Below are 72,089 nucleotides of genomic sequence, written 5' to 3'. Positions count from 1 at the left end.
CCTCGGGAAAAATTACGGCCGTAGTTTCCCCTTGCTTTCAGCCGTTCGCAGTACCAACACAGCAAGGCCGTTTTGGTTATTGTTACAAGGCCAGATCAGTCAATAATCCAGACTGTTGCCCTTGCAACTACTGAAAAGGCTGCTGCCCCTCTTCAGGAACCACACGTTTGTTTGGCCTCGCAACAGATACCCCTCCGTTGTGGTTGCACCTACGGTACGGCTATCTGTATCGCTGAGGCACGCAAGCCTCCCCACCAACAGCAAGGTCCATGGTTCATGGGGGGAAGAAATCACATTAACTGGGCCCACTGTGTCGGCGTGTGTACTGATTGAGCGCGAACCATGTCGAGGCGCTACAGTGGCCTACAATTACTTATCTGCAGTGGCACAGTTCCTGGTATTATGTGGACCCACTGCAACATTTGAGTGTTTATCTGAGTCAGTTACTGCAAACTGTCATAAATAGGAAGAACTTTGTTAGAACTCTTCCTCAGAAAGCTACATTTTGTAGACAAATGTGTCACGATATGGGGAATTAGCAAAGTACGAGAGATGTATGCTAATTCCTCATATCGTGACACATTTGTCTACAAAATGTAGCTTTCTGAGGAAGAGTTCTAACAAAGCTCTTCCTATTTATGACAGTTTGCAGTAACTGACTCAGATAAACACTCAAATGTTGCAGTGGGTGCACATAATACCAGGAACTGTGTCACTGCAGATAAGTATTTGTAGGCCACTGTAGCGCCTCGACATGGTTCGCGCTCAATCAGTACACACGCCGACACAGTGGGCCCAGTTAATGTGATTTTCTGTCATTAATTTGTGCACTATTTCGAACAAATCTTTGCCTGTCGTACTTGCATGTATTTCCTCGCAAAAATAAGATATTCCATCATTTTGCTGTCTTTTTCATCAACAAATTGCACAAAGCAAATTTAGTGTGCGTCTCTATTGCTAACAATGCCCTCATCAAAGTACAAACCAAAAATCCTCCCTCTAATTTTTCCTATGATTTATGAAGATCCTTTCCCAACTCTTGAATTCTACGTCTTGTTGTAGTGTTGGACAAAAGAATGGGCAAAGGCATAATGGATACTACGCCAAGAGCGCATGGTATTGTTTGTTCACTATAAATTGACGATTCCCGCGGTGGCTATTAGGAGCGACAGGAGGCGTGCTTTGCTCCCGCATTCCGGCTGGCCACGGGAGAGGAAAGATGAGAGCGTGACAACGCCCGCCGGTTGCCGCAGGCATTGCATCATTATCCTTAACAATGTGCACAGTAATACTTTGCGTTCAGGGGCAGCTTAACGTTGGCAGCGCTTTGGGCTGACTGAATGTCTTTTAATTTGAGTCTATTTGCTGCGCACCAGCAAAATCGTTAAGTTCTCGTGCACAAACAATAGAATGAGTTCTTCTGCAAACATATGGGCTTTCTTACATAGCTGCTACGGCCGCAGGTTCGAATCCTGCCTCAGGCATGGATGTGTGTGATGTCCTTAGGTTAGTTAGTTTTAAGTAGCTCTAAGTCTAGGGGACTGATGACCTCAGATGTTAAGTCCCATAGTACTTAGAGCCATTTGAATCATTTTTGATTCAGTTTTCGTTAAAAATATTCTGTTGGTTCTAATGAAAACTTTCTAAATGAACTAGGAAGCATTCATTCAACAGTAAATACTTCCAAATACGAAATACACTTTGTAAACTCTTCGTTTCTCACAACAGTGCTCGTGAAGCCAAAATCCAAGTAGCTACCGTCGTATTTTCTGCACTTGCTTTTCCTTTCTTCACTATCACTTTCATCGAGGTCCTCAGCATGTTCTCGCTTTTGTACTTCAACTTAACAAATTTAAAAACTTTTCGGTAATTTATCGTCTTTTTTTGTGCAACCCACCACGAATTTCTATCATATTCCAACCTTTTCATCTCAGATCAGCAATTATTTGCTGGATGTATTCCAATCTCTGTCTTGCTCTACAGTTTTTACGCTCTACAGCTCCCTCCAGTACCATGGAAGTTATTCCCTGATGTCTTAACAGATGTCCTATCATCCTGTCCCTTCTTCTTGTCAGTGTTTTCCGAATGTTCTTTTCCTCGCTGATTCTGCGGAGAGCCTCATCATTCCTTACCTTATCAGTCCGCTTCATTTTCAACATTCTTCTGTATCACCACATCTCAAAGTCTTCTATTCTCTTCTGTTCCCGTTTTTCTACAGTCCATGTTTCGCCTTCATCAACTTTATAAAAACGTTGAAAACACAACAGTCACTGCTGTTGGTAAATGTAACGGTTGTGACTGGTTACTCTGGCTGGCTAACGTCTGAAGTGGAGTTCTTCCGACGCCATACAGGTTGACACAAGAAATGAAATTTCTCACAATTGTGTTCTTTGACACTAGCTACGAGACAATTTCCCGGCGCTCCAGGCGCACATGTTGAATACCACAGCCTTAAGCAATACGAACTGAATCAGTCTCGCTGTGCAGCCAGCTAGCCTAAAGACATTTGGTTGTTCGCTGTGGTATAGTGTCCATGTAGCTAACGTACCATAATCGATCATTAACGCTGAATTAAAAGTTTCTGCTTAACAAGTGAGATAAGAAAATGATGTTTCCTGCTCAGCATACATATTTTGGAGGTAGCGTATTAGTTAAGTCTGTACTGTGGACGGCAGTAATGGCATGAAAAGTAACTAACATGGTTCATTAACAATGTCAGAAAGAAACTACGAAAACTGATAGCTGGGTGGAAGAAGCAAATGAAAATGATTGCCTGTTGACAAACAAAAGCTAAACCCTACAAAAACAAGCTTACGGGCAACTGTCTGAGAAGGTTTCTATGAATTCGAAGAAAAAATCTCACCTGCCCAATTATCAAGAAAGCATTACAATTAGAGCCCATATAATACTTATATTGAGTTGTGTAACTCGTACAGTGGCAGCTTTTTACAGTGCGGTTTATGATGCTCTTCCCCGCACAGATGCACCACACTAAGTCACTAACTCTTGTAACATGTTTAACAGATAACAAGAATGATGTTCACCGGATTGACTCTGGCTCCTAATGTCACGACCGGACTGAAATGGCGCGATGAAGCAATTGGCTGCATTGTCACGTGCAAGCTTCCTCTCGCCACTGTTCATCAATCGTCAGCCTTCCACAGTAGTATCCCATTCTCGTATAATGATATGGGTGTCGCTGTACATAAAACAACGACGTTGTACTTTAAGATGGCCTACAGCCGTGTTCTCAACTAAATGTGGGAAACGGAGCGGTGGAGAGGAGAAAATGTCATGGATACCTTGCCGAGGTATGTCCTTTTGGATACATCGTTTGGTTAGTATGGCTAGCAGCAGAACAACATTTGTTTGGAATTCACAACATATCTTTTATTTTTGGTCTGCTGGTATTTAGGCAGCTTGCTGCATGCAATTTACATACCGTTGACTTGATCTAGGACAGCTCCGGTGGGATTCTCCTTACCTGGAACATACAAAAAGAAGTATTCACAAAATTGTTTACAAATATAGCCGCGTAGTCATACATTCCATTCCTTATATGAGAGGTATCACGTTCTTAAGTACATATGTCAGAGAAAAGGTGTTTGTGTCTGAGAGTAGTCGATGAGTGGTGAGCACCCTAGTGTTGGGAGGTGTTTTAAATCGTAGGTGCTGATACCAGAGCTACGATCCAGTGACTATACGGAAGTGGGTAGCAGTCAGACGACTCTACATGCCGAGATGGAGACAGGAATTCTATGGAGCGGGCAGTGAGATGGAAAGAGTTCCATGAAATCTAAGAACGCAAAATGTCGAAGCTAATATATGTACAGTAATTGTTAATTATCAAGTTGAAAATCAGATCTGTTATATACGTAGTACAGAGAAGCAGTATAGGAGTCGGTAGCTGTACTCATTTATCATGTACTGAGTTGTAATTTGGAGGATAAGGTGAATTGAATCTCACTTGTTATTTATGTGGTGAAGTGAATGAGAACGAGAAGTTTTATCTGCAGCCTGTAAGGAGGAGAGGTCTGAGTCAAGTTGGAGGAACAGGGCGCACGGATGCAGGGTACAGACTAACTGGACCCTGATTAATTATACTTAACGGCGATTGGATATTCAGTAATCAACATTCATTGTATATAAAAGCTGTGTTCAGGTGGCAACTCAGTTAAGCGTCAGGTGCATGAGGTGAACCATCCAACAGTCCAAGCCAACCTGAAACACTGAAACTGAATTTTAGTGTGTGTTATAGCTGATTTTATTGTGTTAGATTCTTCGACGCCCCCGTGTAATATCCAATAGTAAAGATAGCGTCAATTCCAGCCTACATTTGATTCTGGTGTACGTGTATGGTATGTGAAGTGTAAGGTATATCCTCCGGAATTCATTTATCACGGTTAATGGTCTTGGTGCAGTGCGAGCAGTCCTGATTATAGAACCTACAGCTATGAGTAAATAGTGTCCAAAATGCTTATTCACAATCCTTGCCGGCCGAAGTGGCCGTGCGGTTAAAGGCGCTGCAGTCTGGAACCGCAAGACCGCTACGGTCGCAGGTTCGAATCCTGCCTCGGGCATGGATGTTTGTGATGTCCTTAGGTTAGTTAGGTTTAACTAGTTCTAAGTTCTAGGGGACTAATGACCTCAGCAGTTGAGTCCCATAGTGCTCAGAGCCATTTGAACCACAATCCTTAGTAACAAAGGAATGCTTTAACGACTATAACGGCATTAGAACTAGTGAGCTGCAAAAGTGCGTTCCCCTTCCGAGGAACTTGAATGAGAATAAACATTATATGAACAGTAGAGATCAGTAATAAGAACAAGAATGATACCAGAGCCGAGCGTCCAAACGAGTAAAGGTGCAGTAAAAGCAACATCGTTGTAGGTTTATAGTCAGTATTATTTTCTTATGGATACAGATAGCAATTAACTGTTGTTCTGAATTACATAAACATTTAAGATTTGTGTGTCTACTGAACAGTGTAATCATCACCCTTCTTTGTTTGATAAAGATGCTATACAGCTGGATTCAGTGAACATCTGGATCATCTAACCACGAAGGGCTTGCGAGTTTGTCGGGAGCCTTAGTTCATGGCAATCCCACACGTAGTTGCTGACATCTTAAAAAAATGTGGATTGCACAGTTATCTGGAGTAGATCATATTCCTGATGAAAGACGCTATTAACAGTATGATGACATGGTCACATAATCGAACTATTTTAAAGCATTTTTACTTAAGATGACAACGTCTAACAAAGACTGCGTTCGCACTTATGCTATTGTTATCCTTTGTAGTGAGCCTAGTCTGTGCAATCACAAAAGGCGAATCTCTTCGGCGCCATGTGCCCTCGAACACTTTTTGAAGGTGGCAGCGGTTCTACAGAACATGGAGCGAGAGATGTACTGAACGAGAAACTACCTAGAGTTCCCAGCGAGACAAGCGTGCAATTTCGATCTCTGAGGTGCTTCGCATTCGTCTTCGGAAGCATCCCTTCATTAACAAGTTAACTCTCGATGTTCTCTGTGCAGCTAATTAGATCTCATCCAATTAGGATAACTCCCACGGAAGGCACGGGGATACGATGCAGGATCAACGAATTGTTAACGTAATCTGTCTGCTAACTCTCCACGAGACGCGCCTAAGTTATACTGATAATCCTCCTGAGCCACAAAATGGACAACCTCGTTTTTAAAGAGACCCGCACCGGTTATATGAGTGATTACATTTGTGCTGTGTAGGAAACAAGTTTGCATGAGATGATCGAAACGACTTCAGCGAAAGATTATGCGGATCAGACAAGTTTAGTGTCTTATAGCTGAGGAAGTAGTTGATGAATCCTGGTTCAATATATCGTAATACGTACATGAAACATAAATTTGTGCTGCGGAATAAGAGAAAAGAAAATTCTTAACACAGCTGTTGCAGATGTAGGGTAAAAATTAAGCGCCTAGATAAGCTTGGAAGAGAGATGTCTTAGAAACATAAAGAAAGAAACCCGAAAGAGTGTGTCAAATGAATAAAAAAACAATCAAGAAACTGGAGTGTGTGTAAGATCGAAAGCCTCTGGAAACTCTTCATTCTCGTGGAGATTCTTACGTAGTTGCGGCTTGTGAAGGACTTGCAGAAGTCGTCATGGTCTTCTGGAAACCGTGAAAATCTAAAAGAGCAATACCGTTCCTCTCCTTTCACATAAGACCCCCAGCGGCTGAACCACTGTTTTTCTCAGTAGATATTGGAACGCGGAACAAAGGTTACTGTGGATTTTGGTACGCTTGGTGTACAAAGATGAAATGATTCGAACCAGGATTTTTTAATGTGTTGTAACAAAGAACCCTCATGAATGGAGAAAGACGTAACGTAATGGGATCTGAGTGTTAATGGACGTAAATCATACTATGTTTACGTGTTCCAAGCTCGAGCTAAGAGTATATGCTTACACCAGACACATATCTCCTCTACGAAATCGCATACACTAAGAGCATTTATTTCACCTTCTGAAATTACTATATTAGTTATACAGAAGACTGGTGCTTAGATGTAAGTTTCGATAAATTCTTGGCGTGCATCCAATAATTTCTGTTATGGATGGATCATGGAGAGTTTGAAATAGCTGTAAAATTTCACCTTCTAATCCTAATGAATCCCGTAATGACTGATCTATTCCAAAACGTGTTTAGTAGGAAACGCAAGATGACACAGGCGACGAAATAAATAAGTCTCGAAACACAGTTAAACATAACACGTTGCTAGAAAGTGTTGCAGGTACGACACACGGCGCCGTTCTTCAGTGGACATTGACAAACAGTAAATCTGTGTTGCGTAACAGCTAAAACTGCGCACGGTGCAAAGTTCCAGTGGCAGCTTGGCTACCTAAGTGCCACCAGACGCAACAAATTTTGATTTTTAGTGTTAGAACTAGTGATCGAATTTAGAAACCTGCTCGGATTGAGGTTCATTTTAGAGCGCCGCTTCCGGATTCGGGCAGGTGTGAAGCGCCCGGACCGTGTCCGCCCGGCGGATTAAATGGTTCAAATGACTCTGAGCACTATGGGACTCAACATCTTAGGTCGTAAGTCCACTAGAACTTAGAACTACTTAAACCTAACTAACCTAAGGACATCACACACACCCATGCTCGAGGCAGGATTCGAACCTGCGACCGTAGCAGCCCCGCGGTTCCGTACTGCAGCGCCAGAACCGCACGGCCACCGCGGCCGGCCCCGGCGGATTAACGACGAGGTTCAGTGTGTAGTTTTTAGGCGTTTTCCCGCATCCCACTCGGTGAATACTATTCGCAAATATTCAGGGGACTTTCGTTCACTTTCACATGAATACCACAACACGGAGACAGTACGTGTAAGCGTATTCCGTCCCGGAGGAGGGGGGGGGGGGGGGTAATCGAGTGGCGACAGTTAACCCTTCCAAATCCGTTCCGTCAGCAAAATTGCCGACATTGTGACGATGCAGGGCAAAGGCACCAGAAAAAGAAGATCGACAGAATTTACAAATCTGAAATGCTCCCATAACATATTCACCAAGAGGTATAATTTAAAGTTAAAAGCTTAACACAAAAAGTCAAGTTTTAAAGACAGGACTATGTATACGTCTTCAGGCTCAGTAACTGAAGAAGCGCAAATTAGCCAGACTATATTCATACAGTATATGAGAATGAAAAAGAAAGCAGAGACTTCCATCAAACATTCCACAAAATATCCAAATTTTTAGAAACTTTCTGTCTCTGAAATCCCACCACAAAATAAGTTAAAGAAAAAATGTTTGTCGCTCACTACATTTTCGCTCCTCATGCAGAAAAATTTCAGCAAATGGTTGTGAGCACTTTGGGACTTAACATCTGAGGTCATCAGTCCCCTGGAACTTAGAACTACTTAAACCTAACTAACCTAAGCACATCACACACATCCATGACCGAGGCAGGATTCGAACCTACGACCGTAGCGGTCGCGCGGTTCCAGACTGTAGCACCTAGAACCGCTCGGCCACTCTGGCCGGCATTTTTTTTTTTTTTTTTTTTTTTTTTGGTACTACGTGAAGGGCAGGCTGTTCTCAACTGCAGTGCAAGACTTTCAACATCTCCATACTCAGATTGTGGAAGTTATTGGTACCAACCACGCAGACATGCTCCAGCGGACATGTATGGGTTGGGTTGGGTTGTTTGGGGGAGGAGACCAGACAGCGAGGTCATCGGTCTCATAGCATCAGGGAAGGAAGGGGAAGGAAGTCGGCCGTGCCTTTTCAAAGGAACCGTCCCGGCATTTGCCTGGAGGGATTTAGGGAAATCACAGAAAACCTATATCAGGATGGCCGGACGCGGGACTGAACCGTCGTCCTCCCGAGGAAATGTATGGAAATTGAATACAAACTACACTTTGGCATCATCGGCGGACGTATTTTGATTTGATATAATTAGAAGAAGAAAAGAACTTCATATTACCCTATTTTTGAAAAAGGAGCACGGTAAACGTATTTCATTCAATGTTGGAAGTACACTGAAAACAGGATATTTCGATACAGACATCCCGAACTTCATTTCAGCTCATTAAATGTAGGCCAGGTAATATCGTACCAGGAAATGAGAAAAATAAAATGTGCTGAATTTTTAAAATTTTAGTCTGCATTTCTCGCGACTTCATCTTAGACCTAACAAACGAATTATCCGATGAGCATCTACAACAGTTTACGGTTTTTGTATAACAGATTACTTCAGATATCTAAAACCAGGCCAAAACAAATTTGCGTAGCCAGTGGTTGCTTTCGGTTTCTGTGCTTTTAGTGTCATGTCCCGAAACAGACTTTGGCAGGATACTACGGAAATCTACCAAACAAGTTTTCACGTATAGGTAAAATTTTTACGTGCCACCAATATTGTATTACACCGTAAGCCGCAGATTCGGCCCTGCACAAATCCTCTAATTTACATAATGCGCCGCGCTGCGCCACTGCAGGAATAACGCACCGCATTATAGGCCTGCTGCAACACGTGGTGCGCGAGCTTTTTAAACGCGGTTTAATATTGGCCGCGCGTTTTGTTGTGTGTCAAATTATCATGTTGTGCGGTTTTGTAACAGTTTCAGAACAATCGGCGACTCGTTAAATGCCTTCTGCACAAATGACGCGATCAAAATTTGATAATTTAATTGCTGTTTACCGGAGAGCAGTTACTCCATTACGCAGAAGTTTCTGAGCGGCACTCTGTGTCATTAATAATGGGAAGTATGTCACTGTTTTGCAGATTGTAAAATTCATGTTTAATATCAAACTGCAGTATTGGCTCTGGAGTCCAGTCGACACTCCCAGCCAATTATTTCGCGCAATCGTCAGTGGTCAATCTTGTAACATGTCAGTTCTGATTGATGTAAGTACAGGGGTTCAATGTCAGTAGATGTATAATGCCATTTATTTCTCGCGCTCTATGAACTGTGATAAGACAGTGAAGGTTGACTATAAATCGAAGTACTGTATTTCTAACACGCTTTTCAACAATTAGCATTCCGATATTGCAGTGCCTATGTTGTTAAGAGGACTGTGTACTGTTCCTTTGGACATCAAATCGTTCTCATTAACAGCACAGATACTGCAGTATCGTATTTATCCACCGATACCAAGCAGCGACTTTCAAATAAAATGTCCTCCTCTGTACGGGAATTACATGATAGGTGTACGAGTACAGGTTGCGACGCATCAATAGCCAAAGCTGTTAAGGAGACCGCTGACTAAAGTGGGGAATCCGGGTTCGAGTCCCGGTTAGCCACAAATTTTCATCGTCGTCATTCAATTATATAGCTGATAGTTGTTCGTATTCGCAAATGCGAATGAATTTCATGAGTTAGCATTTCGCCTAGTTAAGAACTGTACGGAACAAACTACTACAGCTCTCTGCCGCATATGATCACAATTTTTCTTCAGCATAAAAGTATTCAGTAAAGTCTCGGTAGAAAAAGTAATAATACTATACAGTAAATCTTGTAATACACCATCAGTAGCACCTCGAAAGCATTTATCAGAGCGGTATTTGCAGATATACCTCATCATCAGTGACATATACTGTAGACGTCCTCAAAAAAAGATCGGCCTATCAAGTGTAAAATATAATGCTGGTTAAAAACGATGCGCATCTCTGCGGTGCACAGATCCCTGTGTGTGCAAGTTATAAGTGTGAAATGGTAAACGGTGACACTTTCTGGTCGCGACTATATAGGCCCTACACAACGGCCGGCCACTGTGGCCGAGCGGCTCTAGGCGCTTCAATCCGGAACCGCGCTGCTGCTACGGTCGCCGGTTCGAATCCTGCCTCAGGCATGGATGTGTGTTATGTCCTTAGGTTTAGGTTGTTCTAAGTCTAGGAGGCTCATGACCTCAGATGTTAAGTCCCATAGTGCTTAGAGCCATTTGAACCATTTTTTGAGCCCTACACAACGTGTGTACATATTATCACTGTGCAGAATTGGTCATCCCGACTGAGCACCGTCCGATATACAGGGTGACCAGAACTCCACCGACAAATTTTCCATGGTTTCAGGGATGCCTTATGAGTATTTTGGTATCAGCAACCCACGGTCTCCAGCTTCTCGTTATAGAGCTTTGTATTTCGTTTCGTTTCTTGTCCCTGTTAGCTCGGTACCTGTACACCACTGAAAACACTGCGCAAGAATGCAAATGTCACAGGACGTGCTGTATGTCTTGTTCCAGTTAGCTCACAGTACCTGCTGCTGACAACAACCTATGTTCCCTGAAGTCTGCATTCATAACTGATCGGTTCCGTGTAGGGTTTTGTTCCCTGGCAGTGTTAGATGTGCATACACAGCAGTACTACGGACAGATTCAGTGATCGAGTGAGTCGTCCGATGCGCACCTTGTGCATGGGATGACTGAGTGCAGTCAAAGAGCAGCATCCTACTAAAGTACTTTAACTGAGTTGAAGATATTTTCACTTAAACAAAGGCAAGTGAGGTAGCAAACCGAATAAATCGTAATTACGTTATTACTCTGTAACGAACCTCTCAATGTTTTCCGGTGGGGTTCTGGTTCATCCGTTAAATATTATGTAACGTAACTGGTCACACAACGGTCTTTGAATTGCAGAGATCATCTTTGTAAGCAGCAGGGACATTTTATAGTTGACAGTCACTTTTTTTTAATGTAGAACTGCACAATAGACGCCAGTGATGATAGGCTATTTCGCCGAATACCAGTCTTGCAAATAATACTTTCGAAGTACAGCTCGTGACGTACATCAAGATGACCTTTACCATACACATGCTAGCTCCACAGACCCCAGCATACAAGTAATTATACGAATTTTACCTGACGGTAATGTTTACATACTGCAATATTCAGATGTGTGTGACGTAATGTGGCAGGCAGTTATAGTAAGGCTCCTAATAGCTCGAGAGATCTACTTGGAGTAGCCAAATTATGATAGAATCCACGAATATTCAGCGCTGTGCATCGCTTTCACCGACTCCTAGAAGACGAAATGTAACTAGTAATCGGCCGCACATAGACTGAGACGCGCATAGGCTGAAAATCAAAAATTATCGGCACTGATGGCAGAATTGCACAATGAAAAGTACTCCTACGCACAAAGCTGTGATTTTCAGAGCGTAGCTGTAGATGAGCATATTTCTTTTTGTCAATTGTTCAAGAAACATACCGCCTCCTGGAGTTTCTTTCACGACACCAGTTCACATCTTCAGATTCTTATCGCAGTCATCGAACTGTTGTTACATATCGAAGGAGCTCAGTGCTTCCCACTTTCCCAGAATGCGATTCCGTTTAAACAACTCATTTAAGTTCTCCTTCGTGTTTGTCGATACAGGCGAATTAGGTTAGGTTAGGTTAGTGTTAACGTCTCGTCGACAACGAGGTCATTAGAGACGGAGCGCAAGCTCGGGTTAGGGAAGGATGGGGAAGGAAATCGGCCGTGCCCTTTCAAAGGAACCATCCCGGCATTTGCCTGAAACGATTTAGGGAAATCACGGAAAACCTAAATCAGGATGGCTGGAGACGGGATTGAACCGTCGTCCTCCCGAATGCGAGTCCAGTGTGCTAACCACTGCGCCACCTCGCTCGGTACAGGCGAATTGTTCCTTCGAACGAGACACGATCGATGTCTTTCCCAACCCTTGTCTAGCCGAACTGGTAATCGGTTTCCAATGCTCTTGACGTTGGTGAAACATTTACTTGTAGCCTTCCCTGTTTCCAACTGTTCTCCTAGACGGCACAAGGGAAATTGCAACAGTTACTTCGCAAGCAACTGCTTTCTCCAGGGGTTAAAGTAGATCCATCTGCGGCATGTACCTTCTCAGGTTTGTTAGTCCTTTGTTCATGTTTTTTGTAAATAAACTAGAATAGAAATTGTTCGCCGTTCGATAAATCTCCACATCACTATAAGTAATTCAGCTCATTGACTGTCAAACTGTTGTTGTTACGGTCTCCAATCCGAAGACTGTTTGAGACATTTCTCTACAGTTTTCTACACTGAGCTGGCCTCTTCATTTCTGTATAACCTACAACAGTCTGAACCTGCTTAATGTATACACACCTATGTCTCCGTCTGTAATTTTACCCCCTTCCCTGATGCTCACCAAGTGTGCCATCATCCAAATCTGCTATATCTGTTAAACAAATAGCCAGAGAAATATTAACGTGAGACAGAAAATTTAGAGTGCCCTTAAAAAATCGGATGTATCGATATGAGTCAATACAGCAATAAGTTATTACATGACTATTGTTTTGAAATCCGTTGCACTGATGACAGTATGCAAAGGCAGCCTGACAACTCGGCCATAGTGGAGCATTGCCTAAAAAAAAAAAAAGGATATAAAGTACAATTCGGAAATACAAAAGTGTTGTCTCATGCATCTGCATATTGGGACTCCGTTATAAAGGAAGCGGCCGGGATTCGTTTAAACAACAACAATTTCAATAGAGACCAGAGGCACACACTCAGCAAGGCATGGGGGCGGGCGTTGGTGATCGAAAGAAAGCAAAGACAGATGCGCGACGCGGGAGCGGCAGTTTCAAACATGGCGCCTTCCCCTGGTGCCACCTAGCGTCTCTGGTGCTACCACAGGCAATAGCTCCGCTAGCTGCCCGGGTCGAATTTGGGTCTATCTGATTGGCTGCTGATGATGTCACCATGCCTGTAAAGGGTGTATATTTTAAGCTGACAAACCGGAATAACTCGAAAATTAGCTTCACACGAAAAAATGTGTAGAACCCAAAGTTGATTATTTTCGAGGGGAACACCTGCTGGTGCTGAAATTAGCCCGCCACCCCAGCCCCCTGGGGGTTGTGCGGGAGGCAACTTTAAAATTTCTAATGAGAACCCCTATTTTTATTGCAGAATTAGACTATACATAAAAAATTACGTACATTTTGTCTTAAACATTTGTTTTGATTCTTAGTAGTTGGTGCTGTGATACAAGAAAATCCATGTTCTCATTTTTGCGTGGAAAATGGTTACGGATAAATTCGTAAATTTTGATTCGCTAATACTAAAACTCTCCCTCTCTTCCTATGTTGACTTACCCGAATCTCTGGAAAAAAATGCTATTTGAGTCAATATTCGTAAAACTCTAATTCATCTCTCTCAAACCCCACCTTATGGGGAGAGAGGGAGAATTTTAGTTTTAACGAACCAACATTTAGGAAGTGAATAAGTATTTTTTATTTATCAGTAACCATTTTCCACGCAGGAATGGGAACATGGATTTTCTTGAATTACAGCGCCAACAGCCAAGAATAAAAACAACTGTTTATGACAAAATGTACATAGTTTTTTATGTAGAATCTGATTCTGCAATAAAAATGGGTGTTCCCATTTGAAATTTTGAAGTTGCCTCCCACCCTACCGCCAGGGGGCTAGGTTGGCGGGCTAATTTTAGCGTCAGCAGATGTCCTCCTCGAAAATAATCAACATTGGAATCAACACTTTTTTTCGTGTGAAGCTTATTTTTAGAATTATTCAGGTTTGTCAACTTAAAATTTACACCCTGTAAAAGCGAGAAACCGTAGCAGCCCCGGCAGTTCATGAACTCCTGACGACGATGGCGGAGATGGTCATCGAAAGCTCGAGGATTTTATTCGAACTGACGCGGCTTGAAAACTGAGAACGTTTTATCCATTTTTAACTAGTTTCGATCTAGAGATCACCATCCGTCAGATACAGTAGACTGCCGTAATATGATGATCTCTGGAAAGAAACTTATTGGATGATGATTTATTGCTTTCCCTGTATCCGATGTAAATCTTCGATACAGTACCTCTTGAAACACCAAACACTTCGGCTGCCTTGGTTACGGAAACACCTACTACTCGAGCACCAATAATTGTTCCACGTTCGAGTTCACTTAGCTCTGGCATAATGCACTCACTTCTACACATAACACTGTTTTGACCACGAACGACACTTGCATCGCATTGAGGACATTGCACAGATGCCACTAGTGGTCAAATGCAACAATTCAACCTGCAGGGTCGGTTAGTGTCTGCATTTATTTTCAATCAGACATTGCATGTTGCAGAATCTTTTCTTAACGTTACACAATCAAATTGTAACAAAATATGGCCGTTGCATAAACAAAGGGTTAAATGATAATTACATTATCGTAAAGAGTATAAAAAAAGGTTACTTTTTTCTACAGACTGAGCACTGAGCAGGATTCCAGAAGAAAATCAACAGTTTCATAAAAACAATAATCTTATAACACTGAGCGATGTTTCTTTCATACGACAAGCGGTTGTTTTTTGTCAGAACACTGGTTAAGCTAAATTCTCAGTTTGTCGTTTTAGTATTAATGTAAGTAGGCTGTTTAGGTTTTCTTATTGGTAACGCCACGTAGCGCTCGGTATGAAAACCACTGGCTGTGCTGTGTGCAGTCTGTGGCTAGTTTGCATTGTTGTCTGCCATTGTAGTGTTGGGCAGCTGGATGTTAACAGCGCGTAGCGTTGCGCAGTTGGAGGTGAGCCGCCAGCAGTGGTGGATGTGGGGAAGTGAGATGGCGGATTTTTGAGAGCTGATGATCTGGACGTGTGTCCATCAGAAACAGTACATTTGTAAGAATGGATGTCATGGACTGCTATATATATTATGACTTTTGAACACTATTAAGGTAAATACATTGCTTGTTCTCTATCAAAATCTTTCATTTGCTAGCTATGCCTATCAGTAGTTAGTGCCTTCAGTAGTTTGAATCTTTTATTTAGCTATCAGTATTGGCGCTCGCTGTATTGCAATAGTTTGAGTAACGAAGATTTTTGTGAGGTAAGTGATTTGTGAAACGTATAGGTATTTAGCCAGGGCCATTCTCTTGTAGGGATTATTGAGTCAGATTGCGTTGCGCTAAAAAATATTGTGTCAGTTTAAGCACAGTCATTTATAATTTTTCTAAGGGGACGTTTCATATTAATGTTAAAATAAATGGTTTATGAATAATAATTTGGAATCCCTTTGTTGGTTCAAATGGCTCTGAGCACTATGGGACTTAACATCTATGGTCATCAGTCCCCTAGAACTTAGAACTACTTAAACCTAACTAACCTAAGGACATCATACAACACCCAGTCATCATGAGGCAGAGAAAGAATCCCTTTGTGGGATGACAATTTTTCCATGGGTTATGATCTACTTTAGAAAATGTATTTGTATGGATAACTCAGTTATTTAATACAACTTACTCAACCTATTTCATGTCTCGCAAAACCAGCTGTGAATCGGAATGAATGACCACACAGCAAATTCCTCGTATTCACTTCTACACATGAAATAATCCGCCCACGGGGATGTCGCTACAGCCGTATACAGTTCCAGGAATTTAGCAGTTAATATAGCAGTAGCAAACAAGCTCTTCCGCAGAATATCAATTCTCTGTAGACAGAGATTCAAACAATTTCTGGTCGCTCAGTCGACGCAATCAGACGAGGACCGCTCCCAGGAGGGACTTCGGCGGTCCCGGCGCTATAGACTGTAGCCGCTATGATACTAATTTTCTTAAAAGCCCGCACATCGAATAGGCCGTAATCAAAGTAAAAGGCCGTAAGCGCTGACATTAACGATGACCCGCCGCTGATGGACACGCATAAAGCTCTGGTGCGGCTACCTACACCAGAGGACGGTCTGTAGGCCGACCCTTCACAGACCGGGAAGCTCCGCGCCGCTCGTTGGATTAGGCCGACCGTTGTAGGGCTGGTGAGCTCAATACTGGAGGGTGAAGGCGGATTTAGCAGCGCCGTCACTTCACCGTATCCTTGCTCCGGAGAACTGAGGTCCTCGTGTTTAGGCCAGTGCGCGAGCCGTTGGTTGCTTTCACCGGTCTTGGGCCGGCTGGTGTATCGCCTGGTTTAATACACAGTGTTTGAAAGAGTTTCATCCGATTTCTTTTTTTTTTAACTCCGCCTAATGCAAAACAAAACGCATTTATTTTTCTTTACTCAGACACGTTGTGAGGTTTCTCATTTGTTTTCGACGTTCAAGAAAAGACATGTAAACCCCATTTTTTGCTTCAATATGTCATACTTCGTAACTCCACTCTAGACATTTTTCAGAAAGTAGAGTTCAATAGCCTATATCACAGTCTGATACAGACGGTCACGACGCGCCCTGGTGCGGAAGTTTGACAGCTGGCGCGACACTGGCGCTTTGAGCGGTGAGAATGCATAGTCACTTGCGTCGTAAAGATAATGTTCTTTTTTCAAATTTTTATACTTAAATAACGAATTAGTTTTTATAATTTTGCGTTTCATGCATTAGTAAATTATCAAGAGACATGAATTATCGTGAAGTACATAAAAAATAGCCGAATCACACTGTTTCCATGACATTAGCAACCACTTATTCATGAAGAAATACTTTCGAATATTTGTATATTTGCAGCTTATTCTGCTGAAAGAAAAATAATAAAAACACATATTTAATGCACGAAAAGCATATATTTCTGTCCTTGTCTGCTGTTGGTATCGTAGACACTCTGCTTGACACTTTAAAAAAATTATGGAGTCTAATGTTTGCTCATTCTTATACTTCAATCGACTTTCTAGTACACGCTTATTTTTGTGAATGATATTAATTGTGCTTCAAAACCGAATGTGCTGAAGATTATTTCCGTTTGTCGCTCAGATATTGCAACAACTGCGGAATTAGTTTCTTCTGTTCTGGGTTGTAGTTTTATTATTTTTGATGATTTATTATCACGTTTGTGTAGTTTTCACTTAAGCTACATTTGTGGTGGTTTATTTGGTACGTTAAATAATGTAGTTATTACATGCCATATAGGTTTCCCATGTTCCACATTCACGTATTTGGCTGAAATTGTACTGGACAAAGAAACTCAGTTTTGTTGGGTAAATATAGGACGTCTTTCTACAAAACATCAGATTTTCTGGTGTTTACTAGCAAGCTGTTTTGATATTAAAGAAAAACGACATTGTTCAGTAAATGTCTGTACGTTACAATAGATTCGTAAATAAACTGTAAAGTACCGTTCCGTAGCTCTCATGGTCCTTAGGAAACTAAATAGTGACACGTGTTGTCACTTTTTAGATATTGTCGATTTTCATACTACCCCATCGTAAAAATTATGTTACCGATTAATATAAACGTTAGTATTCGCAATCATCCGGTATACTATTCAGAAGTGTCGCTTGCTAGCCGCTGTTATTGGTGTGGGTGACAAAAACGAGACGGAGTCGCCATAGAGGTCCTGAGGCGAGTACCGTGATTTGGTTCCTGACAGTATTGTCATTGGGGCAGCTTACAAAGAGAAGCTAGTGAGGCAGTCGGGTAATGGCTACGCTGCTGAGCGGTCTTGAAATACCTTGCGGAGCACAGAGGTAAAAGAGAGAATGCTGAAATTTTGAATATATTTTGGTAATGATTAATTGATAAATGAATATAAGACATAATCTTGTTGATGCAATGCTTGCTTGCGCGTAGTTATCTCTAAAAAACAGAAGGTTTTAGTGGAATTTCTCGTTTTTGGTGAGGGTTAGTTGGTTTCCTTTTTCAGACGAGAAAAAGTAAAGTTTTCTATTCACATGGCTTCCACTTTCTTTCTTTCACTGGTGCCATGTTCCACATTGACATTTAGGAACGGATTTGGCAAGGTTAGTATGAAAGGGTGGCCGGATGCCCTTCCTGCCGCCACCTCGAAACCCCCCCTACCCCCCCCCCCCCCGGGATGGAATTAGTGTACCCCAGCCATCTGCGTCTAGTGTAATTCATGGAATAATGCGAACGCGTTCAGATGAGGTGGAACGTGGGGACCAGCCCGGTATTCACCTAGTGGGATGTGGAAAACCGCCTGAAACCACATCCAGGCTGGCCGGCACACTGGCCCTCGTCGTCAATCGGCTGGGCGGATTCGATCCGGGGCCGGCGCGCCTACCCGAGTCCAGGAAGGAGCGCGTTAGCACTCTCGGCTATCCTGGCGGGTTCACATGGCTTCCACTCAGAGTTTATAAATTAATCACTTATTTACAATGTCAGTAATTAATGACATGGCAGAGCAAATTTGTTATAAAATATGATGTTAGTAAAGATCATTGTAACTTTCGAAGAATGATTATCCCATTTTACAACTCAGTTTTTTGAAGTTTTGATTATTTTTAAACACAAAAGAATTTCATATTTTCTTATTATTTGTGACACCGCATTGCACTTTGCGGAACACAGTGATTGAATCGTGAGCTGCTTACAATACTTGCATGTCCTTGCACTGCGCAAAGTTTTCTTTCCTACTTAGCTTGCATGTTGTTGCGCTGCATATTTTATGTTCATCGCTTCAAGCAGTAGGCTAACCAGTTTCGATCGCGAGAGGTAAGCCTCAAAAATTTGTAGGGGCCAGTTATAGTACAGTCAGAAAATAATAAGATCATTACGGTTAGCTGGCTTTTCAAAATTCATTATCAGGTCAGTCTAAGCAAGTTCAGTTCAGGCTTAATTTCGTATGCAGACAGTTTTATTTTCACAGTGCAGTGTTACATTTGCGTGAGCAGTATTCGGTGTTTGGAATTTTCTTTCGTCAGTTTTGAGTACCTGTATTTACCGGGAGTTTTATAGAATCATTCTTGTGACTTATCCTTTCAAAATTCGATTGCTAATTTATGTTATGTTTATACTCTGTTAGCTAGTCTATTGGAACTGCAAGTCACGTACTGTGATTTCACGCTTTGTAGTACTTCACTGTGTTTCACAACAGAAAGTCACAGACGTGCTTCTTTAATATAGTTACGTTCTTTAATCACTTTGGTAAAGTTAATTAAAAATACATCTACAGATTCTCGAATAGCTTTTCTGTAATTACACCACTTGTGTTGTTCATGATTACAGCAAGGATACGCGGGTATAAAGATTAGCTGCTCAATTGACTGTAGTTTCACTTCACAATATTAAACACAAAAAAATTACAATGTTTCGACATCCACTTGTCATATTCTAGGGGAAAAATCAGTTCTGCAAAATATCATAAAAGATTCACGGTTGTTTATCTATTTTAGAGCTAAAAGTATAACATGTTCATTTTGTTTAGTTTATTTCGGTTGTTCACATCAAAATTACACTGCTACCGAAAACTGACTTTTACAGGATGGCTTTCTTTGTGCCGTTTTTTCCTCATTTGTGACAGCCTGTCATCTGCAATGCAGTCATAAAGAAATTTTCTTCTTTTTGGAATACTTTTTCGTGGATAATGGTTGTATGTGGCAGTGTACTTACCTTTCCTCCCCTATTGTGCAGCTCTGGTGGATATATCTATGTGTTGCTATTGTGTACACTGTTTTCAAGCTTTTTATGTCAGTCTCACCTGTTTTTTTGTTCCTTTTCATGCATATTATTCACAGAATGAGATTTTAGAAAACACTTAAGTCTTCACACTCAGTGAGGAGGGCTAGTTACTGCCGTTATTGTTCATTGTTTTGGTTCTGTTCAGTGTGGTACTACTTTTGAATATTTCCTGTAAACTACTGTCGTGTGTGTGTGTGTGTGTGTGTGTGTGTGTGTGTGTGTGTGTGTATGGGTGGGTGTTTGTGTAATATAAGAGAGAGAGAGAGAGTAAATCATTGACCATTGATTGTTGCAAACAGTGTTTTATCGCACAGTGTTGTATACAAGGAAAGGAAGTCCTGAATGAAAATGTGACATTATGGAACACAACACTGTTTGCAACACTTCCCGACATAAATTTAAGCCACGGAAGACAACACATAGGTATCGAAATTTGACACGGTAAATAAAGAAGAAATACATAGTGTTTCGCACAATATTAAAAGCAAACTGAAAGCACGGATAGAACATCAACAGTAGCTTCCAAACCGAGCAAGATGATTTCACATGTTTACATCTTCTACATGAATGAGGACATTAACTTGGAGAAATTTTACCCTGCGCACCAAAACTGAAAGATTTCCTAAGCAGCAGGGTTCCTTGGTGCATCAAGCTCGTTGTCGAGTCGACATGATGATAGCACAGTAAGAAAAGGGCGTTTTGTGTTTCAACAGCTACACCAGAGTTACAACTGCGTGGCGCGATTTTCGGCAAATGAAAGCAATCGAAAATGGTACCAGCGGTTTCAAAACGCTGTTTGGTTACGTGAGGGAAACATATAGGTCCTCCCCCCCCCCCCCCGAGCACTTTCGAGAAGCAGAGGACATTCCATAGAGTTCTGCAAGTAGTCTACATAAGTCTATTCATCAACTATCAACTCAACAGAGAGCTGGCCACTCCTCATGTGTCGGATGACGTATATTCTGCTGACGTTTGGGTTCCAAGTGATACAGGACTCTTAAAGTCGATTTTTGCGAATTCACTCTGAGCTCGAAGATGGAAGATAACAATGCCCTTCCTTGTTTAGTTTTTAGTGATAAGACTGCTTCCATTTAAGTGGAAAAGTGTTCCGCTAAAACATAAGAATGAGGAACACGTATCAGTCGAGTACTTGAGAGACTCTCCAAAGCTTCATCTATTTTGGGTCTATAAAATAAATTTAATGTAGTAATAAATTGTGACCAGCTTGATAACTACATAATAAATTAATAATAAATCTCTTATTTCTTCTAATTGGACGTTGATTCTGAGCTTGCAGGTTGTTTCAAACATATTAATGAGAAATTACATTTCTGAAAAAGAAAAAAAAATGGTATTAAGGCACTTACTAGTGGGAGGGCTGATTCTAGTAATAACTCTAAAACTAAATGTCAATAAACTCGACCCAATAATTTATTACATTATTCTACGTACAATGTGGTAATGATAAAGCTTTCGCTACTTCAGAGGCCCCCATGAAAACCGAGTAATCGTAGGACAATGAAACGTTGCGGAAACATTTGTAAGGATATGCGGAAGAGAAATAACGAGTAAACATTTTAATTTCCACATGATATTGTAGCACTTGTTAACTGCGTACCACATTTATGTTAGAGGTTACAAAAGTTGCTCAATGTGACGGCCGTATCCATACACAACAGTTTGGGAAAGCGTTAGAGATACCATTTCACAATTTTTCACACTTTTCGATCTGTGGACCATGGAACGTTCAACTCTCATGACGCAGCTCGTATACTGCTTGAAGATTGCACATTGCTTCCAGTATTCTCATCCAAGGCTGCAGTAACTTCTTCAAAAATTTGTGGCTCAAATGGTAATCGGCGTATCCAAGGAGCAGTTCACAAATTGCCACTTATTCGAACTTTCGAATCTATATCTACATCCATACTCCGCAAGGCACCTGAAGGTGTGTGGCGGAGGGTACCTTGAGTACCTCTATCGGTTCTCCCTTCTGTTCCAGTCTAGTACTGTTCGTGGAAAGAAAGATTGTCGGTATGCCTCTGTGTGGGCTCTAATCTCTCTGATTTTATCCTCATGGTGTCTTCTCGAGATATACGTACGATGGAGCAATATACTGCTTGACTCCTCGGTGAAGGTATGTTCTCGAAACTTCAACTAAAACCCGTACAGAGCTACTGAGCGTCTCTCTTGCAGAGTCTTCCACTGGAGTTTATCTATCATCTCCGTAACGCTTTCCCGATTACTAAATGATCCTGTAACGAAGCGCGCTGCTCTCCGTTGGCTCTTCTCTATCCCTTCTATGAACCCTATCTGGTACGGATCCCACACCGGTGAGCAGTATTCAAGCAGTGGGCGAACAAGTGTACCGTAACCTACTTCCTTTGTTTGCGGACTGCATTTCCTTAGGGTTCTTCCAATGAATCTCAGTCTGGCATCTGCTTTACCGACGATTAATTTTATATGGTCATTCCATTTTAAATCACTCCTAATGCCTACTCCCAGATAATTTATGGAATTAACTGCTGCCATTTGCTGACCTGCTATATTGTAGCTAAATGATAAAGGATCTTTCTTTCTTTCTTTCTTTCTATTCGCAGCACATTAAAATTGTCTACATTTAGATTCAATTGCCATTCCCTTGACCATGCGTCAATTCGTTGCAGATCCTCCTGTATTTCAGTACAATTTTCCACCGTTACAACCTCTCGATATACTACAGCATCATCCGCAAAAAGCCTCAGTGAACTTCCAATGTCATCCACAAGGTCATTTATATATATTGTGAATAGCAACGGTCGTACGACACTCCATTGCGGCACATCTGAAATCACTCTTACTTCGGAAGACTTCTCTCCATTGAGAATGACATGCTGCGTTCTGTTATCTAGGAACTCTTCAATCCAATCACACAATCAGTCTGATAGTCAATATGCTCTTACTTTGTTCATTAAACGACTGTGGGTAACTGTATCAAACGCCTTGCGGATGTTAAGAAACACTGCAACTACCTGGGAACCCGTGTCTATGGCCCTCTGCGTTGCACACGATCGTCTTTTTCCAAACCCATTCTGATTCCTACAGAGTAGATTTCTAGTCTCCAGAAAAGTCATTATACTCGATCATAATACGTGTTCCAAAATTCTACAACTGATAGACGTTAGAGATATAGGTCTATAGTTCTGTACATCTGTTTGACGTCCATTCTTGAGAACGGGGATGACCTGTGCCCTTTTCAAATCTTTTCGAACGCTACGCTCTTCTAGAGACCTACGGTACACCGCTGTAAGAAGGGGGGCAAGTTTCTTCGCGTCTCGAATCATGTATTTCAACCCAGGTATGGAAATATGACCTTTCCGTATCCTTTTAATCCGTAGATACTCGCGAAGAGCAACAGCACTATTGATGTTGTTTTGATGAAACAGTTTTACGAATAAAACCCTGCTCACGTTGTCCAAATTTTTGTGAACTGCACACAGATGATTTTGTTTTAACCCAGCGTCGCCGTGCCAGTACCGTCGCGTAACGACAAATCGTGACACTAATACGACCAGTAACGGAAACCCTGTAGCCCACAGTCTTAACATCATTCCTATGAAGTTTGGTACCCATACTGCAAATATTTTTCCGTCTACACTGATTCAAGTAGTAAAAGTTTATAACCATCATCTACTTTCATCAGCTTCGCACTCGTACGATTCCAAGGCGAGTGAGTCTAAAATACGGCGGAGAATACTTTTTTATAGTTCCCTCTATAGCCGCAATAAAGAGATCTGTTGACTGCGATTTTATAATTCGCGCTCTTAAGACTTTCGAAATCATCGATCTCTGCGACTGTTACTATGCAATTTCCTGATCTCTTACTTACGTGATACGAGTACTTCAGGTCGTTTCCCGAGAAAATATTTACAACCCGTTCTTTCTTGCGGAAAAGGTGGTTAGAGGATACGTGGGATAACCGGCTTTTTTCCACAGCTGCGAAAATTTAATTTTTCATGCCGAAAATTTAATTTTTCAACAGGACGGAGCTGCACCGCACTGGTAGCTGCGTGTAAGAACACGCTTAACAATGAGCTGCCTCAGCGATGGATCGATAATAAAAGGGTTAAGGATCTCGCTGATTTCACGATGCGTGATTTATTTTTAAATGGAGATTTGTGAAAGTCTCCGTCGATGTACCGTCCCATCCAGCAACGTTGGGTGAAGTGCAACGCAGCAGTAACTCCACACATTTTCGTAAACTTGTACGATGAATTTGACTACCGTCTACATGTTTCTCGTGCGTCAGGTGGAGGAGGCAATGCACATCTGTGCTCCTAAACGGAATTGTAAAAGCCATCCCAATATTTCGTGTATATGAATGTAAAAGATATACCGTTTAAAAATCGGATAACTTAAAAACGATAAAAATTGTTGTATTCCTGTCAATATATCTTGGTAAATCGCGACAAATACATTTATTATTGGTCAATGGTCTGCAGTAGAAGTTTTTTATGAGTACAATCTACACCAATCTGAACAAACCTTCAGCTGAAGACTTGTCTTACCGTTCGTGTTCTATCAACTCCAGCAACTGAACGTGCTACAGTACCCCAGGTTCTGTACTGTGTGCTAGTGTTTTGTCTTTAATAACGTCTTGTTAGCTTCAGTTGTACACTGCGGTACGCTTACGAACAGATCTTAATGATAGGAAGTCGATTACTGAGTAAAATGGGAAGAGCGCAGAGGGTATTAATTATAAATCAAGGAGTAAGACAAGGATGTTTATATCTCCAACACTGTTTAATGTGTAATTAGAGGATATTATTCGCCTGTGTGGCGAAGTACACTTCCAACACAAGATATTGACCTCGGACCAACAATTTATTAATATGCAGCTATTTGCTATCGACCTGCTGCTTGTAGACAAAACAGAAAGCCAACTGCAAACAGCATTACGTAAGTTGCATCTGTGCTCAACTCTATATAAATATTCCCATAAACAAACCAAAGGTGATGGGTTGCTTAGGAGGACACACCATAGGAGCCAAAATAATTATGAACAACCAACTTTTAGAACAAGTCTCTAACTTCACTTTCCTTAGATATTTCTTTGAAAATTAAATATACGAGATGGATGTGAAATGAAAAGATTAGAGAGAAGTTATAAATATATTAGCTGTCATAGGAGGAATTGTCAGTATTAAGGGATACAACAGGGACGCTCATTTGAATCAAAAAAGTGTCAGATGGACATACGGCCAATTGCGAACTGTTCATTCGATAAAACCTAGTTTGCGTCATTTTTGTACATTTTTCTTGAAATACTAGAAAACTGAGTCCTTAGGCGAAGACACGTCGCAGTACAAAATTAAACTAACATACGTTTCGAAATTAATTCGGTGACTGTGGATTTCTTGGCACTAGCTGTTTTAGGAACAGATCTACCACCCAATACTGACATATGAAAATGTGTCGGTACGGGCTTCGAAAAAATTCACACTCACCGAATCCATTTCGAAGTACTTTAAAAATGGATTACACACCGTCTCGACCACAAAAACATTTATTTCGATGGTAACCTCTTTTGGTCAGTATTTGACCATCCTCAGACACTTATACTATGATGGTAGGCGATGGCGGTGAATGAAGCGTCAATTGTCACTCCACGAACCGCCTACCATCATGGTATGAAGATCTGATGATGGTCAAATACTGACCGAAACCGGTTACCGTCGAAATATATTTGTAATCCATTTTAAAGTGCCGATTCCTCACAAGAAGTTGTTGTAGTCCAGTCTGAGTTAGTTTCCCGCCCTGTTAGACCACAAATGTCTATGTAAAATTGTTCGTCTCTACTTGCTCTACATTAATGTGGTACATTGTAAACAGTGACAATGTACTGAATGGTACAGAAAATGAACAACAATGTACATTAAATGTGTTCCATCTTAGAAACCACTCGGAATTGGAAATGTGTCCGTATGAAGTTCTGTGATTTAGATGACCGCTCCTGTCATATCCCTGGGTATTAACCATTCCTCTTGGGACACATTGTTCAACCCAAACCTTAAAATACAAGTAAAAAACAAGTTGAAAGACTATCACACATAAATAAAAGAACAGTACCAAAAACAACCAGTCGAAAGATGTGTGGGAAGACCAAGGAAAAGATTGGAATAAATCGTAAGAAGCCGCAACAGGTCACTGTCTGAATCCTTGAAGGAGAGAAGAATAATAACAGTAAGATGATTTTGACGTCCATGATGATGAAGGAGATGAAGAGAAGACGAAGCCGGCCAGTGTGGCCGAGAGGTTCTAGGCACTTCAGTCTGGAACCGCGCGACCAATACGGTCGCAGGTTCGAATCCTGCGTCGGCCATGGATGTGTGTGATGTCCTTAGGTTAGTTAGGTTTAAGTAGTTCTAAGTTCTAGGAGACTGATGACCTCAGATGTTAAGTCCCATAGTGCTGAGAGCCATTTTTTTGAAAAGACGAAGAAGAATATTAAGTGCCATTGGTAAAAAACATGCTACTGATCATACCTTCGTAACGAACAAAGTTACCAGAAACACAAAAATCCTTTTTAATGTCTCCTTGGCGGCTAAACAAATTTCAGTGTGTCACATTTTTTGATCTGCTCCTGGACAAAAAGTTACTTACTGCGGTCAAATTAAATGGGACACACTGTATACTGGTAAGAGGTCACGCGACTGTGGCACGGTATTTAGCTCAGTGCTCGATAGTCAATTTCCGCGGATTTGTCAAGATCGTGCAGTCAGTGTACTCTAGCGGGCGTGTCGTAACCAGATCACGAACAACGTTTCGGTGACACGCGCTTATTATCACGAACATCGACGGCGCCGACAACGTGCTGCGAGCGGCAGCTTTATGTCCCGCCCCCCCCCCCCCCCCCGGTATCTAGGCAATAGTCACGGAAGGCGAATGACTCCTTTCCTGCTTGCGTGCTGCTGCGGACGCCACACTTGACCAGATAGCGACAAAGCTCGTACTCGCAACCGAACTCCGCCGACTGTCGACTAAATTGCAGACAAACCTGCAATTACAGTCTATTAGATATTGTGTGACACTGAACAGAACGGTGCGCTACATCGGCATGGACGCACCCTGCGGCCGTCCACCCCTCACACACACGCACACTCTTTATCCACCCCCATGCGCGATCATTCGACACAGAAAGACCATTATAGATACGAGGAAATATATACACAGGGCGCGCCAGCCCCAGAATTTGTAATTAATGCCTTACTGCCGGGGAGGCTCGGCGATCCGCCAGTGATTCTAAGTCCCCGCTCTCTCCCGAGGCGGCCACACACGGCTTCTGTTCCAGCTGTCCCAGAGTGGCGGACGAAGGGAGGGGGCGGGAGGCGGGGGCGCTGGGGGAGCACATGACCGTCCTCGGAGACACTACCCGACCCGTCCATTATCTAATCGATAAATTTCCTTCTAAATAAAGGCCAGGCGCGCCATGACCACGGCGACCTCCCCATGAACCGATCGCTCCGCAGTTTTCTACGCTACACTTCCGACTGGATGCAATTTCCTCGGAGCTGTCTAACAATGGAACCCCTGGAGTTGGGATCGGGGGACTGAGCAGGCTATGGCTTAAAGGATAGGGCGGAATTTTCGAGGGTGGAGTCCATGATTCACCCTTAAAATGTCAATAAATTTTTTATTGGGCAGTCTTTTAGCGATGTCATCGTGGTCACATAGATTATTTAAACACATAACTTTTTGAAGATAGTGCGTCATGATAAACTGCCTCAGAGCTGTTTCTCAAAAAGCTGCCAATTTATGCGCGTAAATGTATACACTAGACCGAATCATCGACATTCATGCTCGCACGCACGCACGCACGCACGCACACACACACACACACACACACACACACACACACACACACACAGAGACACACACACACAGACACAACCACGCACGGGGCTTCAGACGGAGAAAAGAGAGAGTGTTACAGTGAGAAAGAAAGACAGAATTCGCCAAAGTGTAACATAGCAAATTACTTCCGTAAGACTTGACAAGGTCACGTATGTCGAGTACAAGATCTGAATTTTCAGTATAAAATTTATCTGACTCGATTGCGCATTTATAAAACTATTATCAGTTTAGATTGCTCGAAAAATCTATTGCAGACACAAACACATAAAAAATATTCTTCATAGGAAGTTCCACCTACTTACGATATTTACTGTATGAAAATAAAAGAGAATGACTGAGGACATGACATTTAAATATCGTTCTTTTCCTCTGATACAACACATATCGTAAGCAGATAGAAATTTTTGCAAACAATACTTTTTCTCTCTATTCCAGATACAAAGACGAATGCCTGAGCAACCGAAATCGATCATTATTTTTTTAAAGTGAGGTCAAAACACTTTCATATATAGGAGTGAATTACATCCGTTATTTTCGTACAATTCTTGTCTGTCATTGTAAAATGATGGGGTAATAATAATAAACAGTCACTAATTGGTAATTAATTTATTTGGTCAAATTACTTTCGGGTGCAACAACTGTATGTAACAGCTTACACTACCTCTAACATTCACTTGGAAAGCTGAAATGTGCAGCGCCGCTCCTTTGTCAAGTGTCGAAAACAGTGTAAAACCAATGAGACATTTAAAGAAAAGCAGGAACCGAAGGTCTCCGATCAATACTCCAAAATCTAAATGCGGCAAAAAGCGGTTTCTCGGATGAAATATTTAGACAGAGTTATGCAGGAAATTGGCTTCGAAAAGGGTAGTCACGAAATTAGTTGCCACAAAATGGAAACAACCTTCAGATTTACAATAGATATCTGCAACAAAAATTCCTCTCAAAATACACCGAACTGAAACAGTACGTTAAAGAAGCCAAACTATCTTTACGGCGCTGAAACTCTTTTTAAAATTCACATAAGAGCATATCCAAAAGAGAGAAAAGAAAACAGGAAAATTTTAGGTCCAAACTATACTGGAAAGGAGACGTGCGCGCTGTGAGCATGCAAAGAAACTAAAAAGTTTACCAACGTTTTCCGGATATGAGAGAAGGCAGGCTAAAATTTTATAGTTATTTTAAGCAAATGGACAATAGGCTTAACGAGTCTGAGTGTGGAATTCTACGAAAGTCGTAATAAAGCTAAAACTGTAACAATAAAATGGCTTGGTGCAGTGAAATATGAATAATACATTTCGATACCTCAGAGTGAAATTTCTCAACTGGGCGGTTTACCTGGCAGAAAAAAAACTCAGCGATACCGGACCAATTTGATACGAGGAGCGCAGAGAAGTCCACACTGGGAGAATGAAAGTAACATGGTGTCCAGTCCCAAGAAAAATTTTTAATAAGCAATACTTGTCAGATCAAACGAAAGGAGACTGCGCCAAGAAGCACAAGCCCTGACGCTAAAGGAAGCTTTCCTGTATAGGTAAAGTGGTAACATCGGGTGGAAACCTATAAGGGAAATCGAACATTAAAGTGTTTTCGTGTCGAAAGAGCCAGCTGATGGAAATATCCCGAACGACTACTACAGGTCAGCCTCGACTTGGAGCGGTATGTAAACAAGAGATTCTGAGAGAGGAGGCAGAGAGAGAGAGCAGTAGTGGCCGCTTTGAGGAGACACCGTGTGGTTACGCCAGGCAGCAGCAGCAGAAGGATGCAAAAGTAACAGTCTCAGCGAGAAGTCGGTGATCAGATCTGGTGACGCACATCATCTGCAAGATAAGTAATCATTATCTATTCTGAGAAGTAGCTTTGAACATAGACGGTCTGTCTTTGTCTCAAGGAATAGATAGCATTTGTAGCTTCGTAATTAACAGAAACAATTTACGAACTAGTAATTGTCTCTTGTAAGCTTAGGCGAGTGGCCTGTTGATAAGAATAAATTGAGTCTGACGTTTATTAAAGAAGGGGTTAGGAACTGCCACCTCTATTACAAGTTATCAAAGAGATAATAAATGAATTACTTAAAAAAATACTGAACTCTTCAGCACATCCATTCTGCTATTAATTCTAAAAGACTACCACTGCAACAAATAACCACAGTTCTACCTCGTGAAACGTCCCCTTGGAAAAATTATAAATGAGTGTTCTTAAACTGACACACAATATTTTTGACGCAACGCAATCTGACTTTGAAATATCCCTACAAAAGAATGGCCCTGACTAACATTATCCTATACGTTTCTCAAGTCACTTACCTCACAAAAATCTTCGTTACTCGAACTACTGCAATACAGCGAGCGCCACTACTGCCAGCTGAATAAAAGATTCAAACTACTAAAGGCACTAACTACTGATAGGCATAGTTAGCAAATGAAAGATTTTGAGAGAACAAACAATGTATTCACCTTAATAGTGTTCAAAAGTCATAATATATATAGCAGTTCATGACATCCAGTCTTACAAATGTACTGTCTCTGATGGACACACGTCCAGATCATCCGCTCTCAAAAATCCGCCATCTCTCTCCCCACATCCATCACTGCTGGCGGCTCACCTCCAACTGCGCAACGCTACGCGCTGTTAACAGCCAACTGCCCAACACTACAATGGCAGACAACAATGCAAACTAGCCACAGACTGCACACAGCACAGCCAGTGATTTTCATACAGAGCGCTACGTGGCGTTGCCAATAAGAAAACCTAAACAGCCTACTTACACTCGGAGATCTTTCTGCCTCTCATCTCCGACAACAAAGGTGGACACCCCAACAACCCTCAGATTGTCGTCAACGTTCCGATTGCACTACAAAACTGTGCTGGGGTGCGACAATGGACACAAAGAAAATTAAAACAAGGCTCTTCAAATGAACAATAACTGGTCTAGTACAGTCCAAACGTGAATGATTATTAACAGTAATGTTAAATGTATGTTCGAGCGTATGTTTTCTTTTGTGAATAACGTCACTACTAATGACATCTAATTACAGTAATCACTGACAGACAGTCGACTCCGCTTGCGTGAGTGGTGTAACTGAAACACGCCGTGAAAGATATGACACGTGAAGCAGAAGATCGCCAAGACACTGTGTTAAAATGGAGCTACGCTGAGTATTAAGTGATAGGAGCATGGCTGGATGAACTGCATAGGCCAGTAAGGCCACAGAGAAACGAAACTGCCCTAACGACCGCCTGCCCTCCGTGTCCTCGCGATATTGGTTTCAGCCAGAAAGGCAAACATGGAGGACGGAAGCCATAAACGTGTCAGGCGTGTTATTTACGATTCGCGTTCCGCCGAGGAAGTGGCCGGCAGAGGGCAGTAAAACACGCGCTTATCTGCAATCAAGGAAACTGGAAACAGCGGCGCCTGCCCGCCTACCTTAAGCTTTCATACGCGGGGTCGTGCGGCTCGTTGCTCCTAACAGGCACTCCTGGCCGATGTGATCTTACGCGGCTCGATGCTTGCAGAAAATCCCCATCATTCAAAAATACTGTTCAATATCGCCAACCAGTACTTCAGTCGAGGCGTTTGCTCGTCAGACACTTCTGTAAATAAATTGCATCCACTGGTAGTTGCGTTGGTAAAGAATTGTGCTTTACCATTCTCCGAAACAACTGTACAAAACATGTGAAACGATCTGCACAGGGTGTAAAAGAATCGAGAGAAACACCAAACCAGTTCACCGATTGCAGACGACGACAACAACAACAACAGCAACCACAACAACATGACAAGGAAATTGGTATTTCTCAAAGTCGTTGTAATTGCCAGTACGGTAAAGGACTCGCGAAAGCAGTTGAAAGGAATGGATAGTGTCTTGAAAATATATGATGTGATGAACATCAACTATGGCAAAGCAAGGGTAATGGAAAGCAGTAAAATCAGGCGACGCCCAGGGAATTAAATTAATGGTTCAAATGGCTCTAAGCACTTTGGGACTTAACATCTGAGATCATCAGTCCCCTAAACTTAGAAGCCGGCCGCTGTGGCCAAGCGGTTCTAGGCGCTTCAGTCCGGAACCGCACTGCTGCTACGGTCGCCGGTTCGAATCCTGCCTCGGGCATGGATGTGTGTGATGTCCTTAGGTTAGTTAGGTTTAAGTAGTTCTACGTCTAGGGGACTGATGACCTCAGATGTTAAGTCTCATAGGGCTCAGAGCCATTTGAACCATTTTTGAAACTTAGAACTACTTAAACCTAACTAACCTAAGGACATCACACACATCCATGCCTGTGGCAGTATTCGAATCTTCGACCGCGGGAGCAGCGTGGTTCAAGACTGAAGCATTCTACGACCGCTCGGCCACAACGGCCGGCAATTTAATAGGACACACTAAGAGTAATAGATGAATTTTACTATTTGAAAAGAAAAAGGACTGACGATCGTCGAAATAGTGAGGATATAAAACGAAGACTGCCAATAGCAGCAAAGCGTTTTTCAAAAAGAGAGACCTCTTAATATCCAAGATAAATTTAACTACCACTAAGCCCTTCTATTTCTCTGGAGTGTACCTTTACATAGAAGTGATATGCGGACGATTAAAATTGGAATATGAGGTGAATATAAGCTTTCGAATTGTTGATCGTATAGCTAATGAGGAATCAGGCCTACTGAATGGAATTACGGAAAGAAAAAGAAATTTATGGCACAAATTGACTAAAACATGGGACCTGATAGAAATCAATTCTGAAGTGGAAAAAAGCATGTGGGAGGGTGAGAGGAGGGGAGAGAAATCGTGAATGGAGACAAAGACTTGCAGTAACTTGGTAACGACGAGGACTGTATAGGGTAGACTGCATCAAATCATTTCGAACCGAAAGCCAAAACAAAATGACAAGGAAACTGCTAATAATGAATTACCGCATTAAGCAAGACACAGTTCCTTTCTTTTGTTTCAATACTGTGCCTATCTTCCGTCTCAAGTTTGTGTCTCACATAACGCTAACAGTTATTTTGTGCTACTGGTACGTAAAACATTTATGCATCTAGTCATACTACCGCCGTTTTAACTATTGCGCGATCGAGCGCGTGCACACACACACACACACAAATGTCTTTATTTTATCTCACCATGAAAGCAACTGTAGAAAACAAAATCAGTTTTAATAGTACTTATAGTACAACTACAGACGAGCGGACACCCCCGGAAACTGTGAGTAGTATATACATAACCAGCATAAAATTACTGGCAGTGGTTAGACATGTACTCGTAGAATAACAATAAAAACCTGCAAGTGGTGGGGCATAAGGCGTTGAAACGTATGTGAGTTAAAGAAGAATAGATTTTGTCTTGCATAAAGCACTAATTTTCTCCGAATTTCCGTTGCAGGCACGTAAAGTATCAATAGCTACAACAGCTGCACTTTGTTTGTAGCGCACAATTCTGTACTAATTTCATGATATTCATCAGAGAAAAGATCAATGACTCCCCTTTTTTATCTTCTGTACTGTCCAGCTTTTGTCAACGCTTGAGTCAACAGTAGGTAGCACGTGTTACCTCTAGAAGGTGGCGTTAACGCTACAGTTGATGACATATGGGTAAGTGCTCCTACCTACGGAGCTGTTTCACATAATGCAAGAACGAGTATAATGGTGCCTATATAATACCCATTGTGTGGCCTAGGAAATGAATACCAGCATTATCCATCATTATTTAAAAAAGCGGATCGTAGAAAATGTGACCTTTATCGAGGTATTAGTCTTCCGAAATCTGGATACAAGATATATGCAAAATGGATAACTGAAGGTACTTTCAGAAACGTTTCTTACTGAAGAACTGAAGGGGTTTCGGATGGGAAAATCTTGCTTGGTCAGAGTTATTCCAGTCTGCCAAATTATTAAAAAACGTAGAGAATGTTATCATCCCACATACATACCCAGTATTGACAACGTGAAAGCCTTAGAAAACCTTAACGGAGTTAAAGTATGGGAAATTTTAGAAAATAATGGTGTACACCAGCATCTAATAAGCGTAATTCAAGTTATATATATCAACACAATCAAAGTACAAAAAGGAAATTTGTTCGCGAGAAATATCTTTCAAGGACTGAGACAAGAGCGCCTTTATCATCCACATTATTCAACAAACACATAGACTACGTCATAAAGGCATGGCGGAATAAAGTAGTGCACCGTTATAAGATTAATAATAAAGTTATAAATACACTCGCCTTTGCAGAAGATCAAGTAATCTCAGCGGACTCAGAAGATAATTTACAGAGAACAATTCGGTTTTGTACAAGGTAGGAAATGGTTATAATATTACAATATATAAATGTAAAACTAAGATAATGGCATTCCATGGTACGGAGCATTCAAGAGCAAAAATAATAATTGATAAGCCTCCAGTACAAATAACTATTTTTAAGTACATGGGATGTGAGGTCTCACGTTTCACACATATTTGATCAGAAATACAAACTGCAAAAAGTCCAGCAGTTGGTAGGTACTATAAATCTTACTCTCCTCAAACAAGTTAGAAAAAGAGACAGTACTAAAATTTTATAAAGTGATGGCAGCGCCTTTTCTAATATATGGCTTGGACTCTGATCGCCAGTCAAATGAGGAGGGCTGAGACAGGAGAGATGAAACTCCTAAGGCCTCTAGCAAGTTAGAAACTCATAAATCGGATAAAAAATACGGAAGTGAGGAATGAAATGGTTGCCAAAATCATACTTCAAAAAACAGAGGAGTACAGAAATAAATAGCACGAACACGATCAAAGGATGCAAGGGGAAAGAATACCAAAAATAATATACAAACATACACCTCAAGTGAAAAGGATTGTTGGGTGTCCTATGAAGAGATGGAAAGATCACCTGCAATCTACTAGAAATCGGAACAGGCAAGTAAACTTGAACCAAAACTGGATATGATAATGATGACGATAATGATGATGATGATGAGGAGGAGGAGGAGGAGGAGGAGGAAGAAGAGGAAGTGGAGAAGTATCATTGGGGCTGTATGAACAACCTCTGGGACAGAAGAGTAAGTAAGGAATAATATGTGAGGAATCTAATAATGTGATTGCGCTGTCATCCTCTCAAGGGCGACATTGTAGGTGAAAACTAGTAACGATGAGTGTGACGGGAAGAATGTCATGTGGTGCATCCTATGCACCTCCCTCCACTTCCGCACGCCCCCCCCCCCCGCCACCCACTCACACACACATACACACACACACACACACACACACACACACACACACACACAGAGAGAGAGAGAGAGAGAGAGAGAGAGAGAGAGAGAGCCAGACACAGCTTCCAACGATTACCTAATCTGTACATCCATTATGTGATACAAGTTTTATTACAGAAGTTTTTTGGTTCTCACTACAACAATCCATGCTCGAGTCTTATTTAATATCCCCCAGCAACAAAGTAAAACTTTCTGTCTCAGCTATGTATGCCTGAACATAGTGTAGTTATACTCAGCTTCTAGTTAGTAGTAACAACAGGAGTAAAAATACATAGTGTGACACTAGTGATTTTAGATTCTGGACAAAGGTTTCCTTGCTCCAGAAAAAAAAAATACGAATTTGAAACTTCCTGGCAGATTAAAACTGTGTGCCGGACCGAGACTCGAACTCGGGACCAATGCCTTTCGTGGGCAAGTGCTCTACCAACTGAGCTACCCAAGCACGAATCACGCCCCGTCCTCACAGCTTTAATTCCGCCAGTACCTTGGTCCCGTGTTCGAGTCTCGGTCCGGCACACAGTTTTAATCTGCCAGGAAGTTTCATATCAGCGCATACTCCGCTGTAGAGCGAAAATTTCATTCTAAATACGAATTTGTTAGTAATTCAGAATGTGATACGTACTGCAGGTGTGGAAAGTTCAGAAAACAAGCACTTGATGGAACCCAGAAGGCTTAAGAGACCAGAATCGCCGCCACCTATTTGCATTCATTGAAAGAAGGGAAGAAACTGTCGCCTACTACCGGTAACAGCCCGCAAAGGATAAAGGATTACTACGAAGAACACATAGGGAGCTGTACGGCTGACATATTTGATAAAGGGTGAAATACAATTGCACGGAAACCTTGCGTTCATGAGGAGTTAGAACTTCGGCGATTTCGGAGACTTAAACTTATTAATTTTTATTTATTTATTTATACTGATTAATTTATACTGATAGGAAAGGGTTACCGAAGAAATAATTGTTCAGTGCGAATTCAGATCCAGAAAGTAATGAAACATGCTGTGCAGACTGCCACAGTCGTTGAGATGGACTTGAACGTCAGCAGCATTTTCGGAAGAGCTACGTGGCATGTAGCGTACAACTTTTGTTGGCTGAATGAGAGGGAAGAACGGATATTCCCCAAACCCCAGCGTAGTGTCATTCAGAAATGCTTTCGACACAGGGAGTATTCAGAAGCTTTCCGTTACGTCACGGGAATTTTTCTGTTGGTTACTTCGCCAAATTTTGTGACCGCCGCGATGTTGCTAGCGTCTGTAAAAATGGTTGATCCAATGAGGATGCCCGTCGGCGAGAACCAGGCCCAGTATTCAGCACTACAGTGCTGGCGGGCCTTGAAATTTCGAGTAACGCCTCTGAAGTACCGAAATCTGTGCGTCAGTCACGGACTCGATGCAGCGAGATTTATATATGAAATGTTATTGGCAATTTCAGGTTTCGCAGACTATTATTTATACGCAGTAGCGAGCGATTTTACTGCAGTAATTGCGTGTTCAGAGTTGCGGTTTTCAGAATCTGCAATATACTGATTATCCCTGAGCTGTGTACTTCTGCGTGTTAGATCAAGGATCTAATAGTTGGACGTGTTTAATTTAGATACAGGTTGGCGATATTTATTAAATAGTTGCAGATTAAACAGAGATTAGTAGCCTTGTATGTTTCCACTCCTGTGATCTGATCTTGGGGGCAATCAGATTATTGGAAGGTAGTGGTTAGTAGTGTTAAGCGTGAGACTTTTAACCTTGTACCGTGGATTGAAGACAGGTTGGAGGCCCTTATTAAAAACTATTTCGCTAATATGTAGCAGTGCAGAAAGCTGATTCGGTTCCGCCGATTAGCAGTTCTTTCGCTGGCAGTAGTGCAATTATGTCTCACAGCAGGATAGCGTGTGTCTCTTAAGGTGTGCTGCACAGTCGTGGTCTCACGACACCGTGATGTTAAAACAGGAGAACTGGCAGATTACAACAGCACATCGGGAGATACCCTGGCCACTACACGTCGAAGAATAAGCTATGACACTGTTTCCATTATGCATCATCTTATTCAACAAGCGCTGTAAAGATATTTAACTACATTCAACTGGAATTCGTGCAGTTACTAACAGTATTTCTTATGTTGTCAATATCTTGGGCACCACGTTAACTGGAATATCATTGGGGTGATCAATTACCGACTGACAGTGCGTAGTAGGATTGGTAAGAACAGCACCATCAGCGTGAACTTCGTGGGCCTAAGTAGCGTAGTAAATCAGGTATATCAAACTAAGCTACAGAAGATATTACACGGCATAAATTTAAAAAAAGTGAAAAAACTGCCTAAATTGGGAATGTGCCATTGAAATTAGGACCTAATGGGAGCGCAAAAGATGGATGTATCGGTGTACTCAATACAGAGTATGGTTATCCTGAATAGCAATGAAACGGTGGTTTATAGTGGTACGGATAGTGAGAGTTTCACTGTAGCTGAGAGATAGTCTTCGTAAAACTCTGTTCTCAGCGCATTCATGGGAGTAGGATTACAAGCACCAACACACGTATTGAGAGAGTCCGAAATTTACCCTACGTTATCGGGTTGGGAGGTCTGGCTGTCCCGTGCAAGCATTTAATTATTTACTATTAAAAACTCATCATCACGCTAAAATCTTGGCGTGGCCGAGTGTTGAAGCTTTGTAGCATGCAGTCATCAATCTAATAGTATATAGCCACAACAGAGAAGCAAGGATTTCGTCTGAACAGACATGCGCAGACCCATTCCCACCTTTAATAACGTGGGGGTTCGCACGTCCCTCCAAACATGAGCAGGAAAATACTTGACACACGTTTGTTGATCGTTAAGAGCTCGGGAGCATTCTTGCTTTACGACGAACATCCATACACATCCGTAACCGGAATTTTGTCCATTGGTCGGTAGATTAGTGTCAAAATTTGCGTGCCTGAAGTCGAGGGGCTCCTCCATGTAAGAATGGTGATCAGGACGCACGTACATGTTCAAGGTCGCATTTTAATAGTTTCATGAAGTTTTTAGCATACAGTGATCAACGAACCTTCCATTTGGCTGTAGCGATGACAGACAATAATTGGGATAATGCTCTGACCTTGCTCTTTGAGTACACATTAGCAAATAGCCTTTATTGGAGCGTTCTGTAGTGTTTTTAAATATCTGATTGCTAAACCCGTAATCAGAGAGAGTTTCTCGGTCTCTGAGGAGAGGGCCTTGAGCTAATTATCGACATACGAGTTTATGCCTATGGATGCTGAAACCAGTCAATATTAGTAACTTGTTTGAGCTTCGAAATGAAAACCTGCGATTACCTTGTCACCACAATAAGCAGCCTTTCTTGTTACGCGACATTATACTAACAATTAGAAAACACTATCGCACTGAAACAACACTTTAATGTATTCCTGATTGTATTTGTTAAAGAAGGGTCACCTAGTCAAGGGGAAGCTATAGGAAACAAGATTCGAGAATGGAAGTCGATATCACAATTACCAAATATTTATTCAAATTCGAAAGCAACATGGAATCTTGTTGCAATATCTCTCTAGAAAAAAGGCAAAACACAGAAAACCGGCATGAAATACTGAAGATAATTGTGCGGGACTTGGAACTGAATCGTTGGAAGGCTAAAGGACGAACATAATCAGAATTCTTCATTTGCACAACTCACATTTTGAAATAAACTAGAGAAATAACCCAATCATTCGTCGTTTGCAGAACTCGAAATTTCATATAAACTAGGGAAATAATCCAATGAACCCCGTTTCCAAGATGCACGAAGAGCCACATAATTGCGTTCTGTTCAGAGTACGAACTCTGAGGTGTTAAAGTAACACATCATGCTATAGGGACAGTTACATTTTCAACCAGCAGCGTGTGCACGGGGTGACAGCGAAGGAGCGAATGTTCTGAATACCAGGAAGCGAATCCTAGGAATTAATAGCTCTCCGGACTCAGCCCCTACTCTGTTGCAGGCGTGAATGCATAAATGTAGCCTACGTGACGAGTGTGAAAGTTTCTCGAAGCATAAAAATAGAGAGGAATGCTGCAAAAATTTCGCTGATACAGCATACATATACGCATAAGCAATTTGACTGGTACTATTCGTTGATATAGCGTAAGCAGCGTCTAGAAGGGGAGACAATATACAGGATTGAGCAAAGAGAAATTGTTTCTCACTTTTCATGAGTTTGGAAAGGTGGGATTCCTTCGGACACCCATGCCAACTAGATACGTGTTATGTCGTAGGTGGGTACTTCGTCCATGGGATTAAGTCAAGGAAACCGAAACTTCACAATACGCCGAGCAGTTCCTGGGAACCATCGCAGAATGCTACCCGGCTTGAGTAACGCCCTTCTGCTGCAAATCCACCATAAACATGGGACGTCATGGGATTTGCTCCCTTGCGTTAGAACCTTACAGCCAGCATCCAACGGCTTGTACTGGCTGCTTTAATATGAAAATGAAATGTAATTGAAATAATACAGGACTGCAAAGTGATCTGTATCAGTCATGTTGGAACGTCTATAGCACCACTTTACACGGCATGGGCAGAGGACACCACCATATTGTTGCGTTTCTGGTTTTCATTTGGTCGTTGTATGCAGCACTAGGGTAAGTTGTTTTTCACTCTACAAGCTATTAATGCTTCCATTAAAGGGTTATACTCTACTCTTTTTGAATCATCGTGTAGGCAGGAATAGTTTTGCACGGTGAGGCTTGGGATGTTAACGCCCTCGAGATACGAAACCAGTTCGACACGCGCAAACCTGTGCAGGCAGCTGGACTTTGCTGCACTCCGACTGCTGACGTTCTGCGCTCTCGGTCGAGGCTCAGAACTGTCATTAATCTTCTTTGGTGTCGAGCGAACACGTCTGTGGAGCAATATCTAATTGCAAACACGCGGTTGAATACTCTCCCAGCTAATGACTCCTGTTCAGATGGCGGATTTAATTGGAAATACCGTCAGATCAGCCACTACATAATACGGGATTAATGAATCAAACGGGTTTCCGATAGCGGAACAGCTGCTTTCCGCAAATATTGCCCACCGATCAAGAACGGCTTATAATTACAACGTCAATCAAGAGCCCGCTACGTTTCTCTTAGAAAAATGAAAGTGAAATCCGAGTCCCTCGCAGTCTACGTGTTTTCAACGCTGTCACGTCACTTAGAGTCTGCTCTGAGTGCTAGTACCCCAAAACTGGAATTATAAACATGTATCTTCCGTCACTGATCATGACGTACGCTTGGTAAGTATCTTTCGGAGAAGTGAAATCGTCGAATAACTACTGTTACACCCATAATAACATAAAAAATATGGATATTTTAAACTTCAAGTATTCTTGAAAAAGATTTTAGTTAATACTGGATAGGGATTTCTTTAATCTGGGAAACGAAAGAACCATTCACATGTTCTAAAAACTGTACGGAATCAGGTAGAAAGGCAATGTAACAAATTAATCTCGTACAATATTACTATTTTAAAAGGAAGACGTTGCATTAACATTATCACAACATTAAAAAAATCTCAAACGAGAGGTGACTTTTGATTTTGTGCACATTTCAATAGGTATCCAGTATCAGTACGATACACAGTAAGATAAATTACGCTAAATTTGATTCAAAACTTCGTAACACACTGTTTTGGCAAAGTTACATTAATTTCCCATGTATGTATGTTGGGTGAGTATCCAAAAGCAGAAATTTACTGACATAGTATGCTGGTGACATGGGAGTCATGGGACAGCGAAATTTAGTTTTTCCGTTACTGCACAAACTAAGTCAAATGCAGGGTTCATACGTTCAAAAGTCGGTTTCCTTCCCCTTCCTTGGCTACCTGAGGTTCTGATAACCTTAGTTGGAAAGTGCTGTCAGACTGCGGTTTTTTCCTTTTTCTTTCGGTATATTTCCTTTTAAGTTCCATCATTATATTTGGTATGGACTAGGCTATGTCTATCTGTATTGATCCCAGTCTCGCGTCTTTCAATCCGTCAATGTCTGCTGTCATGCCTACTAAATAAGAACTCTAAATATATGAGCAGTGCAGCAGTACAGTAGGTGTGGCACCACCATCGGGAAGATCAGAATGCCTTTAAAGCCATAACAATATGCAATTCCTGTATTTTCACTAAATCGCTTATAGGCAAATGATGGGACAGCTTCTTCGAAAGACACGCGGCACATTTCGGTTCCCAGCCATAATAATCAGAGCTAGTAGTTCGTCCATAACAACCTTTTGGTCGTCGAGACGTTGAACTCCAATCTGAATTTATTTATTTCCCTGGCTGCTACTGGACGGAAAGCATTCTCGCGGACGCCAGAGGAAAGTAGCGGTCTCAGTGATACAACACTGCGTACTTGCTGCATTGCTGTCACAGTGCTCACTTAAAAATACTGATAAAATCATTCACCCGAACTAAAGTTTGGACTGAATAATTTACTACTGCCGATAGCCAATCCCCACAGTCCGTGGAACTACACGGCACAACTTCAATGTTGCGTAGTGTTGTACCTCGTGTAGGAGTTTAATAGCTCTCAGGAATGGGGAAGTTCCACTTTGCCGGATGCAGCTTAACTAATGCGCCCCTCGTCTCCGAGTCCATTCGATGTTCATTTTCCTCCCGACTTGATAAGGACTCCGAATACTGGTGCAAACTCCGTAATTGGACCCACTAGATGGCCGAACGTGTTTCAAATTCCGGATCAGCCATCCAGACGTAGGTTTCGTTTGGCTGGACCAAAACGTTTAAGGTAAGTTATGGAAAAAGTATAAGAGTAATGTACTCCTTGGATACAATTTGTACGCCGGCCGCGGTGGTCTAGCGGTTCTGGCGCTGCAGTACGGAACCGCGGGACTGCTACGGTCGCAGGTTCGAATCCTGCCTCGGGCATGGGTGTGTGTGATGTCCTTAGGTTAGTTAGGTTTAAGTAGTTCTAAGTTCTAGGGGACTTATGACCTAAGATGTTGAGTCCCATAGTGCTCAGAGCCATTTGAACCATTTGATACAATTTGATTTTTGTTAAATGAGTTTCTAACGTAATGGGGCTCGAATTCAAGATGAACGTCCAAACTAAGAATGTCAGCATCACGACACAGTGCATCAACACTTTACAAAAAGAGGGACCTTTCTGCTACAAGGACTGGCAGTAGGGAGAGTCGGAAATACGAGAAACAAACTAATTTTGCTATGGTCAACATATTTAAAGACGCCAGCCGAGCTAGCATACCTTCTTGATGCTATGATGATTTGTACGAGTTGAGCCAACAGAGAAACAAGCCGTTCCCTGTGAACCCGGATATGGGAGTGAATCTGTCGCGTAGTGGGTTGAACAATATGAATAAAGTGGTCCTCCGAAATGTGCTCTCTGTGCTGGTTCTTACACTATGCACTAAACATTTAACTAACTGAAAGGGGATTCTCTAGCTACTGATTTAAAGTCTTGGTCCAATTTATCGAATTTATTACAAAGATTTCTGGTAAGCTCATACATAATCAAGACAGCAATAATTATGCATTAACGTGAGTGATAAATTACAAAGTGAGAGGTAATACAAATTATGAACATATGTAAATCAGAGGTCGGTTGGGTTGGCGAAGTCCGCAAGGAATAAGTGGAGCGCAAGTGACCATCATCTCAGTAGGTCATTGTTGAATACACATAACCACAGATGAACCTGCTGTTATTGACCGTATTGTTCCACAAAGATGTATGAAGTCCAGGTGCAAATAACAAAGTCTGCTAGGCGACGGAAGAGCAGTCAAAATCCTTAACTAGGTGTCCCATCAAGGAATCTAATCAAGTTTAGAAGCAATGGACCGAAAACCGCCTAACTGTTTCCCTTCGTGCTAGGCCTGCACTGCAATATAATATAACCAAAGAAGATGAATCGAAATATCGAGTGCTGCGTACGACAGAGTCTCCTGCCAGCCATTAGTCCTCAGCCACCGTGTCATAGGCTGTGACCCCCAAAATTTCAAGTTCAGCCTCTGCCGTAACTCCGATGTCAAAACGTCCCCTTTCCACATTTTCACGAGTGCGTGATTCTGCATCTCCATTTCTACCCTCCGCCAAACCAGCATAAAAGAATACTCCCCCAATGAGATGGCTACGCTAAACATTAGCTAGTGACATATTTTTTAATACAGTATGCAATGGGCTGCATTATAGCGTACACAATTCTAAGCAAACTGAGTGCCTAAGCCGGCCGGAGTGGCCGTTCGGTTCTAGGCGCTACAGTCTGGAGCCGCGCGACCGCTACGGTCGCAGGTTCGAATCCTGCCTCGGGCATGGATGTGATGGATGTGTGTGATGTCCTTAGGTTAGTTAGGTTTTAGTAGTTCTAAGTTCTAGAGGACTGATGACCTCAGAAGTTAAGTCCCATAGTGATCAGAGCCATCTGAACCATTTTTTGAGTGCCTAACCCCCACTTCCCTGATATCTGTTCCCGCACTGCAATGGATAGAAATTCTCACGCCACATGACGTTTCTTCCGGCTGTCGCACTTTCTCACCTAAAACTAGAGGTGAAAAATCTTTTAACGATAAACAGCCATCGAGATTTCCACAAGAAAACAGAGTTGAATACCTCTCGACCAGCCTGGCAGCTTCCGGCTTCCTAGGAAAGCGTTACTGGCGAAAAGCAACATTCCAGCAATGTGTATACTGGTCATTTTTAGACAGACTCTGGGACCGCACAGCAGGTGGCTACGGCTGATGCAATCCTGACCGCTTGCGACCCGCCTGTACCGATCCGGACGGTAAAGGTCTCTGCAAACGCCTCCCTGGTGGGCAGTGTCCATGTCACTGTCCCTGGTCGAAGCGGGCTACTCCTTACAAGCCAACTATTCTCCCTATGGGGCTCAGGGAGTTGGCCGCTTCTGTGAGGCCCCACCCAAGACTGCATCAGATTCCTACACCACCAACAATGCAGGACATGCACTTAAGTACAGAGACTGAAGGACACTATGACGTCAGCGCTCGATCCTCGTAATCAGCAGTATCACCCTATAATCAACACCAGATATTCAACAACAAGTAGGGACTTGATACGAACTTCAATAAAAAAGCAGTCAGAAGCAAGAATATACGAGACGTGTCAGTCCTTTACTTGACTGGTGTTTCAACATATGTAATCGTTCCAATGTCAAACCAGTCTTTAGTCATCAGATAATCATTTCAATCTTCCAGTGACATTTTCCAACTCTTCTCACTCCTCTTGGTTGCCACGAGAATTTACAGAAATGGCTTACAGCCTCCCGTGAGCCTCACTCCACGTCTACAACTAAGCATATAGCTAATATTCTGAAACACGTTGCTCAGCACATCCACCTCAGAATTACTTAAGATTGACGTTGAAATACGAGCACATGGTGAGCAAGAAATCGGTTATTTATACAAGGAGACTCAGCTGCCCCTACCGCTGTCGTTTTAAGCAACTCGCGATGTAATATCTGCCTTCAAAAGTCATGTGTGATATTTTCATATGCTCTTGCTCGCTACGCAAAAAATATTACTCCTGCAGGACCTTATTTTGCAGTTTCCGTTAGAGGCCATAGTTCTCAAGTTATTCAAGAAAAGTGTCCAAAAGTGACCATCAAACACACCTCCACTCCGACACTCATCACACACCGGTTGTTCTCTCGTACCACTGTACAAAAATTTTCGACTACTCGCATTATGCCCCACGTTCGACATATTTTCGTCCTCATTGACTGGCCTTATTATGCCACCGGCTTAGTCGATGACTTACAAACTGTAAAAATTGTTTGTGTAAATTTTACTAAACAGTTTTATGAAATTTAAGTGCATAAAATAAACAGTATCATACACTACTGACCATTAAAATTGCTATACCAAGAAGAAGTGCAGATGACAAACGGGTATTCATTGGACAAATATATTATACTAGAACTGACATGTGATTACATTTTCACGCAATTTGGGAGCGTAGATCCTGAGAAATTAGTACCCAGAACAACAATATCTGGCCGTAATAACGGCCTTGATACGTCTGGAAAATCAGTCAAACAGAGCTTGGATGGCATGAACAGGTACAGCTGCCCATGCAGATTCAACATGATACCACAGTTCATCAAGAGTAGTGACTGGCGTATTGTGACGAGCCACTTGCTCGGCCGCAATCGACTACATGTTTTCAATTGGTGAGAGATCTGGAGAATGTGCTGGCCAGGGCAGCAGTCGAATTCTGTATCCAGAAAGGCCCATACAGGAAATGTAGGGTTTCACAGGGATCGAATGAAGGGTAGAGCCATGGGTCGTAACACATCTGAAATGTAACGTCCACTGTTCAAAGTGCCGTCAATGCGAACAAGAGGTGACTCAGACGTGTAACCAATGGCACCCCATACCATCACGCCCGGTGAGACGCCAGTATGGCGATCACGAATAAACGCTTCCAACGTGCGTTCACCGCGATGAAGCCAAACACGGATGCGACCATCATGATGCTGTAAGCAGAACCTGGATTCAACCGAAAAAATAACGTTTTGCCATTCGTGCACCCAGGTTCGTCGTTGAGTACACCATCGCAGGCGCTCCTGTCTGTGATGCAGCGTCAAGGGTAACCGCAGCCACGGTCTACGAGCTGATAGTCCATGCTGCTGCAAACGTCGCCGAACTGTTCGTGCAGATGGTTGCTGTCTTGCAAACGTCCCCATCTGTGGACTCAGGGATCGAGATGTGGCTGCACGATCCGTTACAGCCATGCTGATAAGACGCCTGTCATGTCGACTGCTAGTGAGACCGTCGAATCCAGCACGGCGTTCCGTATTACCCTCCTGAACCTACCGATTCCATATTCTGCTAACAGTCATTGGATTCGACCAACGCGAGCAGTAATGTCGCGATATGATAAACCGCAATCGCGATAGGCTACAATCCGACCTTTATCAAAGTCGGCAACGTGATGGTACGCATTTCTGCTCCTTACACGAGGCATCACAACAACGTTTCACCAGGCAACGCCGGTCAACTGCTGTTTGTGTATGAGAAATCGGTTGGTAACTTTCCTCATGTAAGCACGTTGTAGGTGTCGCCACCGGCGCCAACCTTGTGTGAATGCTCTGAAAAGCTAATCATTTGCATATCACAGCATCTTCTTCCTGTCGGTTCAACTTCGCGTCTGTAGCACGTCTTCTTCGTGGTGTAGCAATTTTAATGTCCAGTAGTCTAGTTGTATTTGTGCGGCCTCCTGACTATGAAATTACTGTTCTTGTAAGGCTTAATTTTGGAGCGAATTTTTGACTTAATTAGTTTTAGCGTAACGTTTACAAAAGTCATTTTCCTTTCATTATCTCCACTGCGCGTTTAAACTGATAATATTAACGGAATAGCTGACTAAGTTGGTGGCGTAATAGCCCAAGCAATAGAGACAGGTAAAGGTGAATATCGGGAACAGATCGTGTAGTTGGAAGTTTCTGTAATGTCGTACTGTGTAGTGCCACGAACAACATACTAGAAATCTTGAATGGTGAGTGATAATGGGAGGGGGGGGGGGAGGTAGGAGGGTTGGGAAAAGTGCGTACGAATGTCATTTTTGTACTTCCTTCTTGAATAACCCGCAGACCTGGGCCTCCAGAGAATACGTATCCCAACAATTTAACTACATTCAATTTCATACAAAAAGTATTTTTCAGTTTTTTCTGTAGGACTAATAGTTTGCGCGTAGCGGACGAAAGAGCACGAAAGTTTCGCGCGATTTTTGAAGTCTAGGTGTGAAACTACGGATTGCAGAAAACGTAGCTGTAGGGGTAGTTTAATCACACTACAGCCTCAATAATCTCCGCCGCCTTGTACCTAACCTAGGCGTCTCATAATAGCATTCCGCGGTGGTGAAACTCCAGTTTGCCGGATATTCAGCTTACGGCTGTGCAGTCGCTATATTGAGCGCCGGCACTGGGGCACTTGGTATTCGCGGAGAGCGCCGGTCTCTATAGGTCACAACGGCTCACGGCGCAGAGCGGCAAGTAGCTCTGCGACAGACAGCAGACACACTTGTTGGCGTCCCGGTCGCCGAGACGGCAGCGGCGCCTCGCCTGCGACGGCAGCGGCGTGATTCATTTGACGCCGGGCTGCGCAGTATTTCCAAGTGAATGCGGCACGCGAGTCGCGCATAATAACGCTCGCCGCTGCAGTTTGCGCGTCGGCTTTGGCACCGCCGGCCACCGGACGCCTGAATAACTTATTGCGGCGCGCTCCGTATTTGCTGTTGGGCCTACCAAGGACCAATATCGCAGCGGCGGCTTGCGTCCTCTCGCCTAAGCTCTCCGGCCTACCAGTTGGCTGTCGGCGGCGTCACAAAGTCGCGGCAGCGAATGCGTGTCACTGCACTCGCTCGCTCGCTCCTACCTCTCCCTCTTCAACCCTTTCCAGCCCAGCTCCCCTATTCCCGCAACCCCTTTTTTTTATTCTCCTTCTGTGGCCAGCAGCGCAACGGGTTTCACGTTTTACTGCGCGCTGTATTGTTTAACCAGGCAGTGCAGTTCGGGTTTTGCGGCGGAATGTAAATCCTCGGTGAATGTTCTGCACAGTATGCTTTGCGAGTTTATGAAGTTCCATCTGTATTTACTTCCATTTTACATTTAGTTCAGGGCCCGAAAAGAGGTTGTATGTGTGGTGGTGGTGGGGTTGGGGGGGGGGGGGTTAGGGGCGGGGGTAAAGAAGGGCGGACCCTAAAACACGTACTCTGCTATCCAGAAGAGAGCACCGCTTCGCGCCACATCTAGAGGACCCTTTTTGTTCACAGCACTAATAATTTCACGAGGTAGACAATACCAAAAACTAACAAGGGAACCTCCCCATCGCACCCCCCCTCCCTCCCTCAGATTTAGTTGTAAGTTGGCACAGTGGATAGGCCTTGAAAAACTGAACACAGATCAATCGAGAAAACAGGAAGAAGTTGTGTGGAACTATGAAAAAAGTAAGCAAAATATACAAACTGAATAGTCCATGCGAAAGATAGGCAGCTCAAGGAGATTAAGAAAATAAAGAAAGTAAACTTTTCACTCGAGGGAAGACATGAATCAAGAACCTCTCGTTCCGCAGCTGCTCACGCTAACCACGGGACCACGGCGCTCCTGAGTTCACAAAGTTGTGATCTGTCCGTTCGTTCATTGACGTCTCTGTTCACTGTAATAAGTTTAGTGTCTGTGTTTTGCGACCGCACCGCAAAACCGTGCGATTAGTAGACGAAAGGACGTGCCTCTCCAATGGGAACCGAAAAGATTTGATCGCAAGGTCATAGGTCAACCGATTCCTCCACAGGAAAACACGTCTGATATATTCTAAACGACACTGGTGACGGCATGTGCGTCACATGACAGGAATATGTTGTTTACCCACCCAACTTGTACACTTGGCGAATGGGTAAAAAGATTCTTCTGCCTTGCCCCATTTAGGTTTCCTTGTACATGTGATAATCACTCCCAAAAAAGTGATCAAAACATAAGAGTTTGTCACACAAACTGCAACAAATTAATGCAACAGTTTCACAGTCGCACAGTTTTCCTTGTGCTCTGTCAAAACATACGTTTTTAACGTTTTCAATTTTTTCCGTGTGTAGACCGTCATATCCTGCATATGTCCAAGCAAATCTGAACATGTCCTGGAATTTTGGAGAGCGAAGTTGATTATATAAAAACTTAAACTGTTCACTCGAGGGAAGACTTGTACCAAGGATCCGTCGTTTCGCAGCTGCCCACGCTAACCACGGGACCACGGCGCTCCTGAGCTTAAACGATCCTTGATGTTGCCTATGTTGCGCATGGACTACTTGGTTTGTTTATTTTCCTGATTTTTTCATAGTTCCACACAACTTCTTTCTGTTTTCTCGATTGATCTGTGTTCAGTTTTTCAAGGGCTATCCACTGTGCCAACATATAACTAAATCTGAGGGGGTTGCGATGGGGAGGTTCCCTTGTAAGAAGCCCTGTACGCGATGTAGTTGTAACTTTTTCTTTCAGAATTCACGAATAGAATTCTTGGAGTACGTGTATATCGAGCGGGGACGTGCAGTGGTTAGTTCACAGCACTCGTATTGGGGAGGACGACAGTTTTAATCCCCATCCGGCCATTCTGATTAAGTTTTTCCATCATTTCCCTAAATGACTTAAGTCAAGTACTATGCACAACAGCTGCTTAACTGCAAGACCAATAATGCTGAATGACAGCGCTTAAATAAATTAACGAATACATGTGTCTGGGACAATTAAATGATATCGAAGGAGACTTAAAACCTGAAATTTTTTACCAAATCTACTTAGACTGGAGCGCTTGTGAATGAAACTGAACCGTTTTAGGATTTCGTACCTCAATCGGTAAAGACAGAACCCTTGGAGGATCACCTTGACGTCAATCTGTCCGTTCGTCCGACTGTTACAAATTCTGTTTCAAGTTGAAATTTTTTTCGCATACTACGATCTACGGTCCCACTGCGGTGTAAAAAACTTTGTCTTCTAAATCAATGCTGTCAAAAGATACAGCCGTTTAACTCACACCATGCGTAGTAGGGCGGCAGAATGAATCGCATTCGGCAGGACCACGGTTCAAACCCGCGTCCAACAATCCTGATTTAGGTTTCCCGTGATTTCCCTAAATCGCTTAAGGCAAATGGACGGATGGTTTCCTCGAAAGGGCACGGCCGCTTTCGTTCTCCATTCTTCTCCGATCCGAGCTCGTGCTCCGTCTCTAATGACCTCGTTGTCGACGGATCTGTTAAGAAATAATCTCCCTTTCTGTGCCCCTTCCTCCCTCCTTTTCTTCCTTCCCTCTTGCGGAAGTGTTTTTTCTCCATCAGTCTGCTGACTGGTTTGAAGCGGCACGCCACGACTTCCCGCTCCAATCTTTACATCTCTCAGTTATTTGCTGGATATATTCCAATCCCTTCGTCTACAAATTTACTCTCTGCAGCTCCCTCTAGTACTACGGAAGTTATTCCCTTATTCCTTAACAGATGTTCTGTCATCCTCTCCTGTCTTCTTGCCAGTGTTTTCGCTGATTCTGCGCGGAACCTCGCCACCATTCCTTACCTTATCAGTCCACCTAACTTTCAACATTCTTCTGTGCCATCACATCTCAAATTCTTCGTTTCTCTTCTGTTCCGGTTTGCCCGTATTTTGGACAGGGGTACTACAAATGTAGTGTGTGGACAGAAAGTTGTGTGGGTCTCACGGGGAGTGTGACAGAGATAGGCCCCTACAGTTGCACTATCGTCTGTGTCCCAGGTGGTTCAGTCGGATAGAGCGTCTGCCATGTAAGGAGGAGGTCTCGGGTTCGAGTCCCAATCGGGGCTCTGTCCTCGGTGGCTCAGTCGGATAGAGCGTTTGCCATGTAAGTAGGAGGTCCCGGATTCGAGTCCCGGTCGGGGCAGACATTTTTCAATTGTTCCCGTTGATGTTTAATCAGCGAAAGGTCTAGGTTTCATTATAACTTCACTCTTAGAGAGCTGAAAGATCACCAGTGATATCTGTACAGATACCAGCTTCACTTCGTTTTTGGTCTCACACACTTACCGAAACTGTGTGTTTGATGAAAAGGAGGGCTGCATGAGGAAATGTAGATTTTTCCGACGTATACTTGCAAGCTCCCTCAACACGTCTCTCCCTATTGACAAAGAAACAAGTGCCTGATTATCGGGGCTATTGCGGCGCCGAAACGTCGTGGATAACCCAAAAATTAGAATAATGCAAGATGCAATTTTTTTTCCTGAGAACTGCTATTTATTCTGTTTAGAACACATACTAGTCTACAAGGCACAATAGAAAACCCAGTGTATCGTTATAATTTATTATGTGTACGTCGACTAATTGCTCCATCAATGCATGTATTGCCATCATCAGATGTGCTAATTAACCCAGATACACTTTCGTCGTGCTACATAAACTGTAGTTACTTGCACACTGAATATTATTAAACTGGTGCTAAGTATGCGAATAAAGTATACATCATATCAGAAAACTGTGTAGGACCTGATGATCTAGAGGTATAGTGCGTACCTGGAAACTGCCAGGCTCATCGAAGTTTGCAGTGTCTCATTGTCAGCACAAGGCGCGTGTTATCTTGGCTTAGTACTAAGTGTGGATCGCGCTTTCTACAAATGCAACTACTGTTTGATTCCTAGCTTGCGAAACAAGTTGTTGCCGAGAGTGTGTGGAAACCAGTCTGCTTTGGATGGGCCTCTAAGTGTGGCTAACGTACATAGGAACTGAATTACAGCGCTAAGACTCAAGGACGCACTGAATGTGTTATCGCTGTTACAGTAAAACTGTGTGAAGTTCACCACCCTGGTTCCCACAAGCAGATTTATTTCCAGTGTTCGCTCAGAATCGCGACGGAAGGATCTTCCCTTAAATGTAAAGAGCGCAGTGCGCCAAGTGATTCAGGTGCCATTTACCAACATTTAAATTTGCTAGTTGATTTTGTTAACCCTCCCATCTAGTTCTTTCTCTTTTTAAGCAATAAACATTCTTTGCTTGAAATCTAATTTCATCAAGCTTTGGTGGTTTCAATGTTAAGATTGCTTTATTCGCGTTACCTTATTACAGTGAGTGCTTACCATTTGTACTGCAGGAGCTATTACTATATGCTTACGCTGTATTACTCAAATTGGTTATGGGCAACCTGGTAGCCATAGATGTGGTATGTGCAGGGTGACAATTATTGAACTATAGGAAAAAAACGTAAATTAGCTACAAACTACGACGTGCAAACACTTTATTCAACATGCAAACGCCTCCACTACAAATGTTCAGATTTAGGTTATGCCATGTTCGATACGCCAACCATCTTTGGCGATGAACTGGCGCAAACGAATAGCGAAATTCTGCATGTCCTGATGAAGCGTCGGAGCGTCTATGCTGTCGATAACCTCCTGAATTCCGTTTTCAGCTCAGCAGTGGCTTTAGGGTTACTGCTGTAGACCTTGTCTTTAATACAGCCCCACAAAAAGGAGTCCTATGTGTTCAGATCCGAAAAATATGGCGTCTGGTGCCCCAGAGCCAAAGTGTTTCTCCAGGACATCACACACTCTCCTGCTTCGATGGGGTCGAGCTCCATCTTGCATAAACCACATAGCGTCGAAATCAGGGTCACTTTGGATAATGGGGATGAAATCATCTTCCAAAACCTTCACGTACAGTTGGGTAGTCACTGTGTCATCGAAAAACATCACACCAATTATTCCGTGACTGGACATTGCACACTACACAGTCACCCGTTGAGGGTGAAGAGACTTCTCGATTGCGAAATACTGATTGTCAGTCTCCTAAAAGCCCAATTTTGCTTATTGACGAACCCCTCCTAATGGAAGTGCACAGCCAAAGCCGCATGCGCATGCGAATTCCCACCATTCCCCGCGGCCAACCATGCAGTTTGAACGTCCTAACGCAAACCAGATTTATTATAAAACCGCATTTATTATAAAGTTTTACCGAAGGGACTTTTAAAATTTATTGAGCCTTTGAAGGTGAAAGTTTTAAAATGTTTGGGATTTCTTTATTCATGTAAGGTTTTACCTAAAAATGGTGGATATATGTTTCACTGCAAATTTTACTTTAATTCAAATGTAAACTGCCATACTTTGGGAACTACTGAATGCATTCCTTAAGGACAAGACCACAAGTACATATTCATCCAGCGGGATACTGTTCTCTGAATTTATTCCTTAGTTTACCTTTAGCTTTGGTGTTATTCCCTACATAGTTTTTGTTTTTGTTGTATGATTACTACATATTACACTGTATTTAACCCTCCTTTGATATGTATTTTACACTGTTATCATTGTTGTCTTCAATGAGGGACCTGAAAATGGCGTGGTGTAACGCTGAAACTGGTAGCAATAACGAGACTGGAAATTTAAACGGCGCAAGGTGTTTTGATTTGATATTCATTCTGTTCCAGTGCCACATTGTAAAGCACGTGTGTAATTACATATTAACGGCGTGCATAGTGTCACTTAGTGGTCAACAACCTATAGCTGAAATACGCTGTCTGCTACTGTGGCAGATTGGGCTGAATTAGTAGGAAAATTCAGTTATAATATCCCAACAAGTTGTTTCGAAGTAAGCTTACGAAATAAATCGGGGACTGTAAATTGAAGGTGGAGGAGAAAGAAAGGAAAGAGATCACCTGCATCGGGGCTTCATGCAGAATCGGCGGTGACGAGTGAAAATGTAGGACTCGAAATGGGTATCACCTTTTTACTCGGCAGTTACGTTAACCACTGAGCCATCCAGAGACCGTATTCATTGCAAATGCACTGACTATCCCAGCACGCTCCCCAGTCGTCCCACATTCCCACTACCCATGTCCTCTATGCTCACTAGTTGTAGATTCCGCTATAGATCGAACAATACTGTGTTTTGTGTTAGCAGAAGAGTCAACACCTTGTTACGAGTGTAGGCCGAAATGTACGCGTTTTAGCTCAAGCAGGCTAGCGTGAGGTTCTCTAAGGATATATATACAGAAATAAGATTTGACTGTTCTTTTCAGACATTGTCTTACATCAAGTCAGTTCCAGTGGGATAATGAATTTTATGAACAACTTATTGGAGTAGCAATGGGTAATCCATTAGGCCCTGCGATTGCCAATCTTTACATGGAGAAATTTGAACAATCAGCCCTAGACAAAGCTAATAACAAAACCGTCTCGTTGGTATCGATATGTAGATGACATATTTGTGGTTTGGTCCCATGGCAGAAAGGCCTTGGACGATTTCTTTGATTATCTAAATAAAATTCACCCAAAAATACAGTTTACCATGGAAATAGAAAAGGATAACAGAATATCTTTCTTGGATGTCTTAGTTATGAGACGGTCCGATAGAAGCTTGGAGTATAAAGTTTTTCGGAAGGCAACACATACGGACAGATATTTACATAAAAATTCTAATCATCATCCACGACAAAAAAGGGGTGTCATAAAAAGTCTTGTCGATCGAGCGGAACGGATATGTACACCTGAACATTTGGATGCTGAAGTGAAACATCTGAAGCAGGCTTTTGAAAAAAACGGCTACTCAAGAAAAGAGATAAATAGAATTTTGCGTCCAAGGAATAGAAGACCAAAAGATAAGAATGAACCACAACAACAGAAAAATACAGTAATTCTCCCTTTTATTAAAAATGTAACAGATCGGATCGGTAAGATTTTACGAAAACATGACATAAAACCTGTCTTTAAACCAACAAAGAAAATAAGTCAAGTACTACGATCTGTGAAGGATAAACGCCCTCCCCTGTCGACATGTGGTGTGTATAAAATTCCATGTACCTGTGGTAACGTTTATATTGGTACTACCAAAAGAAGCGTAAACACGCGACTGAAAGAGCATAAAAGTCTTTGTCGACTTGGAAAAATAGAAAAATCAGCTGTAGCGGAATATGCTCTTTAACCAGGCAACCACCAAGTGAAGTTTTCGGATACCGAAGTTTTATCTACAACGTTAAATTACTATCCACGGCTATATAGAGGAGCTATTGAAATTTATAAACATCACGATAATTTTAATAGGAAAGAGGACGCTATGAAACTTAGCGATATATGGACAGTGGCTCTACAAAATTGCTAACAATTTTTATCTTCAACAAGGTGGTAATCGATAGTCAACCTTATCTTTGCTATGGATTATCACTGCTCATCACGTGTCACCTGAACCACGTCCCCTTTCTCACAATATATAAGTCGCTCTCAGACACCCGACCAGTCAGTCGGCAAGACTCAGCGGAGCAGCGCCTCTGAGGAAGTCCATCGCAGTCCCGGACGAAACGTAAGGAGCAGAAAAGTTCTTGGACCACGACCTCACATCCCGGAAAGTATATCAACAGCAATAAGGAATATGTTCCGGGAAATTCAGGAATCCAGAATTACCAGTCGCTCAAGAATGAAATAAATAGGAAGGGCAGGGAAGCTAAGATGAAACAGCTACACCAAAAATGTGAAGAAATCGAAAAAGAAATGATTGTCGGAAGGCCTGACTCAGCATGTAGGAAAGTCAAGATAACGATCGGTGAAATTAAAAGCACGGGTGGTAATATTAAGAGTGCAACGGGAATTACACTGTTAAATGCAGAGGAGACAGCGGATGGGTGGAAAAGAGATTTGTCTGATGAGTTAGAAGAAGAAGCAGGTGTCGATCAAGAAGAGATAGGGGACCCAGTAGTAGAATCGGAATTTAAGAGAGCTATGGAGGGCTGAAGATCAAATAAGGCAGAAGGGATAGATAACGTTCCATTAGAATTTCTAAAATCATTGGGGGAGATGGCAACAAAACCACTATTGGTTCCAATGGCTCTGAGCACTATGGGACTCAACTGCTGTGGTCATCAGTCCCCTAGAACTTAGAACTACTTAAACCTAACTAACCTAAGAACAGCACACACATCCATGCCCGAGGCAGGATTCGAACCTGCGACCGTAGCAGTCGCACGGTTCCGGACTGCGCGCCTAGAACCGCGAGACCACCGCGGCCGGCAAAACCACTATTCACGTTGATGTAGAATGGATGAATCTGGCGACATACTGTTGTATTTGCAGAAGAGCCAACACCGTGTTACTAGTGGAGGCCGAAATGCACGCGTTTTAGCTCAAGCAGGCTGGCGCGAGGAGGGAAGAACTATACTGACGTGAGGTTTGGAACATGACAAGGAATGAGAATTCCGAAAGCGGACGTAATTAGTTTGATACTTAACTTTAATCCATTAATGAGGAACGTCGCTCTCGACGGTACATGAGTCACAATATTATCTGTTCAGAATACATTCTTGAAGATAGTACTTATAGTAACTGAATATGGCGCCTGGCTAGGTCGTAGCAAATGACGTAGCTGAAGGCTGTGCTAAACTGTCGTCTCTGCAAATGAGAGCGTATGGAGACAGTGAACCATCGCTAGCAAAGTCGGCTTTACAACTGGGGCGAGTGCTAGGGAGTCTCTCTAGACTACAAATGCCGTGTGGCGGCGCTCGGTCTGCAATCACTGATAGTGGCGACACGCGGGTCCGACGTATACTAACGGACCGCGGCCGACTTAATAGCTACCACCTAGCAAGTGTGGTGTCTGGCGGTGACACCACACTGTGCATCTGCAGAACATGGGTAGGGACTGTGGATAGGTGGCGCTACGTACGAATGTTGGACGGCCGGAGAGCGTGGCGGGATAGTCTATGCTTTTGCGATAAGCGCTCTATCCGGATGCCGCAGTGATTAACGCATCATCTGCCTGGTAAGCAGGAGATTCCCGGTTCATTTTCACTCGTCGCCGCCGATGCAGCTGATATCATCAGTTCCCTCCATTTCCTTTCTCCCTTTCCACCTTGACATAATATGTATAGCAGCTGTGGATTCCGCGTGATGTCTGTTGTTTCGGACATGTCCAGGAGAACTCACACCACTCATTCATATGTAATCGGCAACTGAACCGCGTCTCACTTTGCCCTGCTTCAGAAACGCGCCATCCCACGTGGGCCGAGTGTCGCCGGCGCGTGGATTTCTTGTTTGCTGCGGCGGCGCCTGTTTGCCGGTGGGGCGGACGGCGGGCAGCGGACAGGGAATGGGCGGAGGCGGCTGGCGCTGCAGGTGGCGGGGGCGGTGGCGGTGGCGGCGCCGCCTGTCGGCAATAGCGCCGGACCCCGGCCTCGGGAGGCTGTCTCGGCCAGCGCCGGCGGCCCGACAAATGGCGTCTCCCGGGACCCCGGACCTCGTTATACGGGACCAGCCGGCTACGAGGAGGAAGGTGGCCGACCGTAGCGGCGGCGCAGGGCGCCATATCTGCCGCCCAAGTGCCGCTGCCCGCTGCCTCAGCGCTACACAGCAATCGCTCTTTATCGATCCATCGACCACGGTTTCGAGCAAGGTATCGGTGGCTCGACGCCTGAACTTCTTCAGGATCTATTCACAATTACGAAGCAAGAATGACATGACTGATTGTATCATGTGTCCGGCCCAAAATGACGTGTGGTTATAGTTAAAGTGCACCTACTTAGAGAGGCCCAGTGTGGCACTGAATGCCTAACGCGGAACCAGAATACGATGGAAAAAAAATAGTTCCAATTTCCCCAACAGGTGCAAATCTGGCGCTGTACGCTGATTGTATGACGGTATGATATCCGAACTCTATTCGACAAGCCGTGACGGAAGAGCACAATATAGCTATGTAGAAGACAGACCTTGTGCTTCTAGTGAAACTGCTTCACTCGAATAACAGCAATTACAATACTCCATTGAGGGAGTATTGTCAACTGAAAGGTCTGAGGAGAGGCCCGATGTCATTAAATGGTTTAAAGAAATGAAAATGAAGTTTTGAACCACGAGTGGGTTTGCTGTGACACATGGAAGAGGCGTTGCTGTTCCTGTAACTGTCAATGCAGCCTATGCCCCAGGTAGTCGGGTTGGGTTGGGTTGTTTGGGAGAAGAGACCAAACAGCGAGGTCATTGGTCTCATTGGGTTAGGGAAGGATGGGGAAGGAGGTCATAAAAATGGTTCAAATGGTTCTGAGCACTATGGGACTTAACTTCTGAGGTCATCAGCCCCCTAGAACTTAGAACTACTTAAACCTAACTAACCTAAGGACATCACGCACATCCATGCCCGAGGCAGGATTCGAACCTGCGACCGTAGCGGTCGCGCGGTTCCAGACGGTAGCGCCTAGAACCGCTCGACCACTCAGGCCGTCGGGAAGGAAGTCGGCCGTGCCCTTTCAAAGGCACTATCCTGGCATTTGAATGGAGCGATTTAGGGAAATCACGGAAAACCTAAATCAGGATGGCCAGACGCGGGATCGAACCGTCGTCCTCCAGAATGAGAGTCCCAGGTAGTGCTCATACTTGTGCAGTGTTATACAGGGTGTTACAAAAAGGTACGGCCAAACATTCAGGAAACATTCCTCACACACAAAGAAAGAAAATATGTTATGTGGACATGTGTCCGGAAACGCTTACATTCCATGTTAGAGCTCATTTTATTACTTCTCTTCAAATCACATTATTCATGGAATGGAAACACATAGCAACAGAACGTACCAGCGTGACTTCAAACACTTTGTTACAGGAAATGTTCAAAATGTCCTCCGTTAGCAAGGATACATGCATCCACCCTCCGTTGCATGGAATCCCTGATGCGCTGATGCAGCCCTGGAGAATTGCGTATTGTATGACAGCCGTCCACAATGCGAGCACTAAGTCTCTACATTTGGTACAGGGGTTGCGTAGACAAGAGCTTTCAAATGCCCCCACAAATGAAAGTCAAGAGGGTTGAGGTCAGCAGAGCGTGGAGGCCATGGAATTGGTCCGCCTCTACCAATCCATCGGTCACCGAATCTGTTGTTGAGAAGCGTACGAACACTTCGACTGAAATGTGCAGGAGCTCCATCGTGCATGAACCACATGTTGTGTCGTACTTGTAAAGGTACATGTTCTAGCAGCACAGGTAGAGTATCCCGTATGAAATCATGAAAACGTGCTCCATTGAGCGTAGGTGGAAGGACATGGGGCCCAATCAAGACATCACCAACAATGCCTGCCCAAAAGTTCACAGAAAATCTGTGTTGATGACGTGATTGCACAATTGCGTGCGTATTCTCGTCAGCCCACACATTTTTACTGTGAAAATTTACAATTTGATCACGTTGGAATGAAGCCTCATCCGTAAAGAGAACATTTGCACTGAAATGAGGATTGACACATTGTTGGATGACCCATTCGCAGACGTGCATCCATGGAGGCCAATCAGCTGCTGATAGTGCCTGCACACGCTGTACATGGTACGGAAACAACTGGTTCTCCCGTAGCACTCTCCATACAGTGACGTGGTCAACGTTACCTTGTACAGCAGCAACTTCTCTGACGCTGACATTAGGGTTATCGTCAACTGCAAGAAGAATTGCCTCGTCCATTTCAGGTGTCCTCGTCGTTCTAGGTCTTCCCCAGTCGCGAGTAATAGGCTGGAATGTTCCGTGCTCCCTAAGACGCCGATCAATTGCTTCGAACGTCTTCCTGTTCTGGAAATCTGTCTCGATACAAACGTACCGCGCTACGGCTAATGCCCCGTTCTAATCCATACATCAAAGGAGCATCTGCCAACTCCGCATTTGTAAACATTCGTGAAGAACACTAACCTGTTGATGCTACTTACTGATGTGCCTGATGCTAGTACTGTAGAGCAATGAGTCGCATGTCAGCACAAGCACCGAAGTCAACATTACTTTCCTTCAATTGGGCCAACTGGCTGTGAATCGAAGAAGTACAGTACATACTGACGAAACTAAAATGAGCTCTAACATCAAGCGATTCCGGACACATGTCCACATAACATCTTTTCTTTATTTGTGTGTGAGGAATGTTTCCTGAAAGTTTGGCCGTACCTTTTTGTAACACCCTGTACAAGAATTGCCCATTGTGCAGTCAACAGTACGGAAACTTTTGAGATGTATTTACCATACAAGATCCACATGGTGCAGCAACTGGAATCTCATGAAGCACAGCAACGTTATGAATTTGCTCTTCTGTTTCGAGCACGGGTCGAAATTGATGACAGATGACTGGGAGCGACGAGGCATGTTTTACACTACATGTTGCAGTGTAAACACAGAACGGCCGACCCTGGGATACTGTTAAAACGTGTGTTGTACACGCAAGTGCGCTCGTCGTACATACCTATGTGGTGTGAATTCACAAGTGCCTGTATTCTCGGTCGGTACTTCTTGAGAGAAAACTCCCAGTGGGCTTATCAGGTGTAACGTGGAATATAGACGTTATCAAAACCTTATACAGCATGTGATACCTGCTTTGAAAGAGAGCAACTGTGTGGAAACAACTGTTTTCATGGAAAACGGAACTACACCTCATGTTGCTCGCCCAGGGGAAGATCAGTTTAACGGAACTTTCCACCAAAGTGTTATCTCCAGAGGTTTTGAAGATGCATGACTTCAAAAATCACCAAATCTGAATCCATGTGATTTTTGGTTCTGGGGGTATCTAAAAGACTGTGTTTGCCATGGACACTTTCGTTCTCTACCTGATTTGAAGGCCAGTATACGAAAAAGTTGTTCAGATTCCATCGAAACTGCTAAGAGCAGCTGTTGATCAACTCGTTTTATCGATGCAGCGTCTCATCGATGTCTTCGGTGTTCATACCGAACAAGCAGTGTAAGCGGCAGTTTATAATAAAATTAACGTCATGCCTTTCTCACTTGAATAAACTTGTTGTAGCTGGATTCACAGCCATAAAAATTGTTTTGAAGGACCTCATCTTTCCGCCAGTGTCTGTTATAAGTTTTCATTACACTATTGCAATTTCGGCCCTAGGCCATTATCAAGTGCTGCTTAACCATTTCTGTCACGTCCCTCTCCTAATTCATTACATGTGGAAACATTTTTATACGTCTTTCCGCATCCACAACGCCAGATCAGCACCTGTTGGCCAAAATTGGAACTAATGTTTTTCAGCGTAAATTGGTTCCGCATTAGCGCTTTAGAATGTCTGTCAAGTTTCACTGCCATACGATAATCAAAGCCCATGCTGGACCTTTTATGTGCAGCTGTACTCTAATTACAACCGCCCAGTATATGGACACAGATTTCAAGAAATGGAATTAAAAACATGATATGAAGTTAATTTTTTGTTTTTATTATTTACTAGCGATCCGCCCCGGCGTCATACGGGTAGCACTATCTACGGCCGGATGATATCACTGGTTTAGTGGTGATAAATTTAATGCATAAACCTTCCTCGTCAATCAGTTTATTAGTTAGAACCGTATCAAAATTTCTGCGGTAGTTACTGACATTAGCCTTCACATATAAGCAGAAAAATGCGGCTAGGGCCTCAATTTATAATATGTGTAGCTTATATGTGGCTGTGGTGTGGTACAGGCTATGCTGTCAGCACAGTAGCTCAGCGTATTTGCTCAGAGGGCAGCAAGCCCTATATATATGCATATGTACATGTACAGAAAAAAAGTGTGTTCAGCAATGAACTTGATGTGATGTCATGTGACATCCGCCCATACCACATGACGAGAACAATGACGATCAAAATGAAGGAAAACATTTAAAAAATAAAAGACAGGTCACTAGCCTCTGGCTCTGGTGGTCGCGTGTTCGATCCTTGGTCGGTATGGAGATTCTTATTGTCCAGGATAGCCTGCTGTCAAAATGAGTGCCGAAAATCTATCCCAGGGTAAAAGGCAGCTGAGACAACGGACCCCCAACCCACCCTCTCCTAGTGCCGCGGCCGCAGCGAACAGAAACGCTGCACTCTACCTGAAGTCAATCATGCCGATGGTCCGGTCACGGGCTTGTGCCAAAGAAAAAAAAAAGATGTATATATCTGGTCAACTTTCTCCGTGCACTGAAGTTGCGGTGGTTGTTAACTTCACTGCTTTTGCTGCGAGATGTCGCTTCCTCTATAGCTGACCAGCTTGTACTTCCTATCATTGCCACCAGATGTCACTCCGAACGCCAATTACGGAAAGGATAACAATAGATGTACAGAAGCATCATTAATTTAATTATAAACAGCACACAATAAAACCTTTCTTCTGATCTATCTATTAGTGAAAATTAATTTAATTACTTATTAGTGGTGACATCTACCAGCCAATATTAAAAAAAGTCAGCTCATATGTTTCATGTAGTGTATTTGTAACTTATATTTCATTATTTCGAAGTTTTCATCAAGAAGGTGGAGCTACAACATCAAAAGTAAAATATTCAGTGAATATTTCATTTACGAAACGCGTTTGTTATTATGTTCCCCACTTGTAAATGGAACGTTTGTAGTATATTACTCAAACACCATAAACCCACGTGCTGAATAATTTTTATTGCATTTCGATAAAATTAAGCATTCAGCTCGAAAAAACTCGCTGGAAATGCATCAATCGCCTACTGTCAAATCTAAATTTTTGAGTCTGATGTCCTTCTGGCACGACTTTAAAGAAAGTTTAAGTCAAACTTACGACCATATAACTAATTTCTGCACATGTAGTAGCACTTCTTCAGCTACAACAAAGTATGGAAGTTGAGACTATGTATTTGGTAGGGCATAGTTAGTGGAATACACAGTTGGCCCCCACATCAACATTAATAAAAGCAATTGATGTGCTTTCACCTCATAATTGTGTGTGAATCGACCTTAACATGTGACAGAACGAAGCCGTGTGGGCATAACATCACGGTCGCATGAGCCAGTAGGGGTGAAGCGAACCACGAAATATCATACCATGAATTCAGACTCATTATTTTTTCCAGCAACAGTAATATTCAATTTACGGACGTGTCTCGTTCTTTATATTAAAGGCATTTTTGATGAAGCGGATTTTGTACTCAATTTTTTTTATTCTTAATCTTCTCGAATAGCTGAACACCGGAAACGATTTAATTCAACTTTTGTGTAACTTCTCTATCTCTCCTCTCGTTTCTACCGGGTAAGGGTTCGCGACTGACGAACAACACTCAAGAACATTTTGTAAGCTATCCTGACTGTGAGTTAATGAAATTTCCTTGCGTCTCTTCCAATGCGTCTGGCATCTGGCTTTCCGACAGTCAGTTTCATATGGTCTTTCCATTTAAATCGTTCCTAACGCATCGTCTAGGTATTTTAGGGTTGTGATAATTTTAACTCACTGGTGCCTATTGTTACTGACTTAGAACAATAGTGGATCTTATCAGTTGATGGTCAACAGTGAGTTACATTTGTCCCTTCAATAAGTTGATATTCTGCAGCTCTTCATACATATCGCCACCATAGTTTGGAGATGTGTCCACATTATTCAACAGAATCATCTGCGAATAACATCACGGATCTGATCTTCACATATTTAGTGAATAGTAAATATCACCGGTACCCTTGTGGACACATCAGAAGCTGTTTATATTTCCTTAAACCCCCCTTCCCCCTTCCTCCACTCCAAGGACGCAATTATATATGCTAAGAAGTCATATCTAAAATCAAAGATCGGGTTACATATTTCGCTAGAACATGTATTGTTTTCTAGAACTAGAACTTTATAAAATGCCTCCAGAACTGAAGCATCGCAGCATCAATCGGAGCACTTTCTACTAACCTTCTGGATCGCACAAATAAAGTACAGCTGTCGTTAACACCGCAATGGTTAAATAGGTATGGTCCTATTCGCAATAGGAACCCCACTGCGTTCTTCCGACCTCCGAATTCACCTACCAACCCATCTACATGGCGACTGTACTTCAACATGGACCCCGGCCGACTGCCGATTGCGCAGCGTTTATTTATTTATTTATTTATTTTCAATTACCAATCAGTACTAAAGGTGAAAGAAGAGGCAACTGACAGAAAAATGTCATAGAATCGACTGGACTTCAAAGCATGGACCCCTGTATTTGTAGCCTGTGTCAGCGAGATACAATTTGTCACAAAAATGTCTTTACCAACAAAATATCTAAACTCACTCGAAAATTAATTATCATTGGACGAAGCAAAATTTTCAAAATATTTATGAAGTTTTTGGAGGTCGTCAGTGAAGGTTGCCCTCGGTATTGATTGGCGAATTCATACCACACGCCTTTCTTACGTCCGTCGAAATGTGTAAGAGACGGTTGGGCCGCTCGATGGGATTTCCAATCGACTATGTAATACAATGTCTCATACTCTGTGTGAATGTGATGCGTTATTACGAATATGTATCTCGATGACAGGTGTTAATAAAATCTCCTGTTGTATTGCTCTCTTAGATGATCTGGTAATCGCCGGCCGGTGTGGCCGTGCGGTTCTAAGCGCGTCAGTTTGGAACCGCGTGACCGCTACGGTCGCAGGTTCGAATCCTGCCTCGGGCATGGGTGTGTGTGATGTCCTTAGGTTAGTTCGGTTTAAATAGTTCTAAGTTCAAGGGGACTGATGACCTCAGTAGTTAAGTCCCATAGTGCTCAGAGCCATTTGAACCATTTTGATCTGATAATCACTAGGAGGAGGAGGAGGAGGTGGAGGAGGAAGAAGAAGAAGAAGAAGAAGAAACAGAGGAAGTAAGAGAAGATACATTCATTAAGTTCTGATACTAGTGAAAATAATTGCACTCAGAAGTAGTTTTCTATCCTGGGCTTAGTTATGTTTTTGAGCAACGTGTCTGTTACGACACATGAAGACCTTTAAAACGGCGTTTTGCCTTGTTCGACTGAACCTTACTGCGTCAAAACTCATGCATCACCTGTATATTAGTTTGCAGCAGTAAGAAATTGATTTGTCAGTGTGCAGCTTAAATATAATCAAATTTTAAATATCACGAGTTATTCTACAGCATTCGACGAATCTTTAAAGGCTGAGTCTATTATGCTTGTTGTTTACAGTGAAGTCTGTCACAACAAAAAGACAAACGCGCTAAATGCGAAGATGAAGTCTGTCACCACACCATTGTTTTACCTCCATCGTCAAACAGAACTTAATCTGTACTGAGTCTGTACAGCTTTCTATTCGTTGACCACATTACACGGCCCCTTTTGTGTGAATTACTATTGTTGCAGTATCAGATTTAACATTCCCTACTTGCTATTTTTCGCAATAAGAGGTCTTTCTACCTCTCGTGAAGCTTTTACACTGGTCGCAGTATTTCCAGCCGGACGCTGTGGCCAGCTTTTCTAGGCGCTTCAGTCCGGAACCGCGCTGCTGCTACTGTCGCAGGTTCGAATCCTGCCTCGGGCTTGGATGTGTGTGATGTCCTTGGGTTACTTAGGTTTAAGTAGTTCTAGGGGACTGATGACCTCAGATGTTAAGTCCCATAATACTTAGGGCCATTTGAACCATTTTGCAATATCTGCCTATCTAGCAAATAGGTACAGGGCGTTGAACAACTCTCCAGAAATTGTCAATGCTGCAGCTCGCCCGTGAACTAGATGCTGTCTTACGTCAACGCTTTCACAAAAAACTTTTTGTCCAGCTGTCGTTTACTTAACTCATTAAGCCGATGCAAACACAGAATGAATACAATAAATTCCACAGGACGCTCCCCTCTGTTTCTTTCTGACTTACTTTTTTTTTTATTTCCCTTAGCTCCTGCCTCATTTCCGCTCCTGTAGGAGGAGGATTCTGTTAAAAGGGAGCTGCATAAGACCCGCAGGAAGGCAGAATTATTCTTCTAAACTTCTTAGGTCTGCAGCAAGTTGAGCGGTGGTATCTTGCTAATTCTCGGCCATTAATCTTAATAAGGCAATTACCACCCAACCCATGAGACTGCGGAAGTGGATGAACGCGGAAAAAAGGAAAGGGAACGGAGTCGATACCAATATCCTTCTCTAGTGAGAAGGCCAACTCCGCAGTTCATTATGCACTTCCCGTCTTTAAGTAAAACAATAGTCAAAGTTACAGTAATGTTTAATGGTAAAATAATCAGTAAGAAACGAGAATGTTTTCCTTTGTCAACTTTGAGTACAATTACTTTTTAAATAAAAGTTGCAACAGTGCTACATGAATTCCATGAACAAACTGGAACTTCGTCAAGTTCATGGTCCCTGGTGAGATATAAGCAGCGGAAAAGTCTTTAAATTCCCACAAACGTAAATTACTGCTACGCCACTTCTGTCGCATTTAAGCCTACACCTCATGTTAAACACGGAAGCCACTATGCATCACAAGCTACTGTACACTAAGAATCCAGTTTCGTATCTTTGGACCGAGCGAGGTGGCGCAGTGATTAGACACTGGACTCGCATTCGGGAGGACGACGGTTCAATCCCGCGTCCGGCCATCCTGAGTTAGGTTTTCCGTGATTTCCCTAAATCGCTCCAGGCAAATGTCGGGATGGTTCCTTTGAAAGGTCACGGCCGACTTCCTTCCCCTCCTTCCCTAATCCGATGAGGCGAATGACCTCGCTGTTTGGTCCCCTTCCCCCATACAACCCAACTCGTATCTTTGGATTTGGGTAATTTCACCATGCCCTGCTGTTGATTCGTATAGAAAACGTAACGAGCTGTAACGACAGTTGTCAAAACCCCCTGTCTATATAAAAAAAAAAAAATTAGAAAATGAAAAAAACGGCCAGGTGCAAGTACGACTTGCGCTCCAAGGATTCCTATTCCCCTTTACTTTTACTTCGAAAGCTTGCTGCTTGCCAAATGTCACGACTCCAGATCAACGGGAAGTACCCTATAGGTTTTGATAAGTGTCTGCGACTATCAAAATATTTTACATAAACAGAAGTATCTTTTGATTCCTTACAAGCTCACATTTGTTACAACGGCAAGGAACTGTAGACCTTAGTAAGTGACATAAATTACAACTTGATACGTAAACCCGTTCCTGAGAGAAAGATGTGTTAACAGGCAAACGGACAGTCAGACCGTCGCATTTTTAGAGTCATCAGTCTTCTAACTGGTTTAAGGCGGCCCGCCACGAATTCCGCTCCTGTGCCAACCTTTTGATTTGTAGTAACATCCAAAGAAAAAAAAAAGTCATTTGTTAATCTCATTGCTCAGTGAAAATGAGGAATACTTGCAGGCTGTGTTGATCGGAACGAACAGTCTAATGAGTACAAAGTATGGGTTGTGAGTAAATCGAAGAAGGACGAAGATAATGAGAAGCAGCAGAAATGGGGACAGCGACATACTTAAGATTATAATTGCCTACTACGTAGGCAGTAAAATAACCTACGACGGACGAAGCAAGGAGGACATGAAAAGCAGACTAGCACTGGAGAAATGGCATTCTTGGCCAAGCGAAGTCTGCTAGTATCAGGCACTGCTCTTAACCTGAGGAAGTAATTTCTAAGAATGTATGTTCGGAACACAGCATTGTGAGGTAGTGAGACATGGGCTGTGGAAAAACCAGAACACAAGAAGTGAGTCACAGGCTTTGACATATGGTGCTTCAGAAGAATGTTGAAAATTAGGTCAGCTGAAATGAAATGTCGTGTGGCTAGGGCCTCCCGTTTGGTAGACCGGTCGCCTGGTGCAAGCCTTTTTAGCTGACGCCCCTTCGGCGACTTGAGCGTCGATGGGGATGATATCATGATGAAGACGACACAACATCCAGAAAATCTCCGACCCAGACTTGAATCGAACCCGGGCCCCTTGGCATGGCATTCTGTCGCGCTGACCACTTCAGTTATGGAGGTAAACATTAGGTTAGTTGATAAGGTAAGGAACGAAGAGGTTATCCACAGAATCGGCAAGGAAAGGGATGGAAAACACTGACAAAAAAAAAGGGACAAGATGGTAGGGCATCTGTTAAAACATCAGGGGTTAACTTCCATGGCAGTAGAAGAAACTGTAGAAGGTAAAATCTGTAGAGGAAGACAGAGACTGGAGTGCATCCAGCATGTAATAGAAGAGGCTGGAAAAACCAGCCAACCAGTTGGAAATTAAGGTTTATTAGGCCCTTGATTATGGTTTAGCTATATGTATAAATATCTTCTTCAGAAGTAGTGGCCTTATTACATCACATAATAGAAGACGTAGGTTGCAAGTGCTACTCTGAAAAAATGGTTGAAATGGCTCTGAGTACTATGGTCATTAGTCCCCTAGAACTAAGAACTACTTAAACCTAACTAACCTAAGGACAAAAAATTGTTCAAATGGCTCTGAGTACTGTGGTCATCAGTCCCCTAGAACTTAGAACTACTTAAACCTAACTAACCTAAGGACATCACCCACATCCATACCCGAGGCAGGATTCGAACCTGCGACCGTAGCGGTCACGCGGTTCCAGACTTAAGCGCCTAGGACCGCACGGCCACACCGGCCGGCTGCTAGTCTGAGATGAATAGGTTGGCACAGAGGAGATACTCGTGGTGGACTGCGTAAAACCAGTCAGAAGACTGTTGACTCAAGGAGCCCTAAAACCAGACGCACACAATTCTGAGGGTATTATCTAGCATGCTAATATCTTAGTTTTTCAACCAAAAGTGTGAGACCGTCTCGAACACTGCGAAGAGGACTTCAAATGAGAAGTACTGTGACACAGTATTAGAATCGCGACTCTTTGTGTTTCAACTGCGTTTTAGTAAATTTCAATCGCTCCGGCTCTCTACTCCAGTTTTCCCATCGTCCATAATTCACATTCAAACAATGGTGTGCCACAAATTTATTTCCCAGATTAAGGCTGACGTTTGACAGCTGTAGGCGTCTTTATGCCACTGGTGCCATCTTTGCGCTGTTCTTCTTTGTATGTCCTTATTGCGTCGTCAACTCGACTCGCATTCTGGTGGAAGACGGTTCAAATCCGTTCGTTGCCATTCCGATTTAGGTTATCCGTAATTTCTTTGAATTGCTCCAGATAAGTTCCGGAATGGTTCCTTTAAAGGGCAGACCGATTTCGGTCCAAACTTGTGCTCTGTCTCTAATGACCTCGATGTCGATGGGATCTTAAACCATGATCTGCCTTCGTTCCTCTCTCCGTCATGTGTTGTTTTGCTCCCAAGATCGCAGAACTCCTTGACTTCGTCTACCTCGCGATCACCAGTTTCTGCTACTCACTCCTAATTACTTTCGTCTTTCTTTCTTTTTAAACTCCTGATCCACCTACTGTTCTCATCCATTCAACAGGTCCTGTACTACATCTTCACTTTCGCAGACAATAGCGACGTCATAAACGAATCATAATTTATATTCCTCCACCCTGAATTTTAATCCCACTCTTTAACAAATTATGCAGGGTGTCACAAAAAGGTACGGCCGAACTTTCAGGAAACATTCCTCACACACAAATAAAGAAAAGATGTTATGTGGACATGTGTCCGGAAACGCTTAATTTCCATGTTAGAGCTCATTTTAGTTTCGTCAGTATGTTGCATCACGTTGGATTGAAGCCTCATCTGTAAGGAGAACATTTCCACTGAAATGAAGATTGACAGATTGTTGGATCAACCATTCACAGAAGTGTACCCGTGGAGGCCAATCAGCTGCTGACAGTGCCTGCACACGCTGTACATGGTACGGAAACAACTGGTTCTCCCGTAGCACTCTCCATACAGTGACGTGGTCAACGTTACATTGTACAGCAGCAACTTCTCTGACGCTGACATTAGGGTTATCGTCAACTGCACGAAGAATTGCCTCGTCCATTGCAGGTGTCCTCGTCGTTCTAGGTCCGCCCCAGTCGCGGGTCATAGGCTGGAATGTTCCGTGTTCCCTAAGACGCCGATCAATTGCTTCGAACGCCTTCCTGTCGGGACACCTTCGTTCTGGAAATCTGTCTCGATACAAACGTACCGCGCCACGGCTATTGCCCCGTGCTAATCCACACATCAAAGGGGCATCTGCCAACTCCGCATTTGTAAACATTGCACTGACTGCAAAACCACGTTCGTGAAGAACACTAAACTGTTGATGCTACGTACTGATGTGCTTGATGCTAGTACTGTAGAGCAATGAGTCGCATGTCAACACAAGCACCGAAGTCAACATTACCTTGCTTCAACTGGGCCAACTGGCGGTGAATCGAGGAAGTACAGTTCATACTGACGAAACTAAAATGAGTTCTAACATGAAAATTAAGCGTTTCCGGACACATGTCCACATAACATCTTTTATTTATTTGTGTGTGAGGAATGTTTCCTCAAAGTTTGGCCGTACCTTTTTGTAACGCCCTGTATGATTAGATATGCTTCGCTGATAAGACTGGATCTCAACGAAATTGCTGAGCTGGGAAGATAACCTGTTGAAGCAAGCAAAAGTGTACTACAGAAAGTGTACTATAAAAAGTATACTAACATCACATCTTCCTGAGCTTAAAGTTAGGCTTCCCCGAACGCCTAATGAAGGCACAGGACAGCCGCCATTTGAACCCATAGCCTCTCCCTCAGGGAGGCAGCCGGACCACCCCTCGTGCTTCCTGCACGGCGCGCGCCCCCGACTTGACCTCCACCAATTGGCAGCCGTACGTCGCCGGTTCAAATGTGCTCAAAGGAGGCCGCCCAAACGAGACAGGCCCGCCGTTCGGCCGGGCCTACGCGCATTAGCGAGATGAAAACCACTTTGATGTTCAGCCGGCGGGGCCACGAGTGCATATATACTCCGCCGGTAAAGGCAAATTAAATGTAAATACCTCCTCGGGCCGGAATATATCACATGCCACAGCCACTAATTGTATTATCTCTGGGCGTGACACACTCCTGCGCCATTAGCGGGCTGCCTCAATAATGGTCAGTGTATTCCCGGTGGAGCTGAGGGAGCAGAATTAAGCGATGAGTGTGTCGCTGTGGTTTTGTGGAACCAGCGACGACGCAGCTGATGAATAAAAAATGCCGAGCGGAAAGTACTGCATCATGTTCCGGCTATGATTTATCAGGCGGTGTTCCTTGCGAAACGGGGTGTAACAAATGATACGTTCAACTGAAAATCGCACCGAATGAATTAAGAAATGGGTGTTTTCATCAGCCTCCGGAGAGTATTTCTGTGCTACGCTTCATCGTATGGGTCTCAGTTTATGCTGGCGGAAATTCAACGCTATGTCAAAGCCATATCTGGGGCATTAAAAACGAGATAGCCTCAGTCACCATTAATTTATCATATAGTTGCCAATCAGCCACTAGATTATTATTTACACAAATGATATGCCCTCTAGTATTACGGATAACTCTAAAAGACAGGGTGTTACAAAAAGGTACGGCCAAACTTTCAGGAAACATTCCTCACACAAAAATAAAGAAAAGATGTTATGTGGACATGTGTCCGGAAACGCTTAATTTCCATGTTAGAGCTCATTTTAGTTTCGTCAGTATGTACTGTACTTCTTCGATTCACCGCCGTTGGCCCAATTGAAGGAAGGTAATGTTGACTTCTATGCTTGTGTTGACATGCGACGATAACCCTAATGTCAGCGTCAGAGAAGTTGCTGCTGTACAAGGTAACGTTGACCACGTCACTGTATGGAGAGTGCTACGGGAGAACCAGTTGTTTCCGTACCATGTACAGCGTGTGCAGGCACTATAAGCAGCTGTTTGGCCTCCACGGGTACACTTCTGCGAATGGTTCATCCTACAATGTGTCAATTCTCATTTCCGTGCAAATGTTCTCTTTACGGATGAGGCTTCATTCCAACGTGATCAAATTGTAAATTTTCACAATAAACATGTGTGGGCTGACGAGAATACGCACGCAATTGTGCAATCACGTCATCAACACAGATTTTCTGTGAAAGTTTGGGCAGGCAGTGTTGGTGATGTCTTGATTGGGTCCCATGTTCTTCCACCTACGCTCAATGGAGCACGTTATCATGATTTCATACGGGATACTCTACCTGTGCTGCTAGAACAGGTGCCTTTACAAGTCCGACACAACATGTGGTTCATGCACGATGGAGCTCCTGCACATTTCAGTCATAGTGTTCGTACGCTTCTCAACAACAGATTCGGTGACCGATGGATTGGTAGAGGCGGACCAATTCCATGGCCTCCACGCTCTCCTGACCTCAACCCTCTTGACTTTCATTTGTGGGGGCATTTGAAAGCTCTTGTCTACGCAACCCCGGTACCAAATGTAGAGACTCTTCGTGCTCGTATGGTGGACTGCTGTGATACAATACGCCATTCTCCAGGACTGCATCAGCGCATCAGGAATTCCATGCGGCGTAGGGTGGATGCATGTATCCTCGCTAACGGAGGACATTTTGAACATTTCCTGTAACAAAGTGTTTGAAGTCACGCTGGTACGTTCTGTTGCTGTGTGTTTCCATTCCATGATTAATGTGATTTGAAGAGGAGTAATAAAATGAGCTCTAACATGGAAAGTAAGCGTTTCCAGACACATGTCCACATAACATATTTTCTTTCTGTGTGTGTGAGGAATGTTTCCTGAAAGTTTGGCCGTACCTTTTTGTAACACGCTGTATATCTGTTTGCTGATGACACTAGCTTGGTAGAAAAGGATGTTGCGTGCAACATTGGCTCGGTTTCAAATAGTGCAGTACATGACCTAAGTTCATGGTTTGTAGAAAATAAAGCTAAATCACAGTGAGACTCAGTTTTTACAGTTTCTAACACACAACGCAACAAAATGTAACGTTTTAATTTCACGGAACGGATATATGATTAGTAAAACCTTGCTCAAAGACATAATTTTCCCATTTTTGCTATTCGAACGGTATCAGAAGTGAGTGATCGTTCGACACGAAAATTTTGGGGTAACTCTTCCCATTCTAAAAGGGTATTTTAGGCTCAGAAACTGGCGGTTCG

Source organism: Schistocerca nitens, chromosome 6 (assembly GCF_023898315.1).
Source record: "Schistocerca nitens isolate TAMUIC-IGC-003100 chromosome 6, iqSchNite1.1, whole genome shotgun sequence".
In the NCBI taxonomy this organism is placed as follows: Eukaryota; Metazoa; Arthropoda; class Insecta; order Orthoptera; family Acrididae; genus Schistocerca; species Schistocerca nitens.
The sequence above is the reverse complement of the archived record's forward strand: the minus strand, read 5'-3'. Positions refer to the sequence as shown.